This window comes from Saccostrea cucullata, unplaced genomic scaffold (assembly GCF_032062105.1).
Source record: "Saccostrea cucullata isolate Sc308-1 unplaced genomic scaffold, CSIRO_AGI_Scuc_v1 ctg570, whole genome shotgun sequence".
NCBI lineage: Eukaryota > Metazoa > Mollusca > Bivalvia > Ostreida > Ostreidae > Saccostrea > Saccostrea cuccullata.
Window position 1 is genome coordinate 119,673 of NW_026933408.1, and position 61,703 is coordinate 181,375.

Here is a 61,703-nt window from a genome sequence, read left to right on the forward strand (position 1 = left end):
ACAAGTACTCTGAATTTAAAAAAGATGCTTGAGTTTCTGATTGACAATATCTTTATGTTTTTGGAGATCAGGTTTTCCAACGGTCAGTTGGAAATCCCGGGGGGTACCAATTGCACCTGTTGTTAGCAGATCTATTTTTGTATTCATATGAAGCAGATTTGTCCAAAATCTTATGCGTGAAAAGAAGAAAACACTTGCTTTGACCTTCAACTCGACAGTTAGATATATCGACGACGTATATTGTCAATCAACAATGGATATAGTGTATTTACATTCTTATGTCGATACGATATATCCTGGCGATCTTGAAATAAAAGATACCACAGAATCTGACACATCTGTTTCATATTTGGATATTTTACTTGTAAAGGACGTGAATGATAATCTAACAACCAAACTTAATGAGAAAGGAGATGAATTCAACTTTTCAATTGTCATCTTCCCTTACTTATGCAGCAATATACATTCATCACCTGCATGAAACATATAACTTAAACACTTGCATATGGGGTTTATATCTCTCAGTTGATATACAATTTTTAAAACGAGGTAAGTTATTGACAAACAAGTCGCTGAAACAAGAATATTAGCAGTCTCGTTTAAACTCATCATTTCTTAAGTTTTATGGTCAATACAATGACCTCATCAGTATATACAATTTCTCAGTTAGCCAAATGCTGACTGAGGTTTTTCATACTTATTGTGAGGCCATTATTTACACACTGGCAGATTTTTTCGTTACTTCCCAATTATGACAAGGAGCACAGCGAGGATGTGACCGGTCAACAGAGGATGCTCACTTCTCCATGGCACCTTATTACATCTCTGATGTTTTGGAGGTCCGTGTTTGATCTGCTCCTATTTTGTATTGTGTAAAGACCTTTTGAGTTTGAGTACTGTTCGTTATCTCCATATATAAATTTGATCAGATAAAATGTAAAATTTAAGAATTGCAGAAATTGTCTGTCTTTTATATATACATATATTATATATATATATAATATATATATATATATATATATATACTCTCTCTCTCTCAAACTTTCTCGTTCTTTCTCCCTTTCTCTCTCCTCCCCTCTCTTTCTACACAAATTTTCACACTTGTTTTTATTACCTCTTTTTTGTTTTTGCTTTATTTCAAACTTTCTTATATCTTTATTTATTTAACGTCTATTTTGTATCTGAAATTTTTATGAAAGTTAAAATAAAATAATAAAAAAAAACTCTTCTGAATGAGAATTAATTTAGTTTAGAACCTCGATATTGCTGTCTATATTGTATTCTTTTAATTAATTGCTATCTCAACTTTACTAAACACATTACCGTATAAATCAAAATAATATTACTGAGTTCTTCTCAGTGCTTTTAAAAAATGTATACATATGAAATAAAGACCAATTCAGAACTAAAATGTATGCCAATGGATTGGTATATAAGTTTTTACCTAATTGCATGGCAAATGATGCAAATAATAAATTTAGAAGAACATAAATAAATTGTCAACCTTCTGTGATGTTCAAAATTCTACCCTTTTGAAACAATCTTTATAACTCTATACAAATATTTTTCACTTCAAATTCCATTTTTGTGCAACTTTGAATAAAAAATTAAAAAATAAGCGGTGAAACATTCATTTTATTCATTAAAACATGACCAAAGTTGTTATTTTCAATTTTTTTTTTTTTACAAAACTTTGTTTGTATCATCTGTCCTTAAATTGAGTGCAGCTCAGGATCAAAGAACGAATAATAATGGTGGTGAAAAGATTTATTTATTGCACTAAAAATTTGATTTTTACCGGATCTCAAGCATACAAATTCGTAGAAGAAATCACTTTCCGAAAATTATTGAACAAAGATGTATTAGAATTTTGTATTAAGTGTTTTACACCAAATTCTCATGACTGCCTCTTGAAGATAAATATTATCACGAGTAACAAGAATACGCCCAATATAAGTGGTGGATATTTCTACACTTCCCTAACCTTATCGTCAATTTCTTGTTCATGGCCAGGGCTACAACTATGTCTTAAGTAGGCCATTCTGTATAAAGTACAGAAAATCAGTGCAAAATCTCTCTCTCTCTCTCTCTCTCTGGGGGTCATAGGTCAGTAGGTCATGGAAATCGGACTTCCACAGACATTTCTTTTGACATTCGTTTTGCTAAGATGAATTTTATTATTGGAAACTCATATAAGAAAGAACAGGAATAGTGTAAAGTCATGCTTCTCTGTTTATAAAACACTACAAAAGAGTGTGTTCTTGACCTCTCCAATCTCAAGTACATGTTCATGTACCATATTTCAATATATATTCCAATTTGAAGTTAAGATTAAAGTAGAAGTAAGAAAGTAAATAAGTAGAAAGTAGGTTACATGTTTTTGTTTAAGTGTAGTATGCCAATTATTACAAATAATACAACTGCGTGTAAAACATTGGCATCCTACCTCAAAGACAAATAAAAGACATAAAAATGAAATTTAAAAAACATTAAATCACTGATTTATGTTTTTCACAATTTTCATATATATTTATTTATCTAAGTTCATTTACTTTACGAAATTTTAGGTATATTAAAAGAATGCATAAATTATAATAATAAAATTCATAATTTTACATATTTTTATTCATAGAAAATTTCGTAAAAATTACTCAGGCTTCCACTGTTCCACAGTATATCCCAGGCATCTTGTTCTTTAAGCTTTTCGTTTATTACTCTTAAGCCTTTTAACAACACTGAATATACACTGTACATAATTATGTCATATGTAAAAAAGGATATATGGATATAGCATTGCTTTTCTTGAGTACATGTACATGTATATATACTTACTTGTACTTACAAGTACACACCCCTTCTCTTTACCGAAGGACCACAGCACGGGGTAAATCAAGTGCGTTAATTACACAACCTCATTCAAGAAACTGCAAAACAGTCATCCATTACACAGATTTTACATAGTAGTAATTGTTAAATTAAAGAAAACGTTAACGTGCTTTTATAGTTTAAGTTTACAAAGTATACAAAATGAAGTAATTAATGTTATTTTAATTTCATTAAAATGGCTACCATATCTTCTTTAAAGAACGACCAAAGTGTGCTTATCTACATTTTCGGGAAGCACAAGAAGTGCAAGCAATGTTCAGGTCTAGTTAGAATTAAAAGTGATGAATAATGAAGTAACAAGAAAGCAAACTTACTTTGCAAAAACTTTGTTATTTTCATATCTCTATATTTTTAGATTTTAATTTTGCAAAATAACCTTCATTTAATGACAGTATGGTAGAGTAAGCTCAATTTTGGGTTTACATTATAAATGTTTTTAGCTTTAACGTGAAATATCAGATTACAAGGAAAATTAAAAAGACGAACTCCACCCATTTTTTCTATAGAGTATAATATTATCCTAAAAAATAAGTGTTGCGATCCGTCAAGTGTTGATAATGTTGTTTGACATGGCACCCCTCTGAGAAGGTAGAGAGTGTCAATGAACAATTACACCATCTAACATGGATACCATTTTCTCACTTGAAATTTAAATTGTGTTTTGGTAAATATTATAGAAAAAATGTCATGGCGATACAAATTAATACTATATACAAAAACAATATGATAAATATTAACAATGTCGATAGAGCATTCTGTATACCTGGTTTTAAAAAAGAAAACGTGCTGTCATAACCCTAAGCATGTATCAAACTTATTTAAATTTAATTTATGTTCTCAAGATTAAAACCAACTGTTCTGTATTTTTGCTAATAAATCTACTAACATAAACATTTTGAAAAGTAACTTTTTGGAAAGAACACACAGATCTGCAGCCGGAAGTCCAGCATTCTACTTTTTATTTCTTTGAAAAGCAACACTAACATATTTTTAAAAAGACAATCGATTTTTTTCTTTTCAAAACAATTGTTTTGATTTGAAATAATTATAAGTGTGATGTGGTTTATCCGCTGTTTAGTTTTTAATGCAATAAACTGTAAAGACATGGAGCTTGTTTAACTTATGACTAAGACCAAAAACGTCAGTTGATTGTAAATCTTTGCAGAATTAATGATTCCGTATGAATTCGCTGTGTAAAATTATCTGTCTACATTCCTTTGAAAAACATTAAATTCATTTTCCATAAAATGTAAATCAGAAAGTTTTAAACAGAACTTAAATTTGGTCGAAGTCGTAAACTCTTTTGTATAACGGGTCCCTGCTTCTTCTTGCTGACTGAACATTTAAAAAAAGTTTTTCTTAAAAATAAATCTTTCCGATTAGGCTATATTTATGGGAGCTATATAAATTTTGTTTTGCAATATGCACTTAGAAGGAGATACATAAGGATACCAACAGAACATTTAAATAATTTAAATTTGTTTTCATGGCAGTTGTTTTTTCTTCCGAGTTGGTTTTTTTTCATTAGTTAAATAGATGATTAATTCGCACTTCTTCATTTCATTTTTAAGGTAAAAATCCCCCCTCCAAAAAAAAAAAAAAAAAAAAATGTCAGTAACATATGAATAATTATATAATTATTTTTGTAAAATGTTTTCATACCGTGTTAGTGAAAGGTAAGTACACTTTTAATCAATAATTTAAAAATATAAATATGAGAAAAAAATAAATTACGACGAAATAGTACATATATAAATTTACTATTAAAAATATTGTTGTAATTACATATTCTTTTAAAAATTTTACTAAGCTTAAGGTTGACGTTTAGGAGTAAAATTTGAATAAAATCATTACATGCTTTGGCGTACAAATTTACATATAGATATTTGATGAAGTGTCTTCCTATTTATTATTGTGTCCTAAATGCAATCAAAGTAACTTGAGAGAAATGCTTCTGTACCGTGTTGGAATTCCTTTTCAATTCGAAGGGCGGGGTTTTCTAACGTCAACGGGAAGAAACCTCCTGACCCAAGAACCTGCTTATTTATGTTTTCCTTTTATTTGAATTTCATGGCATGTTTTGACATTTAGTTTCTCCTTGACCTGGTCGCTGTAGGGAGAGCTATTGTTTCCTCTGATTCCTTGGCAGTGAGCACAATACGAGAGATGGTCTTGTTTTGATAACGAAAGTCCTGGTAAGGGGCCTCGAAATTTAATGCTGATTTTTTTTTTACTTTCATCTTTACAAAATTGTCAATAAAAAAAAAAGCAGCAAAACAAAACATCACTGATAATTAATAATGAAGTATCACATGCACCTGAAGAATGAAAAAATTAAAGAATGGAAAGTATTTCATATATTCAAGTTATCAGAGAAAACTATAACTTATGCATATGGTTTCTTTACAAGGTTCTACATTATAATGAATAAAACTATAGTACAGAGTATTGTCCTTTTACATAAAGGATATGGAGATAACGAGCAATATAATCAATATCAAAGTCGATAAAACAATACAAAATAGGAGCAGAGCAAACACGGAAGTCCAAAACATTAGAGGTGGGATCAGGTGCCATGGAGGAGTGAGCATCCCCTGCCGACCTGTCACACCCGCCGTGTGCTCCTTGTCATTATCGGGAAATAACGAAAACATTCGTTGTCAATTCAGTGTATAAATGATGGACTATACTAACAATTTGTATGAAAAACGTCAGTCAGCATTTGACTCAATGATAAAATTGTATTTGCTGACAAGGTAATTGTATCAACCATAGAACTTAAGAAATAATGACTTTAAACGAGATACAAGTTGATACTTCTATCTTATTATTATGAAAACCACTCTGCTTATTTAAATATATAAAAAAAATATTAGTAAAGGATATGCTTCCGGACTACTTTGTACAAACGGTTTCACACAGAAGTAGAGGGCTTGTAGTAAGTTAATAGTATGTTAAGTGTATGTCATTTACCAGTATACAAATCTCTGAAAATGAAGTTTAAACTCGAATTTTTTTTCAGCAAGCATCCCCTTTCCAAATGAAAATATGCTTTTCAATGAAAAGCTTCAGATTATACGATATGAAACTGGACCTAAAAATTTTTTTTGAATAATTACTATACGGCGGGTGTGATCGGTCGGCAGGGGATGTTCACTCCTCCATGGCACCTGATCCCACCTCTGATGTTTTGAGGTCCGTGTTTGCTCTGTTCCTATTTTGTATTGTTTTGTGGACTTTGATATTGAATACTGTTCGTTATCTCCATATCCTTCATGGAGATAAGGAATAGTTTTCAAGCTCAAAAGTGCATTCAAACGATACAAATCAGGAGCAGAGCAAACTATCACAGGTGGGATCAGGTGCAATGGATGGGTAAACTTCCTCTGGCGATCGGTCATACTATATACATGATAAACCACATTCATCAATTTTTTTGTAAAAATTTACACCATGGTGATTTATTTTCGTTCATATTTAGTGTCAGAAGTTTTGAAGATACCTATGAATGCAATCAACTTAGCCCAAAAAGTAATCATTCTAATTAAGGCCTTGAATCTAACGCTGGACCTCTCTGGAAGAGAACAATTGATTGATTGTATGTTACTTAACGTCCCTATCGAGAATGTTTCACTCATATGGAAACGCCACCATATGAGGCGCCGTTTTGGTATTTAATTACTGCCAAAAAGTGATATCACCAATTTAAAAAGGTAATTTATTATACCTCATTATAAATATTCTAAACAACGCGTTATCTGATTGGTTCAAAGTTATCACTTGATCGGGCCGTAAAACTTCATATTTCCCGGTCGTCGGCACGCTTTTTCACGGCGGCGAATCTACGTCATCGTACAGGATTAGGACACACAAAAATGGAAGACAAATGTTCCGCTTCGATGTAAGAAATTGATATATATGCACTTATAAAGAATGGATATTAAATTAGTACCCTGCTTAAAGTTTGCCAAAGAACATCAACTAGAATATATATTGTACGTTTGTTCGTGATAGAATCTTATTGCTGCAAACACTTCAACACAATTTGAAAACAAGTGAGAAAAACCCGGGATGTGGGGCACACATTTTTAAAATTCGACCTATTATTCGCATGTCCAGATGTACTAGACATTTTATTCTTCCGCGTTTACACTAGAACTTATATTTTAATAAATCCAGGTTTGTTTAATAGTTTATTATGCTTTAATTATCCAAGAAAAAAGTATAAATCATTTTGTTTTCAGAAATGATGTAGGGCACACCAACACTAAAACGGATATGGGACACACAATAAGTTACTTTCAAATTGAAACATCGATCATTCATATCTTAATGTTTCCATTCAAATGACTGCTGTTAGATAGTATATAAGCAATAACCTGTAAAAGTCATCTTTGTGATATTCATCCACATATTTGATTCCCTTCGTTTGCTTGTATCCAAACAAAAATTATAAGTTGAAAATGCTGGTCTATTCCTCAACAAAAGCTTCCAACAAGAATTTTAAATTTTGAATTTTATTAAATTTCATGTAGAACTTCACCAATGTTCACTTGTGCAGATCTATACTATAGAAAGAGGGGGGCCGAAGTCCGGAGATTGTTTGTTTATTTTATGATATTTCTATTTTAAGTTACACGACATCCGCCACCCCCCCCCCCCTCCCAAAAAAAAAACCAAACAACAAAAACAAAATAAAAACTAAAAACACACATACATATACACACTCACTAAATACATGTAAGTTCATTTTAGGTTGGATGTTTACTTTATTGCTTGTCAAAATAGTTGGGAGTCAGAAAATTCTTTGGAGATTGTATGGACCCCCTACCCTCCTTCAATCCCAAAGAATTCCTAAATCTGCATATTGGCATTAATAATAAGATCTTGGGCACTAGCATGTCTTTTAATGTGGGAAAGAGATCAATAACTTTTCTTATGCTCAAATATTTGCAACAACTGACCCTCCAGGTGAATTTAAGAATTGTTTTCCCTACACATGCTAAAATGGTCTATAAATAGATCGGGGAATTCCAAATTGAAACAAATAGTTATTTTATTTGCTCCAAACTTGCATTCAGGTGAACATAAAATTAGTAATCGAATGTATGAAAGTGGTTGCCAGTGATGGGGAGGGCCAAAACAAAAATTGAAGTTAAAAATTGCTTTTTCGTTGTTGCCAATCAACGCTAGGTTTTTACCTGTCATTTTTCTCTGATAATGCCCCCCCCCCCCCTCTCTCTCCAAAACTTAATATCCTATAAAAGAGCTTGACATTATTTCTTTTTTTTTTGGTATAGTAAAGTAATTTATACTGCTATAGTATTATTTATTTAACCCTGCTCCTATCATCGCTTCTGGCTAATATTCCAGCAAATGTAAATAAGATGGCATGAACTGCTTTATGAGTACGTAATATTTAATCACTGATCATACATGTATAATTAAACAATAATTGTAGGGTTTTTTTTTCATCAATACAATGATTTAGCCACCTCTGAAGTACAACATTCAACTTTGTTTTTTTTTTTTTTTTCAAATATGGAGTCAGTAATAAACTATTAGAATTTTGACACAAGTTTGTCAGCCGTTGCAAATATTTGAGAATTAGAAAAGTTCCTTAATCTCCACTTCCTATCAGCTGACATACTATAGAGTCTTGACGACAAAGATCTAATAAATACAAACACTGAATATACGAATACAGAAACTTTTCGAGGGAGGGGGGATTCCACACAAACTAAAAGAAAGTTCTGACTCCAAAATATTTTTACAAGCAAAGAAATTAAACAATCAACCTTAAAAAAAAGCTTATTTCATGTGCGTTCAATAGCGTCTGGGTCGTGTTACTTAACACAGAAATATCGTAGAGTACGTAAAATATACATAGACTCCGGACGTCATCCCTCCTTTTAGATCCGCACATGTATATACTAACATCTTTCAATATGATATCAAACAAAAGTACACATTTGAAATTCATTTTGGTAGCTTTTGTTGAGGATCACGCAGGCCATTTCAACTTATAATATTTGAATTTTTGTATGGATACAAGCAAACCAAGGGAAAATCAAATATTTGGATGAGTATTACAAAGATGTGCTATACAGGATACAAGATATTTTATTTACCAATGAAGGGCCCCGATCGGCATTTCAACATACATAAATGTACAATTTAAACATTCTTTTTTTTAATAATATAATTTTTTAAACAGTTATATAAATGACCAAGTTACTTAATAATATTATTCTCAGTGTCAATGATCATACATAATACAAGTGTCCAGAAGAATGTCAATGATCACAAAACAATACAAAAATGTGATGCTATACACGTATAAATTAAAATGGCTTAGCATGCATAAAAATGATGAGAGAATCTACGTATTTAAACATTGGTTCTTTTATCATTTTCAGAAATTAATTTTGCAAGTAAACATAAAATTTCTTTATTTTTATTATTCAATATCCATATTAGTTTTTCAGCAGGTGTCAAAGAAGAGAAGTTTGGGTTGATTTTTGATATTGTTTCCATTAATTGCAACCTTTCATTGCTGTATTTTGGACAAATTAGCAAAAAATGTTGTTCATCTTCAACTTTTAGTATATTACATTGAAAACACTTTCTAGATTCAGGGAGAAGTCCTGCATATCTTCCCCTTTCAATATTTAATTGATGTGCAGAAATGCGAAGTTAAATTATATTTTTGCTCTGATCATAGTTATTGACAATGTTGAGATAGTGTTCTCTTCCATATTTGGTTTTGAAGATGGAATAAGTTCTTAGTTTACTATCATTTTCCTGCCTTTTTTTCCTATACCATTGGTTTATAAAATATTGTCTTATAATACATGATGACTTCTTTTTAAATGAACAAGTACTATATTTTGATAAGGCAATATTTTTAAAAGCAGTCAAATGACACAAAATTGTCTCAATGGATGCAAACCAAGGTGGTTTACTTTCTAAAAAGAGGCTTTTTGAGACGGAGTATGCTTCTTTGAGTAGGACAAAAGATAGATGTAATGTATTTAGTCCAAACCAGTAACTTAGCATAACTTTGATAACTGAATGATACAGTGGAAGAATCATTTGTTCATATACTATCAAATAGCAGTCATTTAAATGGAAACATTAAGATATGAATGCTCGATGTTTCAATTTGAAAGTAACTTGTTGTGTGTCCCATATCCGTTTTAGTGTTGGTGTGCCCTACATCATTTCTGAAAACAAAATGATTTATACTTTTTTCTTGGATAATTAAAGCATAATAAATTATTAAACAAATCTGGATTTTTTAAAATATTAGTTCTAGTGTAAACGCGGAAGAATAAAATGTCTAGTACATCTGGACATGCGAATAATAGGTCGAATTTTAAAAATGTGTGCCCCACATCCCGGGTTTTTCTCACTTGTTTTCAAATTGTGTTGAAGTGTTTGCAGCAATAAGATTCTATCACGAACAAACGTACAATATATATTCTAGTTGATGTTCTTTGGCATACTTTAAGCAGGGTACTGATTTAATATCCATTCTTTATAAGTGCAAAAATATCAATTCTTACATCGAAGCGGAGCATTTGTCCTCCATTTTTGTGTGTCCTAATCCTGTACGATGACGTAGATTCCCCGCCGTGTTTTTATCATATTCCACCTCTTCGGAACACCTAGTGTATTTTCCCGCAATATAGTTCTCGTTCGTTGAACGAAAACTCTCGAAAGAAGCAGACGTCACAATAGACTGGTTTACGTCACAAAACTGATGATAATGTGTTGAACAAAGGGTTTTATAGTATATATAAATTGTTAAAATATTAACAGTGACATATAGGTCCTTTGGGCCGGGTGTAAGAAACTAAACTTATTGTTGTAAAATATATTGTATTACTGTAACAATACACATGTCACTATAATAAATAATTTACTTACTTACTTACTTACTTACTCACTTATTACTTACTATAGTAACTTTACGTAAAAAGGTAAATGAATTTGAGAGAGGTTCCGAATTTGAAAGTTTATGTTTATTTCAAAGGTTTTGCTTGTTTCGGTATAATAAACAATTCATTGCATGAATGTTCGGGAAACATGAAGCCCTCGGGAAATATGATTTTCTTGGCTGAAGTCTTCATATTTCCCTCACTATCATGCAATAAATATATAATCACCTATTCAATTGGTGATCGAATAGTTGATATCACCTATTCGAATAAGTGATATCCTCTATTCGATTTGATTTGGTGATATCACCTATTCAAAAAGGTTATATCACTTAATCGAATAGATGATATCACCTATTCCTTTCGAATAGTTGATATCACCTTATCATTTTGAAAAGGTTAAGGTAAGGTAATGGCTCTCCCAATGCTATAGGTTTTTAAATCTCATTGACTTTCACTTTCGTTTTATAACTCATTAATCTTGGAGACAATGAATCTCAGCGTCGCATAAATAGTTTTAAGCACCCCAGTAGGATTTCTAGTTTGTTTTGCTTATAAATTAATTTATTACAGGTATATATCATGTATACTATAAGAAAAATGAAAAATCGTGAAAAGCACATGATGAATGTTCAAAAGAGAAAATGTCCCCTTAAAATTATAAAGAGTGAAAGGTATGCCAATCTGTTGCGCCCCAGCTGGGTAAAATTAAAAGTTATATAACTTTAAAGAGATCCATACTGAAACATAAGGTATTTAAAAAGTCTTGGGCTAAAATACTGGTGAAAAATTTTCAGTCCGATTTTTCTTGCTTCCGGTGGAAATCTAGATACTATATATATATATAGTAGTCTAGGGAGCATTCATTATTTATTGTTGTAAGAAATACAAATAGGTGATATCTCCTATTCGAATTTGTGATATCACCTATCTGAATAAGTTATATCACTTTTGCCAGTAAATACCATTTTATAACAGCGCCTCATACCACCACTTGCCGGTGTAACGTTGAATATTGACCCCAGTTGAAAATTGACCCGAGGGTTATTATTGAACCAGGGGTGTTTTTTCTCCGTTGAAAATTGAGACCAAAAGTCGTTGAATTTATACCCGGGGTAATTTTTCAACAGCTTGATATATTTTTTTTCTTTTCCTAGATGATCTCAACAAGTTGAAAATAGACCCTGTTGAAAATTGACCCCACCTCAGAGTTTGAACATTTTTTTGAACTGGGATTTATCAGTATCTCTATATTTTTTTTATATTTCGGTTTCAATTTTTTCTTTTCAAGAATAATAGAAATAATCATGTCATCCCGTGTATATATGTACATTTTGATCAGTACACAATTTCAGTTATCTTCAAGCATGAATTTATTTTTGACAATACTTTCTAAAATCCACATCCATAAATAACAACAAAACTATATATAGGGCATTAAACAAAAATCCTGGAAATCTGGTGTCTAGAAAGTGAGCCCTAAATAATAATATATTGATCAGGTGGGCAGAACATCCTATCTAGTCAAATTCAGTATAAAAATTAACAAAATTAAAAGCCTAAAAATTAGAATGAAACACATCGGTCAAAATAAATCCAATGATAGGTTATATTTGTGAAAAGATCAATAAAGCGACCATAACATGTAAGTAATGCTGACTTTAAACAAGGTTGGTGAACTTATAGATCTGTCAGTGCCTCGGCCTAAAAATCGATCGTTTTTGGAGCATTTAAGGAATGAATTTAATAGCTACCCATTTTATACGGTATAAACTGGGTTGGGGCAGTTTACGCTTTATAAATAAACCGCGAAGCGGTTTATAAAAAAGCGTAAACTGTTCCAACCCAGTTTATACCGTATAAAATGGGTAGCTATTAAATTCATTGCTTATAATTTAATTTTCATTCATTTGATGTAAGAAAAAAAGATGATTGTTCTAACAAAATGACTTCAATTTATACAACATTTGAATGTAACGTCAGGCGGATTGACACGTTCATGACGAACGTCATATTGTGACGTAGGCAACCCATTTTATACGATATAAAGTAAATTTTTTATCCAATCAAATACAGCATGACAACCAGAATTAAATTATAACCTTGAGAATGAGAAACCGAGAGAGAGAGAGAGAAAGAGAGAGAGATCCTAACGTTTTTCTCGGAGGCGGGGGTATGGTGTCAAAACCCTCTGAAATATTGAGACAAAAAACATAAACAAAATAAATAAACGAAAGGCAATAACCAAACAAGCAAACAAAAAATGGAAAGGGAAACTAGCCAATTTTGAAAATCAAACCATGTTTTTCTTATTGGATGGAAGGGCTGCTTCAAAAATTCCTCACAAACTATCCCGTGTTTCCCCGTTTTGTGTGTGTGTGGGGGGGGGGGTTCAATATTATATTTTGGCTTCTTTATTATAAAAATTAAATAACGCTGAAAGTCAGGGTTGTGTATCTTATGCAAACATTTTTTGATTAAAAACTTTTTTTCAAGTATATATGGAACTAATCCCAAAAAGGGGAGATCACCCCCTTTTACATCCTCTACTTAACAAAACTAGAGGTACTGTGAACAATGAGCTCACTAAATGATACCCCCAGCCTCCCATATGAATATAATGGCAGTGTCCATGTTTTGCTCTGGAAAATCAAAAATATACGTCAGATCAAAAAGTAAAATAGGAGGTGCACAATGGCAATATGTAATTAAGAATCTGTGAAAGTTTCATTAAATTTCCTTCAGTGGTATGAGAGGAGTTGCGGATAAGAGATGGGTACCCCAAAGCGTAACAGACGGACGGACGGACAGAAATACCAATTACTATATACCCTCCCACTTTTCAAGCGGGGGGTATAATAAATATGTATTAATTTTGAGGTTCGTTCTTGAACTCTCTGATTAAGTATGCAAAAAAGATCACTAAACCTTTAATTTTGAAAAAAAAAAATCCGTTTTCAAGTTAGACATCATAAGTTATTAATGTTGTGAATAACTAAATAAGCGTTAAAACGTACATGCGTCATGCGTTAAACTCACATCATTGTACCCCCCGCTTGAAAAGTGGGAGGGTATATAGTAATCGGTATGTCCGTCCGTCCGTTACGCTTTGGGGTACCCATCTCTTATCCGCAACTCCTCTCATACAACTGAAGGAAATTTAATGAAACTTTCACAGAATCTTCATTACATATATTGCCATTGTGCACCTCCTATTTTACTTTTTGATCTGACATATATTTTGGACTTTCCAGAGCAAAACATGGTCACTGCCATTATATTCATATGGAAGGCGGGGGGTATCATTTAGTGAGCTCATTGCTCACATGCAGTACCTCTAGTTTACTAACTACTGATATTAGGAATTTTAAAATTGAAATAAATGAAGTGTTGTTAGCCAAAAAAATATAAATAAACAAATTTATGGACTAAATTGTATATTGTGTAACTATGTTTACTAATATTTAGGATTTACATATACAAAGTACTTCCTTTTTAAAAAAATATTACACGAAATATTGCGATTTTAAACAATTTGTAATTTTAAAATCTAAGATATTTTTTTTTATTTTTTTACTTTAAGAATATAACTGAATTACTGAATTAAGTGTGCATTGATTACATTGGTGTTGAAAATTGAAATTGCGCGGGGGGGGGGCTAATTGAAAAAGAAAGGAAAATTCAAATCTGGAAAAAAATGGACAAGGGGACAAGAAAAAAAAATTGTTCATTGTCTAAACTAGTAGTCCAAACCCGAAAGCAGCAGGGAGGGGGGGGGGGGGGGACTAAACCAATTTCACATTGTTCAATGCCTATATTATGTCTATCTTTGCAAAAAATTGGTAAGCATCCATAGCCCCCATCCCCCGTTCCCGACGCCTATGGATTAAATCACAGTTGGAAAAACCAAGTCATAAATATGTGCTTTTATGCTGTTGAATTTTGAACCGGTTTCAAGATCAATATTCCACGATTCGGCTCAGTTTTCAACGGACTAGGGTCTAAATTCAACACCTTTGGTCTCACTATTCAACGTTGAAAAATGACCCCCGGGTCAATTTTCAACCTGGGTCAAAATTCAACGTTACACCGGCGAAGAGCTACAAATATTGTCCACTCGCGGCTCCCTGGGCAATTGAGCAGCGAGGGATCTTTTGCGTGCCCGAACTACTCCGACACGGGACCTCGGTTTATACTGTCTCATCCGAAAGACGGGTCTCCACGTCCGACTCTAGAGCAGACTGTCTAACCACTGCTCCACGTGGGCGACATTATTGTTTAAAAAAAAAAAACTTACAAAAGGGTACATCTCATTATGATCCAGTTGAAGAAGTATGCTGCAAATAATATTATACACATATTTAGTTTCATAAAAAGATGCAGACAGTGGACATGTGCATAATATCTAACACATAGCCAAGGATATCTTTATAGACTAATGCCCTGTTCACACGACGAGTTTAATTCGCAGTAAATTAATGCGAAGTAAACTAATGCGAATTAAAATAATGCGAATTTATGCCCTGTTCACACGACGAGTTTAATTCGCAGTAAATTAATGCGAAGTAAACTAATGCGAATCAAACTAATGCGAATTAAATTACGTTCACACGACAGCTAATGCGAAGTAAACTAATGCTAATTAAAATTCTACTTCTACGGCTAGGAGTCAGTAAAGCTATTATGACGTCATTTGCAAATCACGTCACCTTATGCAGTCCTGAGCAGATGCATTTGGCATAATGTTACAGTGTCTGTACACATATTTTAGTGATTAACACAATTTTCCTTAGTTGTTCACTCAAAAATAGCACAAATACTTCAATTTGACCACGGACATGTGGCATTTGACCTAATTTTGCCATTATGCATGCTTCAAAATTTAATTCGAATTAGCTTCACTTAGCGTTCACACGGAGCTAATGTGAAGTAATTTAATGCGCAGTAAACTAATTCGAATTAAACTAATTCGCATTAAATTCTCCGTGTGAACGCTAAGCGAAGCTAATTCGCAATAACTTTAAGTTTAATTCGTGCCCTGTTCACACGGAGAGTTTAATTCGAATTAAACTTAAAGTTATTGCGAATTAGCTTCGCTTAGCGTTCACACGGAGAATTTAATGCGAATTAGTTTACTGCGCATTAAATTACTTCACATTAGCTCCGTGTGAACGCTAAGTGAAGCTAATTCGTATTAAATTTTGAAGCATGCGTAATGGCAAAATTAGGTCAAATGCCACATGTCCGTGGTCAAATTGAAGTATTTGTGCTATTTTTGAGTGAACAACTAAGGAAAATTGTGTTAATCACTAAAATATGTGTACAGACACTGTAACATTATGCCAAATGCATCTGCTCCTGCATAAGGTGACGTGATTTGCAAATGACGTCATAATAGCTTTACTGACTCCTAGCCGTAGAAGTAGAATTTTAATTCGCATTAGTTTACTTCGCATTAGCTGTCGTGTGAACGCAATTTAATTCGCATTAGTTTGATTCGCATTAGTTTACTTCGCATTAATTTACTGCGAATTAAACTCGTCGTGTGAACAGGGCATAAATTGCGTTCACACGACAGCTAATGCGAAGTAAACTAATGCGAATTAAAATTCTACTTCTACGGCCAGGCGTCAGTAAGTCTATTATGACGTCATTTGCAAATCACGTCACCTTATGCAGGAGCAGATGCATTTGACATAATGTTACAGTGTCTGTACACACATTTTAGTGTTTTACACAATTTTCCTTAGTTTTTCACTCAAAAATAGCACAAATACTTCAAGCTGACCACGGACATGTGGCATTTGACCTAATTTTGCCCTTACGCATGCCTCAAAATTTAATTCGAATTAGCTTCGCTTAGCGTTCACACGGAGCTAATGCGAAGCAATGTAATGCGCAGTAAACTAATTCGAATTAAACTAATTCGCATTAAATTCTCCGTGTGAACGCTAAGCGAAGCAAATTCGCATTAACTTTACGTTTAATTCGAATTAAATTCTCCGTGCGAACAGGGCATAAGTTCGACAACTCTGGGTTTAACTGATTGCCAACCCGTAAAGGGGTTTTTAAAAGGGGTATTGTTCTACAATTATTTTGAGATTTTGACAGGTCTGTTCTCGAAACTATAAAGTTTCATTTTATTGGAGACGATTATAGAAAATAAGTTTTTGATACCAGTTATTCCGGATTATTTGTGTTCCTTGCATTCGTTTTCCAATTTAGTTGATTCCTACTTTCACTTTCATATTGACATGAAGGCGGATTTTTCGAAAGGACATTCATCATTGTAACTTTTGTATAATAGAGTACCATGTTATTTCTTGAATTGTTGAGCGGTTATTCAAATGGAGCATTTATTTACAGTTGACGGAAGACTGTGTCAATGTTCGATCGAGCGATCCACGTCAAATCACAAACATTGTTGTCTTAAAGTGTGTGTTTATGGATTCTGTCAGAGTCGTAAACTTTTTATGAAATACCATGAATTTTCTATCGACTTAAAACAAGATATTTTTAAAATCGTAGACATTGAAGTAAAACTTGACATTTTAACAGGGTTTAATAAGATACTGTTATATACTATAACAAAAGCCAATGCTGGATTTGTACATGTGTTTCAACTTGAAAGAAATTTTAGATCATTTCGTGTAGTTGCTAAATTCGGAACACTGTCCACACCAAGACTAAAGAATGTTTACTTCATTGATGGCCCGGGCATTATACAAAACAGCTGTAAGAAGGCTATTCTCCATAGAGGTTATAATAACCAAAAGGAGTCCATCTTTCTGGAGAATGCGTCTATGAAAAATATTCTTTGGTCTGGATATTGTGAGGATTTAGACAGTGTGGTTGTAATTTCTTACATCTCAAGGAATGAAAAAACAGAACTCTTCACTTTATTTCTTGATGTTTTTTCTGATGAGTGCAAAACAGTGGATTCCAGCTTTTTAATACCTGAGGAGTTTAAAAACTTAGTTGCAGTTAATGTTTTAAACTTATCCAGAGTGACTGATCCTGAAAGGACTGCTTATCATTCAGATATCATTACATTAACAACTGATGGATTTTTCATTTATTTACAACATGGAAGGATTCTCTGGGCTTTGCCTACATCAATATCATACACAGAGTGTACAGTTTTATTTTCATGGCATGCATACTCGTTGAATACTCAGTTTGCTGCTGTTCACAACAATGATGTTGTAACATTCATCGACACAAAGGAAAGGAAGGTAACTCTTCTATCTTCTAGTCTTTATTCATTAAATGTTGTGGGAAAACGTTAGAAACTGGAAAATCATAACCATTATGATTGAATGTACTCGTATCACTGTGTATATCAAATTTTGTTTCAATATACAGTGGCGTGCCAAAAGTGAAAATAATTTTATTTTTTCTCTATATATTTCATTGAAAACAACATTTTGTAAAATCATAGGTAAATGGTCAATTTTTGTCCAATTTAATTATTTATTTCAGTACTTAAACCAGAAAATGTGAAGTTATCTTTCTTTAAAAGATCATTACACGTTTAATATGTAGTAAAATATAGTTCATCACTAAACATCAGTTCTAAAATTCAAGATCAATGTTGACTATATAATTCATTGTGAGTATATGACTTAAAAATTCATGTCACACTTAAATTACAATATTTTTAAATTATCAATGCTTATCAAATAAAAACTATTGGTTTTTTTTTAACTACAACAATTTCTTGGATTATCAAGAAATTTTTGATAAAATCTGTCAAGAAGTGTTGTCATATCAGCGATTTTACAATATATTGTTTTCAATGAAATATATAAAGAAAAAATAAATTATCTTGACTTTTGGCACACAACTGTACATACTTCTAATCTATTTATGTTTCTGTTTAGATTGTAGGAACAGTGACTGATGCTGTACAAGTTTACCAGGATGATTTTGTTGGTTGTGGTCAGCCCCAGCTTCTCTGTGGATTCAGTGGATTTTCCCTGACAGAAAACTCAGGTTGGCTTCTCACGGACAAAGGGACCTGGTTGTTGGATCAAAGAACAGTAGAGGAAGTGGTGGACCTTGATGAAAGCCACAAGCCAGCTGTTCTGGCTCTTCAGAAAAGACTTCAGGTAATACACAACATGTACAATGTAAAAGATGAAGATAAAAAACAGTGATCAAGGCCAAAATAAAATTATAGTTTGTTTGGAATTGCCTCCCGCCTCATTAAAATACCCCCCGCTTAAAAAATTTTATTGGCAAAATATTAACAATATTTTTTTTTTATCGTCTTACATTGTTCAGTACAAAATTCGTCGAAATAGCTTTTTAAAGTCAAATATATCGGGTCAATAAAACGCTTTCTTCATAGTATTTATGTTATAGCGATTATAGGTGGCGACTTCACAAAAAAAAAGCCGCCAAAATGTCAGACCATGTTGGAAACATTCAAGCGTTGTGTTGAAGAGTAGAACATTTATGCATCTCTATAAAAATAAAAGGTGAATAAAAAATTAAATGGAATGATACATCAATACCTGGAAAGAGCTATTGTGATAGATTGCACATTGAACTTGATAAGTCAAGTCCGTCATGTTGAAAAAGAAATGATCGTTCAGTTCCCACTTAAAAAAATACACGGATCAGAAACGTTTTATCCCAAATACTAAAGGAAAAATGTTTTCTGTCAGTATGACAAGTCTTTGAAACGTAATGTTAAAACTGATGCATGGTGAAAACTAGAGAACGTACCAAGCACCCCTTCCCGGTTCCACAAAACATCCCAACGATTCCTAAGGTTCAAACTGTTTGCAAGCGTTGTCTTAACAAAAGGGTAAATTTCAAAGAGAAATACTACGAAATGGACTGATAAAAGTATTGTTTAATAAAGATTCTTAAAATAAACTAGAAGTTTGATGCTGAAATTTAACTACATGTATTAATTAAATAAATGAACAGATCTTACCATCTATTAAAATGAGATAACTATTTGAGTGCCGTTCTGTGTATATCTTTTTTTTCAAAATCGGACCAAATAATATTAATAAAATAAAAGAAAGAGGACATGAATAAATGGAAATTACCGCTGTTCATTAAGATTTTATTTCTTTATCATTTATCTTCAATTTTTAAAAAAAAAAAAATAAAACCCCTCCCTCCCTCCTGGGTCTGAAAACCCCCAGGCGGCAATTCCAAACAAACATTTTTTTAAGGATGGCCCAATCTCAAAAAGTGTATAAACAATACAAATATGTGAACCTGTGAAGAGAGCATGAAACACGAACCCCTAGAAATTCCACAGGTAGGATCAGGTGCCTAGGAGGGATGAGTATCCCCTGTCGACCGGTCACACCTACCATCACACCTCTATAAATTGATCAAGGATACATTAATGAGCAATATTTGGTCCTATTCTCAGTATATATATACATTTAGTCAAGTATTCCCTTTTTAATGAATTTCAATATTTAATCTAATACATGTAAAAATTTAAGATAGACAGATGGACAGATAGAGCCAAAACTGTATACCCCCACCCCACCCCCATGTCTTTGTTTATGGGTGCCAGACTCAATTACTTTGACGGAGAAATAAAGTTATTCTCTACAGTACATTACTTAGATAGAAATATTTTGTAATCCTCATCCCAATACTTGAAAAATGTTTTTTATTTCTCATTTACATTTTCAAGTTATCCTGCAATGGCAGAAATGTGTTGTTTTATGAATTATAACCAAAATAACCAATATAACAAAAATTAAGAAAGTCAAACATACACTTCCAGGTAAAGCTAAAATTGTTAAATTATTGCATGTTTGTTTTCAGAATGAACTGATAGCTTTTCATAACAAGTCCCATACTGTCAACACAGAGAGGTCAAAGTTCATCACAGACAACTGGAGGTTACTGCTTCATCTAAATCAAAGTTCTCAAGCAAACACAACAGTACAGGTCTGTGTGTAGGAGTCTAAAAATTTATTTTAAAAACACTTTGTTATAATAAGTTGTTCTTCTTATATATGAACTTAGTTTCCGTTCTAATTTTTTATATACCTTTCATCATGTTCATATTTTTACAGTCAATTTGAGTCAAATCTTACAAATACCATCAACTCTGAATAGGGCTCTTGCTCATTTGTCAGTTTTCTGAATAATTTTGAATATCTATGTATAATATTTTCCTCCCTGATTGGTCAGTGCCCTGCCCTATTTTTAAGTTTTGGAAACCCTTTTCTTCATTTAGTCAAACAATATCCTACAGATTTCTGCAGAAAAAGTTTGGCAAGTTGTAGATGACAAGAAATGGTTGGTGGGTTTAAGCCTTGTCAATAACTCTGATAGGTAAGGGACTGCTGTGTTCTGTTTTAATTGAGCACCAGACTTCTGTATAAATTATTTTTAAATGAAATGGTTGAATGAAGTGCAACATAAAAATCTTGTATTCCAATATCATCAGTCTGTAATTTAATAAATCAGTTATATGGATTAACATAGATCCATCTCATTCCTTTCTTTTTCAAGTTAAAGATGTCATGATTATATGATCATGTTCAAAGAAAACTCGAATTTTTTAAAATTCCTATATTTAGCTCATTGTGTGGCCTCTCACTGTCACTTCTACCCATTGATCAAGATGGTGGTCAGTCAGGAAAAGTTTTACACACCAGAAGCCAGTGGCTGGTGGCCGAGGACCCAGAAAACAGAAGGTCAAAGGTCACAAGGAAAAACATGAATAAGGTCCCCCGATCCACACCACCCCCCTCAGAGCTACAGCCCCTAGAGAGGGGGTTAGTAGTTTGTGAGACAGATCTCCCTAGTTTTGTCTCCAACTCACAGTTTTCATGTGAAATCACTTTAACCTTGACCTGTTGCACAGGGGTTGAAGGATACTTGAGTGATTCAAGACCTTTGTACAAAGTGCAGCATTCTTGTGGAGTCATTACTATTGAAGCACATAAACTAATTAAAGAAGAATATTCTTTGGAAATGTTAACAGAGAAAGAATGTGAAAACGGTATGTTTCATTGATGTAAGACTTTCCATTTCTGTAGTAATTCCTTCTACTGATTTCAAGGATGTACCAAAATTTTCAGTTTTCTTCTCTATTGGCACATGAGAAAGTGTTAGAGTTTGTTTTTTTTATTAAAATTTTATAATAATTTGGTCTCAAAAAAGTCTAAAAAATATGTTGGTTTTTTTTTTTACAATTAATCTGGAAACTATACTTTGCTAGGCAATTGGATAGAGGGAGCTGTGTCATTATTAACCCATGTCACAAGTCATCTGGAATTGAGGACAGTGTGGTCCAATGCTTCATGCTTGGCTGACTGGATGGTGAATCTCTGCCAGTTCCACTACAGTACTGATCAGAACCGCTACAGGTCTACATTAAATGCCTTCTCTGGAGTGAAGCTGATGATCCATCCTCGGTCAACTCATGACAACGCTCTCATCACTGTCTACTCAAAGTAAGCAGTTGTCTCTTTGATGTTGTCATTTTTAAAGAATTAAATTACTGATAGTTATACATGTACATCAAAATTAAAAATAAATTTCATATCATTAGGTAAACTTCAACACTGTAAGAGAGATCTTCAGGGTCTGTTTCCCTCTCTTTAATGTGGTTAGGTTTAAAATCACTATACATAATACTAAGTGCTTTGAACTAATATTTTAAAGTGAAACTTGGTCTGTGTTATCAGATTAAAATTCCATCCAGGCTCAGCTTAATTAAATTAAAAGGAAATATTAATATGTTATAGTGAACTGTACCTTTAGTGCTTTTACAAAAAGAATTTAAATGTAGGTGATAGAATTTTGGAAATTTTAAAAAATTAAAAGGGTGAATTAAATTTAATATCACCGTTAAATCAGCAGTAACGGTCACAAATACCAAATTAGAAGATGGTTATTCCCTAATTTAATATAAGTATGATCAAGGCGATGTGGGATAATTCCAGGATATTTACATGTATTACCAGTACACATTATTTGTTTCTCTGGCTAACCTTTAGTGTAAGGTATCTGTTCCACATTTTTAGAAGACCATGCATGTAGGTGGAGACCGTATGAATGACACACATCAATGAAATGTCATCTTCATAAAATTCACACAATTCTCTCGACATCAAAGAATCGTTAAGTAAAAAAATTACGAGAGCTACAATGTAGGTAATCTTACTGTGAACTGGAGGAGGTTATACCCAGATCATTTAAATGGAGTGCCTGATTACTTGTGTGAATATGTATTTCAACTGATGATCATCAATTCTAAGTTAAATTTCTCATATCAATTTCTTGCATAAAGTGGGTCTGTCTATTATATAGAAAGGATGAAGAGTGGGGCTAGTCATTTACCTGTAAAATTAACAGTATAAACTTCAAAAAAGATATTTTAATCAACTCTTCTTCAAATCATTTTACCTGAAAAAAGAAAATCAAATTTAAACCCAATCTATGTCCCATGTCATGATCTAAACTCTTACTAGATTTAAAATACCTCTCATTTATTCAGCGTCTTCTTAAAACTGATACTTTTGTCCAGTAAATGCACAATGAAAGGATGAACATGTAGGTATATTTTTTATCAGCCGCAGGAGTACTGCTCATGGAGAAAATGTGGCACTTTTATTACTAAAATCAGGTGCAATAAATTTATACAATTGCTCTGCCATTTACACAATTAATGAATATATATATATATATATATATATATATATATATATATATATATATATATATATATATATATATATATATATAATATTGTAATGTATATACTTTGATGTATATATGTACATGTAATATTAATATGAGAAAGAAAACAAAATGAACGTAAAATGATTTTAAGATGATCACTTTTCCATAGGAATGTAAATAAGAAATATTTATATTCCTACAATAGTTGCTTCCTCAGTCTTTTTCACAATAATATATCGGTCATTCTTCGATTGACAATTTTTTTTTCACCAATTACACGTATCTTACGTATTTTATTGTATAAACACTGTACAAATGGTTTGAACACATGTTCTTGTTCTTGTTATCGTCTGTGCAAAGATTTGAATATATCAATGCGACTGTGACTATGTGACCATACATTCTTTTTATGTATCATTGATTTTCAAACTACATGCCATTTCTATTTTCCTGGCAAATTATACATTTTTAACGATTTCATTTTATCATCTGTTTATGTATTAATTTTACTTATTAATATTTGTAGATCAGAAAAACAAATCTTGCTGCTAGTCCGCCATCTTTACGATTGTCTGGCGGATGACATCGCCATTTTTTCTCATCTTAGAGAAGATGATGAAGGACTTCAAAAAGCTATAGAGGCTATCAAGAGGGAAATAGAGTTAATCAAATCTCCACAGGAGGCACCCAAAAAAGGTAGTCGTGCTTTCGTCGCGGAACTTCCGGAATCCGACGACGGTGGCGCTGTTCTAGTGAACAACATCAGGGAAAACTTCCGGAAAAGAAAAGAAGCCACAGAATCTGTAAAAGACGAAGACAGGAAATCAGAACAAGGAGAATACCTGTATCAAGCGCAACAGCATACGGACGAAGCTTTATCAAAATTATTAAATTAGAAATTGTATTTATTTTGAGAGAACTCTGCTATTTGAATAAGTTATGCTTTATTCTTTCCTCGCAGTTTTTTTTTAAAGTGTACGTATTGTGCAAATTAAACAGTTCAAATTAGTTTTCCAGAATATAGTGAGGATAATTCAATCTTGAACATCTTGAACACAATAACTATGATGTTTTTTTTCCTGCAACTTGTAAAATCTCTATACGCTTATTGCATGTTTTCAAAGTCGTTTACATTTAGAATGAAATATTTGGAGATAAGGAACGCTCAAAAGGAGCAAAGCAAACACGTACAGACCTCTAAAACATCAGAGGTGGGATCAGGTACCAAGGAGGAGTGAGAATCCCCTGACGACCGGTCACACCCGCCGTGTGCTCCTACTCATGGTCGGCTGGGAAATGGCAGGAAATTCCTAGCCAATTTAGTATGCATAAATAATGACCTAACATTGAGTATAGAAAACGCCAGTCAAAAGAATTATTGATAGATTGTATTTGCTGACAACACGGACAAGGTCATTGTATTCATAAGTAACCATGGATGTTAGGTAATAATGACTTTTTAACGAGACTTGATATTCTTGTTTCATTGACTTTAATAACTATCATCGTTTTAGAAATTGTTCATACTTTGCGATTTGAGTCAATTGAGAGATATAAGCCCTATATGCAGGTGATAAGTGTAGATTGATGCATAAGTATGTGAAGTGAATTGAAGTTATCACGTTCGTCTTGATATTAAGCTTGGTTGTTAGATTACTGTCAACGTATTTTTCTAGAAAAATATACAAATTATATGCAACAGATGTGTCGCACTGTAGCATATATTTTATTTCGAATCAAGCTCACTTGGGGATATCCTGTTATTAAATTTTTAGCTCTACTGGTCAGAGACCAGAAGAGCTTATGCGATAGTAAGGTGTCCGTCATCCATTCGTCTGTCTAGCTGTCCGTCTGTCTGTAAACAATTTTTCAAAGCGCTAGTCCTCCTACAGTTTTGGTCTGATTTTAATATAACTTGGCACACAAGTAGACTACACTAAGATACATAAAACAGTGCACCAGTTTTTGATTTCGATGAACGGTGTTGCCATGGTTACTAAAAATAGAATTTTCTGTGAAATTCCTTTAAAACGCTACTCCTTCTTCAGTTTTGGTCTGATTTCTATATTACTTGGCACACAAGTAGTCTACACTAAGATACATAAAATAGTGCATCGGATTTTGATTTCGATGAACAGTGTTGCCATTATTACTAAAAATAGAAATATCTGTGAAATTCCTTTAAAACGCTACTCCTTCTACAGTTTTGGATTTCAATATAATGGCACACAATGACTTCATAAAATTCTCATCCTTTGTTATAAAAAAGTACAAACCAGTAGAGCTACAGTCTGATGGCAATGGCTTCTTTTTCACATTTGTTTTAAAGTAGAGCTACAGTCTCGACAGAGACTTTTTTTTTTTTTTTTTTTTTTACAAAAAGTCATTCCATATGAAAGCCAAACTCAAAACATTCATACTTTGGTTAATGCTTTATTTTCTTGAAATTATCTATATGATCTTGCGGTGAAAATACGGACCCACAGCAATTTCCACTCTTTGTGACCATTTTAGACTAATACATTGTTTGTCAACCACTAAGTAGGCTACAAACAATGTATTTTTTTTAATTGATAGATAGGAAAGTAAACTACTAATAATGAGTCATTCATCTCGAGAAAAATTTCTATTATTGTACAACAGCTGGTGGGCAGTGACCGTAAAATTGTTGTGTCAAGTTTGTACGGGGCAACAAAACCAAGAACATTAACGGACAAACGAACAAGTCCCGGCAAACAGAGGAGGGTCGTAATCCTAACTAAACACCACTCAGTGTTTACAAAAACACAACTTTGTGTGTAATTAAACATACATCCCAGATTACACGTAAATGTGAAATGAAAACACGCGCCATAAGTTAGGTATGAGTCCCCATTGTTCAATTTCCGTTGTAGAATTTAAATTGAATAGAACTACATTCCACTGTCGATAATGCGATTATGGTTTTTGTGAAGTGGAGAAAGAGGAAAAACTAAAAGCAGGGTCTCCGTTAAAACAGGAGGATATTTGTCTAAGGCAGTGTGTCTTCATCTTTCGTGTCGTTAGAAGATTTCTCTCTCTTGTCGCCGACTACAGGTGTATCGAGTCGTCTGTGATGACGCGCTCAGGTGAACTGTCGCACAGTGTCCCGTTCATGACTTACGGTCGATAGAACAGGAAGGAGACACATTTAATGGTGGCATAGACTTCTACATATTAACACACGGTGGCATGGCCATTGTGAAGACTTTTCTGTGTTTCTCTAACACCAGGGTAGGAACCCTTATATGTGGATGTTACACCTTGGTAGGTCTTTTAGTTTTTATGTGTGTATTTGTTTGTTTTAGCCATGTTAGCAGACAGGTGACTGGAATGTACATTTTGCCGATCTGTGCCGAGGAAAAAGTGCTGTTTTAACCCCCAGAAATACTATGCAGTGATTTTATAATATGCTATATAGCAGTCTTACATGTATCTTGGTACCTCGCTATTTCTTGTATTATGGATTTGTTTTTGTATTCCCCTACACGAGCTAGCATTTACTCGGTCCTACACGTTTTCTCACGATCTGGAATGTCACCACGGGTGTTCTCGCCAATCTGACTGGCGACTACCGCACAAAGAAAGCGTTTTCAACTCATTTGTTTGACAGTGGATTTTTGTCTACAAGAAAAGTACCAATTTTAAAATTGTCTGAAAACACGACTCAGTTCGGAACACAACAGTAACATGTCGTCAGTTTTAAATTATTTTGTTCGCATTGGTCGCAAGATTTTCCTTTCATTAGTATTTTATCAAAAAGCGTTTTCCCCCTTTCTTTAACTGTTAAACCCTTTACTGTGAGTCACTTGATGGGAATTTTAACGACTGTTTATCTTTGCTTCAGTTTCTGAGATGATGTGAAGTCTTAAAATCCGCACAAATATTGACATTTTATCAAGATGGTGGGCCCTCGTCCTTTCTTTGCGCTTTCGATCATTTTATTGCGAAAAGCAACAGTACGGTTTTACAAACGCAGTGCAATAAATCTTAAGACACGAAAAATTCAATCGGAGACTACAAATAAAGTAAAAGTGTTTTATAGAGTGAATAAAACATGCTGTAGTTTAAATACCATAAAAGTATCGTAAAATTTTATTGCTGCTGCTCTCTCTCTCTATTTCTCTCTCTCTCCCCTAATATCGATTGCACGACAGAGGAATATGAGAAGTTCAGTTAATCAATCAATACAATATGGAAATGATTCAAGAGCATTCAATTGTTTGATATTACCATATCGACTTGTATAATTGTGTATAAAATGCCTGCTGCTCTACGAAGCGTAGCAGGATAACTGATTGAATTTCCATCTATGGGGGAACAATTTCATTATTTCATTTCAATGCTAAGCGAGATAAAACGATAATGCCAAACAGCCCCGCTAAGTGACACATTAACATAATCTGGATGCGACACGGATTAGGAATCCCAAACACACCTTTACCGTGTTTGTTTATTTTTTAGTCATTAGGAGTTACATAATATTTGTGAATTTTCCCCTGAAGGTAGAGAGCGACAGATAGCCCCTATTTACATGTTTTTAGTGACTTTATTAATTAACCATTAAGACTATCAGGACAGGTCATTTATCAACCCAGGTTTACTTGTACCTGATATGGGGTCGTACACCAAGTTGACTATTTGAAATAATTTGCATAATGAATATACATTTCAACAATTTAATTTCCCGAAATTAACGAAGAAATAGTCCTAAGAGCCTTTTGTAAGAAGACTTTTTTTCAAATATTAAAACATTGAGTATTTTTTCTCTTAATACCATAAGGATTACGAGTACATAAATTGCAAGAATTGACACGTGCATACTTTTAGGTGTCGTGTTGCAAGTTTTGAATTTGTGTGTTTTCGATAAACACAAAGTATTTGTAGAATAAATTACAGAAATTGAATTAATTCTGTTTAAAAGATACCTATCTGTGTTTTTATGAAGGAACTGTCATATAATTATCGTGTAATAATAATTGAATTTACTGAGTGTAGGGGGAAGTAAATGCAGAATTGTTGTAGATTTTGCATTTACCACCCCCACCTTGATGTACATGTAAACTTGGATGGGAATATTCCTCTTCTTTAATTTTTTGAATTTGATAATTTTCAGATTAATTCCTTGGTGTGTCTGGTATTTTACCTTTTCCGATATGTTGGCTACCAGCTCATCGAAGACTCCCAAGGTTTGTACTCAAAACATGTTCTGGAACAAAATTACATTTCTTTTATTCAAATTCCTTTTTGGCCAATTTAATGCTATAACTTTAAATAACATTGTTTTTTTTTCCAGAGTACAAAGGCATTGTGTACGCGGGGTTTGTTTTGTACGGGTTAATGATAGCAGCTTCCCTCATCCTGATTCCGGGGGTACAGTTGGTAAGTGTGATAGGGGGAGGGGGTTAAATCCTGTTCTTATAATCTCCCCACTCCTTCAGAGTACACATTGAAAAATGCTGACCACGTGCGCACAATCAAATAATTTCATCATCAGAATAATGACGCTGAAAATCTTTAAATCTTTTGGAGCCGAGGGGATGCTATACAGTATATTATCCGAAGTATTTTTTTTTTTAATAAAAAACTTTCTTCCTAACACTGTCTTTAAAAAACTACACTTTTAATTAAGAAATGGAGTTTTAATTTTCTTGTCATAAAAATACCTTTATGCTGATGACATGGTGTAGCTCCGAGCACGAGAAGGTTTTCTGTGGAGATATCTCAGGCTATACCTCTAATACAGACACAACAGTGTAACCAGATTTCCAAGTACTGATTAATTCTTCTTAGCTGGAGCCATGATACTTCAAAAGAGATATATTATATTGTACTCATTATGTACACATGCATCATTTTAATGAGCATTTCGAAATGTTTAAATTTAAACTGGTGAGAGTACTAAATAAGGAAAACAACTTAAAAAAAATTTTCCAAGTACTTTTTTTTTTTATTAATGAGAAACATTTATTAAGTTTGTTAATGCTGACCTACAAGGCCGGTTAAAGCAAGACACTATTAAAAACATTTGGCATAAAGAAGATTTAAAATGTATATGTTTAATTTAGGGGGAAAATTAATAAACATATAGTATAATGACCTCTTCAAAAAAGTTACAAACTGAACGTACAACAAACTTTAAACGATCAGACACCCCCAATGAACAAGATATCGGGGGATATTTTTTAAAATTAAAATATGACGATTTTTTGTATTTATGACTAACTTTTATGTGTAGTATACAATTTTGTTGTTATCTTCGTTAATTTTGGATTCTGATCCATTACAGGACAAGCGCTATCTCCTGTTACCCTGGGTGTACGTCCTTATCCTCAATGTGTTATACGAGACAGGCTCCATAGCTCTCCTGACCACTGTCCATATGGAGAGAGAGAAAGTAGGTCAACTGACCAAGATATTATATCATCTATAAATTAATCAAATTGATAAAAAAATCGACCTTGTTGGTATTAAAAGTATATTGTGTGTACATGCATAATCCACTTGCATTTAATGAATGCACGTCACCTATTTTTGTTTTTACAGACACTTAATGCATGGGAGATAGTTTGGATGTTTTTCTACTGTTTTAAACTCATTGCAAATGTGAGTATTGAGAAAGCATAAAAGAATTAACAATTTATTTCTAGACTGACTGATATCCATTGCATTTTTAGAGTATAAGTGCTTTGCATGTCTGAACATCTTCAATTGTTGACTGTATTGTTGCTTCATTGGATGATAACCTTCGTTTGTTTATATGCTCAATGAGTATAGATGATGTCATTACTTTGAATATGGTTGATATCCCATGTTTGTTAACTGTGATATTCCTTTGATAAGATTGTCTGTTAACTGTGTTAATGCTTTGTATGGCTGATATCCTTTGTTTGTTAACTGTATTTTTCCTTTGTTTGGCGGATATCTGTTGACCTTGTTATTCCTTTGTTTAGCTGATATCCTGTGTTTGTTAACTGTGTTAATGCTTTGTATGTCTGATATCCTTTGTCTTCAGTGTTTTATTTTTAGTGCTGCTTTGTATTGAAGATATTCTCTGTTGACTGTCTTACTGCTTTGTATGTGAAGATATTCTCTGTTGACTGTCTTACTGCTTTGTGCTGCTGAAATCCCCTTTATACAACTGAAATCCTTGGTTTTTTAAGTGTTTGTCGCTTAGTACAGTTGAAATCCTTTCTTCGTTGTTTTTGTGATGGCTTTGTTGTTTGGTTGTTGATTTTGTTATTTTTTGGCGGAAAAATGTTTTGTTTGCAAATGCCCTTCTCCCTAGCTTTTTTGATATCCTTCTTTTTTGCCCTGTATAACTGAATATTTTTTTCATCACTTTGTCATTGATATTTATAACAAGTTAACTCTTTTACTGGTTTGAATATTTGAGAACATTTCCACTAATGATATAATTATTTTGTAATTTGATATCTCTTGTTTGATGATAGCCTTATTGTAAATATTAATATTTACTGATACTTTCCATGGTCTGTTGACAGTGCTACTGCTTCGCTTGCGTGGTCTCCCAGTACCAGGAACTTTCAGAAGGAAGAGGAACCTATGAATATTTATACAAACCTGTAAGTCACTTGTTCTGATTTTAGAATAATATTTGGACTGCTAGTTTTCATTATCATTTTAGGTACTTAAAATAAAGATTTAAAAAACGTATTATTTTATGAAATATATTTTGAATTTATTTTCATGCAGAGAAATCGTCGAGCCTTGGGAAGAGCGCGGGAATTTGACCTTGACACTTTTGAACTTCCGTTTGGGGTTCATCTCCCGCCATACTGTGAAACAGATCCGTGTAAAGAATTAAATCCTCCATTATACGAACAGTTATATCCGCAACCAAAACGTGAGGAGAGAAGACAAACAGGACTGTGTCATAATATACAAACAGTAGATTCACATTTACATAGACCTAATTATAATCAAAGATATTCAGGGGATCTCCCAGATCGGTATTCCATAACAGTTGATGTTGTTTGGATATGACGTCATCAATAACATTTGATGATTTCTGCCATAGGTGTTCTTTGTCATCTGTCTCCCGAGACATCCAATCTCATTACAGTGGAGCAAAGGAGTCAACCTTCGTTATTGCATTGGCAACATCGCATAACAGTGGAGCAAGAAAATTAACTCCGTGTTCTTGTACTGGAAACATTTCACCACATTGGAATAAGGAAGTCAACTCCGTGTTTGTATTGGCGACATATCTCAAAGGAGCAAGGGAATTAATTCTGTCATATTGTATTGGCGAAATATCACCACAGCGGAGCAAAGAAATCAACTCCATGTTATTGGCACTTGCTCATAAATTTCTACAATATCCTCCTCATTTTGCTCTTTCGAGTTTTGATTATTTTTCATTGTGAAGGAGGGAGAAATGCGTTTTTACAAAGACACGTGAAACCAGGGCTTATGTTTTATCCGTAGTTTTAATTTAACCAGATTGGTGCTTTTAATCACCTTTTAAGCTTTGATGGAGATGCGAGTACTGTCCACTGTTCTGGAACTTCCTCTGGTGTCATGATTTACCTTTCTACCTCAGGGATGTATTTATAAATATATATGTTGTAAAAAAAAATTCAATGTGCCAAAGATAATAAATATTACACGAGTTTCTGTTGTTAGTTTTTCTCACAGTTTTCTCTGGCACAGTATTGATTAATTATTTATTCAAAATCGAAGAAATATAATTGTAAAAAGAATAATATTGCTTCTCTCAAACTTGCAAAGTTATGCTTTCAAGATAATTTAATAAAACACTCCCTACCCTACTGTAAAATCAGGAAGATGTAAAGGTATTATTTGACATTGAACCACTTTTCTGTCCTTAATTTAAAGTTAAAATGTAACCTGGAGCAACACATTTTGAAGTTATAAGTATTCTCTTACTCGATAAAGAAACAAAACTGTCTTTCTGTTTACCTCCGTAGAGCAGAGAACGACATTGTCTTCAATTGTAATTCAAAGAAACTAGGATTCAATTCTACAAGTGGTAATCCAACTTGTACCTAAAAGTTCAATTTCTGAGGAAGAAATTTTGAAAACCGCATGTCAGTTTTTAAATATTTCTAATATTCCCAACGACCTAAATGAATCCAAATAGCCATACCTAAACTAATTCCAAAACTCCATAAAATCCTTACAAAGAAAGACACATTGCAGGCTACAGTAATGTTCAAATGTGAACCCTCTTTACTGCTCACTAAAATATTTACAGCAGTAAAGGAGGAACACATGGGAAGTACTGTACAACTGTATATTTTAGAAGTGATAAAAATCAGATGAAAATACTTCAAAAACCCTAAGGAACTTTTAGCAAATCTGAAATAAAATTATTTTTACCAAATCAATAAGAACAAAAACGTTCGACTTTTCAACACATTATACAACAATTCCTCATGATAAAAGAAATACTGAATTTTTGAAATCGTACTTGCTTTTGCAAAAAAAATGGTACCTAAAGAATATTAACCTTGTCATTTGCAAAATAATTTTGTCAAATGACATTCTTGTCATACTTTCTCTGAAGTTGACCCTAGAAAAGATGCTTGAGTTTCTGATTGACAATAGCTATGTGGATTTTAGAGGTCTTCTAATAATCTGTCTGAATTTCCACTGGTAACAATTGCACCATATTATTGTATTCACATGAAGAAGAATTTATTCAAAGTATTCTACATGAGAAGAATAACACACTGCCTTGGCATTCAACTTGACAATTATATTAATCGAGAATGTATTATCAACTAACAAAAGTAACTTATTCATATATTGACTCGATATAATATATCCCAGCAGAGACTTGTCCTGATGAGCTTGAATCAAAAGATACCACAGTCTGACACATCTGTTTCACATATGGGTATTTTACTAGAAATTAACATGAATGGTATTACAATCTAACAAAAAAACTTTTTCATGACCCCAACTGTTCAAAAGTAAATTTTCTTACTTAATACGAGGGGTGATCAAAAAGTTCGCGAACTATCTCTATATGATATATCTACAAAACCACAATTCAGATTAGCAAAAAAATTGGTACACACATACAGTGTAGCCATACACAAGTTCTATAAATAGCATATGCTGAATAAAGTTTTGCTCCTTGTTTGTGACGTCACAATGTGAAAATGACGTTACTATATAGGTCACTTCTGGCGAAAAATGGTTTTCTTTGTTCTACTCGTTCAACAAACGACTGTAAAATTTATGGTATATCTTAGAAATCCCTTTGAAGTAGCGTATATTAATTTGCACATAGTTTATTAAGACAAATGACTTTCTTAAAATTTAATCAACGACTGGATTGATCGTTTTAGTGAAGGAAGGCAGATGGTAAAAAATGATACTTGTTATATTTTGCACAGTGATAGCAAGTTTGAAAAGAGGTGTGTTTTTAATTAAGTATTTTGCTATCAATGACCTCCAATTTACGCTTTGAATATTTCAACAATAATATATTTATCAAATTCCTAAGATATTGTTTACTTTTGATTTTAAACATATTAGATATGATAAAAAGGAGGCACCCATTCTCTATCCACCTTGAATAGACGTCTCTCCCGAGACAGAAGATTTGGGTTTTGATGGTCGAGATGCTTATTCTTGGAAGGGATATTCTGATCCATCCATTCTGTTGCCGAGAATTTACCATTTTAGACAAACGAACTGTTCTTGTTGTAAAAATTAACTTACATGGAAAGAAATATAAAACTCAGAAAAACCTTTCAGCTTTTGTGACAGAACGTTACGGAGGAGGTCACGTGACCGCCTAAATCAAGTGATTCGCGCATGAGCAGAACAGTGGCAGATGTACATTAATATCAGAGAGGATTCATTTAGAATATAATCAACACTGAAACCAAATATTGTTTCTTTTATGGAAGTTATTCAATTAGTTCGCGAACATTTTGATCACTCCTCGTTTGTAGCAATATATCCTTATCAGGTGCATATGGAGTTTATGTTTCTTGGTTGATTCGGTACATAAGAGCATATTTTGCGCTTTGACAATTTCTAAAACGAGGCAAGCTATTGACAAACAAGTTGATAAAACAAGGATATCAAAAGCTTCATTTAAAGTCACCATTTTGTAAGTTTTATGGTCGATACAAATACCTTTTCAACAAATATTATCTATCATTCAGTCAAATGCTAATTGACTTTTCATACTTATTGTTAGACTATTATTTATACACTGAATTTTCTAAGGATTTTCTGTTTTTCCCATTCATGACAAGGAGCACACGGTGGGTATGTCTGGTCGGCAAGGGATACCCTCGCCTTCACGGCACCTGATCTAACCTCTGATGTTTTTGGAGGTCCCTGTTTGTTGTACTCTGTTGTTGTTCGTTATCTCCATATCTTATGCAAAAAAAGTTCAACGAACCATTTCTAGGTTCATAAATATGCTACATTCTTACTATTTTTATATTTCAAAAATTTCCGTTTTCATTCCATAGCAACTATAGCCAAAATGGAAGTTATAAACTTCAAAATTGGTAACAGAAGCATGAAGAGAATGTTCATTAATGCACTTGCGTTTGGATTGTTGACTATATTTTAAGAATCTTTCGGCTATATTTTATAATATTTTCACAGAATATCCTTCAGGCATTTTTTAAAATAATATTTTCTAGGGCCTCTGTCCGAGATAAAACTGCAAATAAGGTAAAAGTGTACTTTTATTTTTTTTTTCATGGAATCAAAGGTCAGTTTAAAATGTATATATACGAACAAATGTCTTGGGTTTTTTTATGCTGATTAATCAATTGCTCACGTGATAATTTTACGAATAAACGCCTTTTGGGACGTATGAAAATCATCACGAGAGTAAACTGATTGAACGCATCATTAAAAAAAAAAAAAAAAAAAAAAAAAAAAAAAAAAAAACTAAATAGTTATTACTAAATTATTAATAATTGAGTTGCGATTCTTAATCAATAGGGAAAATAAATGTCTTCTTAAGGACAATTTAGTTGAGTATACAGAAGGGAAGGATTTGGAGATAGCGAACAGTATTCAATATCAAACTCCATGGAGGGGTGAGCATCCCCTGCTGACCGGTGCAGTGTGCTCATTGTCATGATCATGAAATAACGAAAAAAAAAATCCGTCGTCAGTTCAGTGTATTAATAATGAACTAACGATTGGTAGGAAAACGTCAGTCAGCATTTAACTCAATGATAAATTGTATTTGCTGACAAGGTCATTGTATCGACCATAGAACTTACGAAATGATGACTTTAAACGAGACTGTTGATATTCTTGTCTCATCAACTTGCTTGTCAATAATTTACCCCCGTTTTAGAAATTGTTCATACGTAGAGCATGCTCTTGCGAATCGAATCAATTGAGATGTATACACTCCGTATGCAGGTGATGAAGGTATATTGCTGCATAAGTAAGGGAGGATGACGATAGAAAATTTAAAGTCGTCACGTTTATCATAAAGCTTTGTTGTTAGGTTACCATAAACGTCTTTTTCAAGTAAAATATCAAAGTATGAAACAGATGTGTCAGACTCTGTGGTATCTTTTATCTCAAGCTCTCCTGGATATATCGTATCGACGTAGGAATGGAAATTACCATTGTTGATTGACAATACGTCGTCGATATATCTGAAGGTCGAGCTGAAGGACACAGCAAGTATTTTCTTCTTTTCACGCATAAGATTTTGCATAAATTCTGCTTCATATGAATACAAAAATAGGTCTGCTAATAACGGAGCGCAATTGGTTCCCATGGGAATTCCAATAGATTGTTGGAAGACCTGGTCTCCAAAAACCACATAGATATTGTCAATCAGAAACTCAAGCATCTTCTTGATGTCAACTTCAGAGTACTTGTGTGTGCAATCAGAATCTTTTTTAACAAAATAATTTTGCAAATGACCAATGACCAGGTAAGTAAATTTACGAGTTCCATTTTTATTGAAAAAGCAGCTGTCAATGATATCAAAAAGCCTGGATTTTAATTTATCGTGGGGAATGGTTGTGTATAAAGTTGAAAAGTCAAACCTGCTAATGAAGATGAAAATACATTGTAAATACTTTGTCAAACCCCGTGATAAAGCTTAAAAAATAACTCATTTGCAAAATTACTTTTAAAAAAAAGAGAAACCATTCAGATTGTATATTCAAGTAGTCTGAGTTTGATATTTAAATGATGCTTGAGTTTCAAATGACAATATATATTATGTAGTTTTCGATATTGCGTCTACCAACAATCTGTCGACATTTCCATGAATACAGATTGCGTTATTCACAGAACTACTTGTGTTTTCATATGAAGTAGAATTTATTTAAAGAATATCATACATGAGAGGAGAAAAGACCCACTTCACCTCGATATAGATATAGATAAATCGACGACGTGTCAATTAGCAAAAGTAACTTCTATCCATATGTCAACTCGCTATATATCCCGGTAAACGTGATACAAAGTCTGACACATCTTTTTCATATTGAAGAAGCCGTTTGTATATTACAATAAAATGACTGTACTTGAATAAGCAAAAACGAAATGAAATTGAACAACAGAACTTTATAATGAACGTGATGACTTTTTCTAACTCCCCTTACTAACGTTGTAATAACTTTCGCCTATGATTCCACCTCTGATGTTTCGGAGGACCGAGTTTGATATGCTCCTCATTTGTACCGTAAATCTGGAAATTTTTACGTCGATTTTATTTTGCGAATCTGGGTCAAAATGCTGTTGATTAATTTTTACGTTTCAAAATTTTGCGAATGATCATTACTTTGTTTACATTTTCTTATTGTTGATTTATTTTTAAGAAAAATATTTTTGCGAATGCAATGAACTCGCAAATTTGCTAAAAATTTATCTACAGCAAAAATTTCCAGATTTACGGTATTGCTTTGAAAGGACTTGAGCTTGTATATTATTTGTTTGTCATCTCCATATTTTATCGTTCATATTCTTGTAACAATTACTTAAATTGCTTACTGTCTAATGTCTAGGTTTTGAAAATTTTGCTAAGCCACGGTTTAAAGCAAAAATTGTTTTATATAAATAAAGTTTCCCTATTGAATCAAGGAGTTGTCAGTGAGTTCTCTGAAATCTAGAAAACTACGTTTTGAGTGGTTGCCTCTCTTCTCTTATGCAAAACAGGTCATATCATGAACACCATGGATTAAAATTATTTCAATCTGAAGTGTTGTATTGCCCATTACTTAAAAGTATATAACGGTAGGCTACATATGTAGTGAATAAAAAAAATTAAAGATAACGAACTGTGATCAAACAGTGAAACAAATCGAAATAACGAACCATAAATCCATAAAACAATACAAAATAGGAGCAGAGCAAACAAAGAACTCAGAAACACCAGAGATGGGATCAGGTGCTTCAATCTCAGAAATTCAGTGAGCAGAGAAAATACATACACCCTTGCAAAGTTCATAGGTGGGCAGTCATACAGTGTATAACCTGGTTATTTCTTTAAAGGTTTCAACTGAATTTTTTAACCAGGCTTAACAATTTCTACATATTTTAACTAAGATATCATCTAATGATCAGCAACAATTTGAACATCATTTGTTGATTAACATTCGAGAAACAAAATTTAAAGTTCTTGAAAATGTAAACAAGGCTCGTTCTTGTTGCTTTTGTTTGTCTAAAAATGTCAAATTTATAACAAAATGATATTCAGCATATCACAAGAATGTCCAATCGTATTCAGAATGAAACATATGGAGATATCGAACAGTATTCAAGATTAAAAATCCATAAAACAAAACAAAATAGGAGCAGAGCAAACACGGACCTCCAAATCATCAGAGGTGGGATCAGGTGCCATGAAGGAGTGAACATTCCCTGCTGACATTCTACACCGGCCGTGTGCTCCTTGTCATGGTCTGGATATAAAGAAAAAAAAATCTGTCGTCATTTCAGTGTATAAATAATGGACTAAAAATTAGTATGAAAACGTCAATCAGCATTGGACTCAATGATAAATTGTATTTGCTGACAAGGTCATTGTATTGACCACAGAACTTACGAAATGAAGACATTAAACGAGACTGCTGATACTCGTGTTTTATTTACCTCGTTTTGGAAATTGTTCATACGCAAAGCATGCTGTGTGTATCGAATTAGCTTAGATATAGAAACTCCGTATGTAGGTGATGAAGGTATATTGTTGTATAAGTAAGGGAATTTGACGATTGAAAAGCTAAAGTCTTCACGTTTATCATAGAGCTTGTTTGATAGATTACCATTAACGCCTTTTTCAAGTAAAATATTCAAGTATGAAACAAATATGTCAGACTCTGTGGTATATCTTATCTCAAGCTCACGGATATATTGTGTCGACAAAAGAACGGAAATTACCATTGTTAATTGAAAATACGTCGTCTTTATTTCTAAATGTCGATTTGAAGGCCACAGCAAGTGTTTTCTTCTTTTCGCATTAAGTATTTTGGACAAATTATGCTTCATGTGAATTCAAAAATGGTCTTCTTATATGTGGGCACAATGAGTACCCATGGGAATTCCAATAGATTGTTGGAAGACATGATCTCTATTTATAAACCACATAGATAATATCAATCAGAAACTCAGCAATCTTTTTTATGTCAAAAGAGTGCTTGTGTGTACAAATAATTTTGCAAATAATGACAAATGACAAGATCAGTAAATTTATCAACTTCTTTATTGAAATTATCTGCCTTGAACGAACATATATTAGTATATTAACGTATGTAAACAAAAACATGACACTTACCCTGTTTACATAACAAAGGTTTGGAGCTGTAAATCTGTTTTGTATCTCGTCAAATAAAGTTTAAATTTTGATGATCATTAGATGGATCATCGTGAAATATTTGTAAAAATGGAAAAATTAATTTGAAAATTTTTAGCTGAAACTGTCCCCATTTCCCTTTAAGAAATGGGAGGTGCTATATATCCTTTTAAATTCTTGGAGCATTCGTTCCGTTGTAATTGCATGGACATATTGTTAAGTAATATTCCGCCAAATGGGGATTTTCAGTTACAGTAGAATCGGACATTTATGTGATTCTAAAACCAAATCTTCCTCTGTCTGATCAAGTTATGATAAATAATGACATTAAAACCTTCATACAAAATGCATGCATTCCTGCCAACATGCATTTGCATTTCACAAAATCAATAAATCCCCATGTAATTTAATTAAATCCTGATGAACTTGGATTTTTCAAATGCATGTTTATAAATAAAAGTGTACAAACTAAACTCAATTTTGACGATCGAGTTTTCGGCATGGTGCTTTAATTTAATATAACCAAACACTGAGAAGAATATGTACATTAAAAAGGAAAAACGGTATGCTTTTTTAACACCTGAAGAACATTTTAACGAAATGAAAACAAAGCGTTGGCGACTGCATTTGAACATTATTAAACATATAGAAGGTGGTAACATTGAAAATGGATACTGCTTAAATGCAATTAAGGTTTATAATTTGTATGATGAAAATAGAGAAATCATATAAACTTTTTCCAAAGTTAATGCAATTCACTTTTGAATTGTGAATTGCGAACTGCGTTCCAAAATCTGATTGCCTTTTCAGATTCATTTCTTTTCATACATAAACCCTTCTTACCGGTATTAAACTAGTACTACTGATTGCTTGCGTACTTCTGTTGTTAGAAATGAAATTTATTGAGCGTTGTTTTTGTACTATCAGGAATAATTTATATTTGAATATTGAATTGACATATGGTTGTATATGAAATATGAATGTATCAATATGAAAAAGTCCAAAAATTGTGAAATACAAATATAACATTAGATGAAGACTTGTTGCAGAGATATATATTGGTGCCCCAGTGTCATAATATTACATGTACTATCATTTTACTAACAGCGTGACAGTTTGCTTGATAGGGCGTGCTAAAATTTCGGATTGCTGATTATCATTTTATTCATCGATTGGATGTTTGATTTCAATGGAATCAATAATACTTTACATATGAAACACAGAACCAAGCAATACCATTGACAATACTGACCAATCGCAGTGAATAAACAACAATTACATGTGAACGGACAAAGCAAGTTTTACTTCCTATAATGATGATATTGATAGAGCAACGTACATACATGTATATAGTAGAACAGAAGCAGAGTAGCCTTACTAATTCCATTCTTTAAATTTTCTTATACGTATTTAAAAACTCATCCGGTCAAATCACAAATATAATACATGCTTTTTTGAGGACAGAAAACAGGCTTTGACTGACCATGTGTTGCTGCTGACTACAAATGCCGTACTGGTAAACAATCATTCAATGTGATTGGCCAGTATTATCAGGCTATTGTTGTATTCCGAGTTTCAAATGCAAATTAGTATTGATTTCATTGATCCAATCGATGAGCAAAATGATAACCAGCACACAAAATTTTAGCACGCCCCATCAAGCAAACTGTCACGCTGTTTGTAAAATGATAATATATGAGGATAACAAATGATGCCAAAAAATTCAGTTTAACAACACAAATCGGGAGAGGAGTAAACACGGTCCTCTAAAATCATCAGAGGCTGGATCAGGTGCTATAGAGTTGGAAGTATTCCTCAAAGATTTTGAAGCCATGTCAATAAAATATTGAAATTGGGACTGGTCCGTATTTTTAAAAGTTTGTTGATTTTTAATTTGATAATTAACTTTGTTGCTAATAACATATGTGTCTCGGTCTTGCCTCAAGGTCATATCTAAAAGGTTTAGGTCATTCTATCAGGGTCATCCAAAGATAGAAAAAGGTATAACTGCATAAAAGCTGCATTCCAGAAAAAAACTCCATATTATTTGTATCGTTAAAATGTTTTATCATTGCATTTGTCGTTCTTCTCTTATATGATTTTGACACTTTTCCCTTAACTCCTGTAAATTGTTAATAACGAAAATACACAGGTCAGATGAAGAAGATTATTTATGTGCGCAACTCCCACAGGTGAAAGACGCAGCTCTAGGCAATTATCTTCATCAAATGTTTCAGCACGAAAGCTATTTAAAACTTAGATTGAAATTAAAAGAGCTGCTTAAGAAACCTAAACACAGCCTTCGGCAGGTGCTCCTTCAAACGCCATACTGAGTAAATCAGTCTGTAGTTCATCAATGCTAACTCACAACAGGGCGATCAGAAGCGTTTGATTCCACGTCTATTTCTGTAACTTTATAGCGTGATTGATAGCCTTCATTTCTGATTTTACGATAAAAAGAATTATTTATCCCCTCGGATTACCTTAATGTTATCGTGAGACTTAACAATATGTGGAATAGAACGATCACATCTCTCCAGTCTCTATTTCCTACACTTTTCTTTGCTTACGCTGCCATAATGGATCTGGTACACACTGTTTTTTTCAGCTTAGTGTCTTAGTAGTGGCAAAATGCTTTAAAATGAGGAAATCAGAGGTTATATATGAAGTACACTCACTGTTTCAGTTACCAACACAGTTTACCCACAATGCAGTTCATTTTTCTCTTTCGTTTACCTAAAATGCAGTTCATTTTTCTCTTTCGTTTACCTAAAATGCAGTTCATTTTTCTCTTTCGAACGGTGAAGGTACAAGGCTAGCATTTCTTAACAGACCTATGTGAACATGAAATTCCTTCTTATGACCTTAAATTTAATCCTCATGTTCTCTACAAATAATTTGAAGCAAACATATACAAATCGTATGAAATTCAATTTGAAATATTTTTTTGCGTTTATATAAAACACACCAAGAAGCTTGTTAAGATCAAGATCTAGTAAATGTCTTAAGACTAACACCATTATAACGTCAAAATCAAAAACTTTCTCTTTCCCGTACTTTACGGTTCTAATAATTTTTTTAAAAGAAGCTAGAGGTACTGTGAACACCAAGCTCATTAAATGATACCCCCGCCTCCCATATGATTATAAGTCCCTGTTTTGCTCTTGGAGACCCGAAAACAGGGACTTATAATCAAAAAGTAAAGTAGGAGGTGCACAATGGCATTATGTAATACATAATCTGTGAAAGTATCATTAAATTTTATTCAGTGGTATGGGAGGAATTGCGGATAAGAGATGGATACCCTTCAATATCGTAGAAAAAATGGCAGTGTCAATGTTTTGCTCTGGAAAACCCAAAATATTTGTCCGATCAAAAAGTAAAATAAAAGGTGCACAATGGTACTATACAACAAAGATTCTGTGAAAGTCTCATTAAATTTTGTTTAGTGGTATGAGAGTTGTCGCAGATAAGAGATAGGTACCCCAAAGGACGGACGTACAGACAGACATACATACCGATTACTACATACCCTTACGCTTTTCAAGCGGGGGTAATAATAAAGTATATTCAGGGAATTCGATTTGAAATCACATGAATAGTAGTCCCGATACCTATATTAAATTTGACATTATTTTAAAGAAGAGGCCACGAAAATACAAATTACCATTTTCTGAGACACTGTAGGCAATCTGGATACATTTTTATCGTGTAATGTGGAAACAACCCCCATATTCATGCCTGGATTTCTTAATTTTTCATTGGGAATGACAGTTTAAAATAAGATTTTTCATCTTGTTTATACCTACGAATTATGCCCCAAAACACCTTATTTGACCAAGCTGAAGTTATAAAGCATCATTAAATGATTTTTTTTCTTAAATTTGATAAATCTGTAGGCACCTTTCATTTACTAGATCTTGACCATAAGTGACATATTGAGGAGGGATTCTTCTCATATTTTAAAAAATTACATGTAATGAAATTTTCGTATATTCGAGAAGACATCAACACTAAGTTTTGATATTTATTAAATCAGATTTGACCCTTTTATTTAAGAAGCAAGGTCAAAATGTTCAAAATAAGATAGATCCCAGTAAGCTTGAAATAAAAGATATCACAGAGTATGATACATCTGTTTCATATTTGTATATTTTACTAGAAAAAGATCATAAAAGGAATCTAACAACAAAGCTTTATGATAAACTTGTGTTGACTTCCCTTACTTAAGTAGCAATATTCCTTTATCTATAACTATATATCTCTTAGTTGATCCAATTTTTACAAGCAAATTTTCGGGTGAACACTGAACAACTTTCAAAAAAGAGGTAAGTTATTGACAAACAAGTTGGTAAAACAAGAATATCAGCGATACAGTTTCAAAGTCATCATTTCGTAAGCTTTATGGTTGATACAATGACCTTGTCAGCAAATTGCTATACATCTTTATATCATTTGCTGACAGACGTTTTTCATGTTAATTCTTAGCATTATTTACAAACTAAATTGTCGACAGATTTCCGTTATTTCCCGATCATTACAAGGAGCACACAGCGGGTGTGACCAGTCGACAGGGGATGTTCACTCCTCCATAGAGTCTGATCCAACCTCTCACGTTTTAGATCATGTTCTGTTTCATATATATATTATTTAATTGATTTTCGAGATTTCATACCGTTCATTATCTGCATATACAATATTTACGAGGGTTTTCCCAGAACAACGCAAACTTTTTGAATATTTCAAATACTATTCAATCAAAACTTTTTTTTCGCATACTTTTGGAAAATGGTCCTTTTGTTATTTTGACAAAATATTACAGACTTATGATGTCATATGTGTATAATTATAGCATTTAAAGCATGTTAATTAAATAGCGGTGGTCGACGTATGACAATTCTTTTACTTTACCAAATAGCATCGTCAATGAAGTGTTCTTTTTTTTTTATCAGACTATACGGAAATATAATGTCTCAAAATTTACCTACATAAATACTCTATGATCTGGTGTAGTCGTGTTTAGAAATTCAGTTGTTTGACATTATTAATGACAAGTATACGACGATATGTACCAAAGCACTATAAATTAGACATTGTCAAAAATGGTGACGTGGGGCTGTAATGTGGAGCTCAAAACTATCAAGCAACACTTTGTTGAGCGGAATATGACTCCTGTACATAGGGAAAAGAGATGTTAACGACGATAAGGCCACAAACTGAAGTATGGGAAACATATTCATCTCTAGATGAAGGGGTTTGAGGTTTACTTGACCGATTATCCGAATAATAAAATGAAGACAAACTGAAAAGACAGGAGCAGGACGTCATCGGCCTGCATATGATGACCTCCTTCAGACTTCAGTCTTCAGACTGGAATACATAAATGGAATCTTTGTTCATCCATTTGGATTTGATAAACAAAAATCAATAACAAATATGTACTTCAAGAAGAATTTTAAAAATCTCATTGGTTCTTCTGCAATTCTTTTTAAAACTTCGGAACATTAAGAGGCAAGATAGGTAATATGCATCTTACGTCATTTCCATCTGTTTGAGTCAAAACACATGATGATAGACGTTGAAATGAGCAGATACTATATGACAGGGATGTCTGAGAAAACACTGTATTGAAAGTCGAGCTAATTTTCAATCCACGCTCTCGGTTACAATTTTATTTAATGACCAAAAACACAAATACCCCCCCCCCGTTAATACGTACGGGGGGAAAACAGAAAATTTGATTTTTTCAATCAGAATTTTCTGTCCGATGTCTTAAAGAAATAAAAAGAAAAAGATCATTTGATTCCTCATTTGAAGAGAGGGCACAAAATCTTGAAAATAACAAAGAAAGTTAAATTTCCCCGTTTTTACTTGTCAAGCATTTAATTTTCAATGACAAAAAAAATGTTGGCAAATCTCTAGAATCAAATGGCCGTCTACTGACAGAAGATACAGCACGTATCTTTAAAAATTTAAGAGAATTGAAATTATTCATTTTGTCTTTTGGATCATACATACACTTTTTGTACCCGTCCATGTCATTGCCAATGATTAATAATTTTCACATATTCTAAAAAACAAACAAACAAACAAACAAACAAACAAACAAACCAACTTACCCATCGGTATCAAAATGTGTTAAAATGAACAATATATACCAAGTTTGAACATATACATCTACCAAGTTCTCCTTATATGACAATACAATTCGGCAAGGGATGCTCACTCCTCCATGGCACCTGATCCTACTTCTGATGTTTTGAAGGTCCGTCTTTGCTCTTCTTCTATTTTGTATTGTTTCATGGATTTTTGTTCTTGAATACTGTTCGTTATCTCCATATGTTTCATTGACACTGAAAGCATGTCTAGAGGCCGTCTTCAAGTGTTGGAGAACACTAGGTAGGTCATGTTAACATTTCTACATCAAAGAAGAGGGAATCATCAGCAAATACATGATAACCTGAGAAAATCACGCTTGGGTATACTGAGCTACAATGTTACTACGGATATTTAACTGGTGCTTAGCAACAAATAAGATATAGACAATAAGAATCATGCTTATCGGCAATTCAAAAATTAGTAAAGCTGCAAACCAAAGTGGGATAAAATTGTAAGTTCAATAACTTGTTTCTTGGATGATTCATGTTCTAAAATACGATAAACACGGCTATCAGAATGTTTATCCTTACTTATAGTGCAAACTGTTGTAATTCACCAAAAAATTCAGAACGGCAGCTGATAAATGATGTTCATCAAGGTTTAGTAAACTCTTGCAACACATTGCTTAAAATACATTCTGAACATAAAAAAATTAAATAATATACATAGGCCTTATAACTTAGCCGGGTTATCTTATTCAAGACTACATGAGATGTTTCTATAAATATTTGTTCTGTGTTTCTATATCAGTTAATTTCTAGAATAACAGGGATCAGAGCGGTTCTAGGGTTTAAACATGATTGGCAGATGTTGAAGTTTTATGACATTCTACTTTTTCCTCTCTACGTAATTGATTTGATTGGGATAAAGAAGAACTTGCGTCATGTGCGTCAGTTTCCAATCTCTTTTAAATAGAAGCTCTTTGTTCGTTGTGATGCTAGGATGATTTTTTTTAGGATAGTTAATGGTTCTATGAAAATGGTTTGTGTCAATAAATATGAAGGGCAAAAAGCACTGCATGTTTTACATTAAACTGTTAACTTATAACAAATTAATAGATTTGTTTTTATGAATTAATGGGCAATTTGGAATTATCTACAGGGTTAATCCGTAAGGTTCTACATATAATCTGAAGCTTTCTGTATGATCGGATCTAATTTAACTCCAGGCAAAAAACCTACTTCATCCAATCAGAGACTCTTATCGCACACAGCAGGCAGGAGAAAGAAGAACGAAGTGTGAAGAGATTTTAATCATGGCCTGTAACTCCAAAATTCGATCATCATAACACAAGAGGATGTATTAAAGAGTTGATGAGATTGATTCAGTTTGCAAGAAACATGGTGGCGCCGCCGTTAATGAATTAGAATTTACTCCTCCATAACATCAACAAAGTTAGCACGGTTTTATTCATCGTTGTACGAAGCATGCAACAGATCATAAATTCACAAGATTTCATTTAGTAGTGTAGGTCAAAAACATCACAAGTATATATATCACATTTTTTCAGTTGTTATTTATTTTCAAAACTAATTTCCCAGTTATATTATAAAGGTGGAATGTCTTCTTGGTGCTGAGTACGTAACAAGGTCATGGTCCGCTAGAGCGCTCCAGTTCACCGATCCTCTGAGCGACCTTGAACTGGGCACTGACGGGGTCAAACTCGGTGCCCGAAGCGTGCTGCGTCGCTTCTGATAGGACAGTTCCGAGTCAGTGGCTGACATTATGGAAGTAGAGGTAAAAGACGGAGGAACTCCGACAAAACTTGTCCGTGTTGCCAGTTTAACTGCTAACTGTCGGGCTCGAGAGTCCAACTGTAAAGAATGACAATAGTACGCCAAGCAGATAAAGATAAGAATACTGACCGCCGCTACAGAGCTGGCGATTAGTAAAGGAATGGGCGGATTATGTGGAGGCGGTCCGGAATATTCCGTCCAGGTCTCTGTGTCCGTGTCCAGCACCTTTAACACATTAGGAACGGACCCATTGTTTGTTTGGTTGTTGTCGAATTTAACACTTCCATTGAAAGATCCCGGTACGTCCATGTCACCTCTGTGTTTAGTTCACTCCTTCAGACACTCTTCTGACGTATTATGATTAAGTTCTCCATCTAAAATTTTTACACTTCAACTACAAAAATAGCACTTTTTTCTTTCCTTTTTTTACACAATGCTTTACGAATGGTAAGGATCGTAATCCTGTGGAGGAATGTGGCATTTGGTGTACCTCATCCTTAAACTGTGAGTATTTGTTTAGCTGCGGGACCGCATCATATGTCAACAAGACTGATAAGTTCTATCTAAAATAAAGATTCCAGATATAATCTGTCAGACATTGGCTCTCAATAGCGGTGTTTTACCTCATATAGATTAGCAAGGCCGTTATCAAGCTCGAAAACACGATTCGGATAAAACAAAAATTCAAGAAATCCTGATAAATTATTTTAATCACAATTCCTTCCTGATTCAAGCTGTATCATTGGAATTATAAGTCCGTTTTGTTATAGGTACTAAATTCTCAAATCTTGAAGTTTAAATCGTTGCTTCTGAGAACACATGGAGAAATCATGTTTTATTGTATACACATGGCCATCAATAGTTTAATTCGAGCACGTTATATATAGCTGACGCGGTAAGCTCCTCTAAGAATCTAAGTCCCCGCCGGAGTCAGCTTCTAAGATTACCAGATTGTATGTTAAAAGATGGACCGGTGATAGACAGATAAAAGACGGGGTTTGGTAACAGGTACGGTATACATTCCGTCTAGGAGAACCATTGTAGCTGCACGAACTAAGAACTCTGTTATTGATTGGTCATCACTCTACTGCTGCAAAGGTTCACGTCATAAAAAATTAAAATCGGCCATATATATATATATATATTTTAAAAATCTTGTTTTCCAAAAAAGCAATTATCAAAATTCTATTCTCAATTAAAATTGTTTTTGTTAATTCTATGAAAAAATAGATATATATTATAATGAGAGAGAATCTATCATTTGTTCATCTTTTATATTCAGGAAAGGTTGCCGAAAAAAAATGCTTCAAAATTATCAAAAGAGAATCAGACTCTAATTTGAGTCTCCATTGACGTATAGTTTCAGTTAATTAATAATTCACCAGTAATCTCTATAAGTAATGTTTGGTGTACCGTTAATCCAGAAATACTCATTATCCTGCATTATAGATTAAAGCTGAACTTTTATCATTTATTTTGATTTTTAAAAAAAGCTGATCTAAGACAGGCCTGTTTTTTCTTCTAACTCACTTTGAGATTTAATTACGTCATACCAAGATTGAATTAGTATTTTATGTAATTTGTGATATTTTAATCCTCAATTAATTCCCTCACTGGGTGCACATAATTTTTTTTTAAAGTACTCGAATATTTCGAGGCTTTTGAAGATCGTTAGAAATGCTCACTCTTCAATCACTAACAAGTATGAAGATAGGTATAAAGTATATACTCAATTTTTCACAGTAGGAGTATATTTCATTTTTCAAACAAATTCATAAGTAATCATGTATGATATGAATTAGTTTGAAAAATTAAATATACTCCAACCGTGAAAAATTGAATACCGGTAGGTTATATGCGAAATATTTTACTAGAATTCTATCGAGACATTGCCTTCTTGATATATGTATAAATGTATGCGAACTATTGAAGAATAACACTCCATCTCGTGTGGATGTGGCTTAAAAGCATTTGAAATGGTTTTAATTCCTGAGGTCAGTTTTTATTGAATGCCTGTTAAACGTTACCGACTCCAGCTTTTATCAAAATTATACCTCTAAAAAGTGTTCTATCTAAACAGCCTCTTCTTTTTACGTCATTGCACATAGCAGTTAATTGATTATAACAGTTTGTAGTATTCTGTTAAGATAAGAAAATGGCATTTTTGCATTAGGAATTGTACTTAAATCAAATTTAATAATATATATTTAGAATCAATGGATATAGATATTGCAGAACATATAACGAAGTTCTGAGTAAACATTTCAGCAGTATGAAATTTTGAATTATGCTTCTTAAAGGTATTTTCATCTGTTCACTAGGCATCGAGTTTTATTTGCATTATATGAAGTTTTTGGCAGTCCTGTACCCCAATAAAAACAACAAAATTGCCAGGGCAGCCACCCAAAAAGTTACTTTTTAAGAGCAATCCACACCATATTATTCACTACAACATGAAACGACACAGTTTTTAGAGTATTTAAAAGTCTCCCTAGCATCTAGAATTACGTTCATTTACCGTGTATTTTATAATTTTTGGTGCCAGCTATGTACATGTATAAGTATTGATTCAAGTTTCCTCATCTCAAATAAAGTTGAAAACTTTTAATGAACAGTGGAGCTATGATAAGGCATGAGCTAGATTGCATTAAAAACTTTAATATTAGAAATTCTAGACCCCACACCTTCCTACCAACCCCGCAAATGATGACCACAAAGGGAGCAAGTCAGAGCGCGATAAGAAAAAGATTTCAGTGATCATTTTCATTAATTCATTTAAGGTAGTCTGATCCTCAGGTATATAAAATTAGCAGTTAAGTAATCAAAAATACTCATAAAAGTATCTCTGAATCCACAAAGTTATGTAAATTTATCCACAATATTTCTTTAAAGTTATAGATTAAAGTTAATCATATTATATACTGAAAATTGTCAAATCTCCAATATTTTTGCAGAAAAAGCGAATTGGAATATCAGCAATGCATTTTCTAATTGCAAACTGATCAGCAAATATATTTTAGGTTATAAAACGATAGGTATCCAGGCACTCAGAGAAATTGTCATGATTTTCATACTTATTTGGTATTTTTTTTTTTTTGTCTTCTATTTTCGTCATGTATTCTATGATATATAGTGTAAAAGGCTTTTGCTATCATTGCAAGACACCACAGATCACTTTTCATTTCATATCATGCCAATAATCATTGGTACTAAGGCTGGATTCAAGAAAAGCTTATTTCTCTTAAACTGTATTAATTAAGGTCTTCCGTTTCCAACGGAAGACCTTCTACTGATTCTGATGGTAAAGATTATTATTCTTTTTTTTTCTTCTACTTCCTAGACCGCAACTTTAAGGCCTCATATCTCACTCATTTCTCAATTGATTTCGCTCAAATTTTCAGAGGTTATAGACGTTTATAAACTCTATCAGAATACTGACTAAAATTTCAAAAAGTCACTTCCGGTTTTGAGTTATTTCCCTTTGAAAATTTATAGGCTTTTGTTTTGATGGCTAAACCTGGAGCAGAAATTCTACTGATTTTAGATAATAAAAAGTTGTGCACATCGGTTTTTGTTTTTCGATTTCTTTTCAAAATGGCGCTATATAGGGGTCAAAAATTTTAAAAGAACCAAAAATTACTCATATTTTGCTTTTTATCTTTAAACTAAAAATTAATATATCATAATTTGTGCAGAATTAGAAGATCTTTCAAATGATATGTCGGAAAAAGGGCTGACCCCTAAATTAAGGGATTTATAGGGGCCAAAGTTTTTTCCAGATATCTCAAAAAGTATTGAGAATTTGTTATACATTAAAGAAGCAAAGTTGTTGAAAATGTCAAGCTTAATCTAATGGAGTCGTCAAAATATGACCAGCGTCATCACTTCCGGCCAAACCGGAAGTAGTCGGAAAACGCGTATTTTTGCCGTTTTTGACAAGTTTTTGGGTAACATATGTCTCTGGGAGCTTAAAAATTAATTTTCCGTGCGTCGTCGTCACTTCCGGTCAAACCGGAAGTAGTAAAAATGGCTTATTTTTGCATTACTTGACATGGCTTTAGAGGATTCAAAGCATTTTTTGGGCGTTATTTCTCATTTTTGTGAAAAATGAAAGCTACTTCCGGTCAAACAGGACGGAAGACCTACTCGTTGCTTTGCAACGAGCTTTGCTCTAGTTTTTTCTCCTTTTATAGGATAAAAATGTCCACTTTTATAAGACCTTTTCTAAGACTTCCAAAGACGTTGAATCTTATAAAGATAAATAAAATGAAAATTGTTGCATGAAAAAAATTCATTTTCAAGCTTCATTTTGATGCATTTCAAATTAAATATCAATTTTGGAGGTATCCTCCCTGGCTGAGGATCGAATATCCTTAAGAAATTTATCAAATCCTGTGAATGCAGAATGCCTTCTCAGAAGATTTTATTACGACCACTTCAATTCCTTTTGAAGTTTATAAACTTGTTCTTTATTACTTATATGTATATATACATTTGAGACAGACAATTGAGTATTTTCGAATATAAATTATTGCACTAACCGTCCATCTTAGATTTTGAAAAATGACGCAAGGTGTAAATCGGCTTGAATGGCGGTTACTCTTCGAATTCATCAGGCTACGGATTTTATTTCTAAGGGATTATTTTGTGAAAGGCTACTTAAGGATTTTATTTCTAAGGGAATATTTTGTGAAAGGTCACTTGTGATCAGTAATAGTGAACAGATTGTTGTCTGGGAATATTTTTATTCGTGAAAATTGATAATCGATGCTGAAAAGACACAAATAACATGTCCGAAGATCGATGATAAAAAGTTGGATGAATTTCGGTCGCCGGAAAGGGATAGATGGATCCGATGGATGGAAACGCTTAAGTCACACAGTTAATTTACAATCATATATTAAATTTGATCAAAAACATTCAATCTACAATTTTAATAAATAAAAGCATATTACATGCATGATGAAAACACGGAAACACTGGCGACAGCATATTGTTACGACAACGCCGACTTGTTTATCAGCTATTCGTGGCGTGAGTGTGATGCTTTGATAATTTCCAACAGACTTACACATTTATCGTGAGTAAAATTTATTGAAAAAATTATAGTTTTTCATGGAATTTTAACTAAAGGTCTACGCCAAAAATAAGGATAAACGTTAGAGACTTTGCAGCTGACAAAAGTGACATAAAACTTGTAAACAAACGCTAGGCTAGTTTTTATGTGTATATTCTCTATGTAAGCAGGTTAAATCAATCGCCCCCCCCCCCAAAAAAAAACCGTATGAAATACTCGTTTACATCGTCGGTAAACATTAATTGATCTTACAATTCATGGTCAACACGTCGGTCAAATTTTGACCAAAAAAAATGCATAATTTGAAAAAAAAAATATACTGAACAAAAAAAGAAACGCATAATCAGAATAATTTGAAATTCTAAGTTTTCAGTTTAAACCTTGTATTATTTAAGCGATTTTAGAGTGTGTTGTGATAAAAATCAATGTTGCAAATTGAAAAGTCAAGTTGAGGTCATTTTCATTGCCCCCAAATTCAAGGGGCATAACAATATTGACAGTGACTGTGCAAAGTCTCAATGTTAGTGGGTTTCCAATGTACGGATATCGTGGGGGAATGTCATCTCATTTTAGTCTCATGCGAACAATTTATGCATTTTTATGCTGATTTTTTCATCCAGCAATTGTAGCAGCAGTTTTTACAGCAAGTTCTGAATCGCATGAGGTGATGAAGGGGGGGGGGGGTGTCTGACGGTCCTGCCTGGTTGTGGTTACCTGCGGATGGCCAGATAGTGGTCTTCAGACGTTAGTTTTAAGGTTGCAAAGCCCATTGATTTATTTCAAATACAGTTGCAACTTCCTGTTGCGTAGTTCCATTTAGTATCGTCGTTAGCCTGGCTGTATTCATCTTTGTTTAGACGTGGCATTGCAGTATTAACACTGCAATCAAATCTTAAATATGGGTTTAATAGAAGTGTTAAAAGTTTCTCTAAATCCAAAATATCAATGAAAATAGACATCTGATTTAGAAGAAATCATGAAAAACACTACTTTCATAAACATGTTTAATCAAGGGAGATAATTCAACACTTGGGTTTTAAAACCCCATGTTGTCCTTTAAATAGGTCACAGGTATCCAATGATATAAAAAATAGTTGTTTCATGTACATTTTAAAAATTTCTTTGACGAGTAAAACAATATGCGTTTCTTTTTTTGTTGAGTATAATTAAAATCCACCTATTTGTAGGTAGCTTGATTTTCACTTATAAATGGTGATCATACTACGAGAGAATGAACTTTATCTTACATACGATGGCTGATTAATACTTTACCTTAAGGTAAAATTTTTATTTGTGACTAATAGCTCTATTAAATGTTAATTAGCTTGGAACAGATTTCTACACGAGTATCATACATATGATTTAGATACCATCACCTGGGGAATTTAAGGCATTCTTCCCATATGGTCCAACTTGGTAGGCAATGAAGGAGCTGAAGTTGCATCTTTTAATTGTATTCCTCGTTTTGTCTTGCTGTGTGAGTGAAGGTAAGGTATTGAGTGATATATGAGGACGATTCAGTTTTAAACATTTAGGATAATAACTTATGATGTTGCACTTGCATGACGTTAGATATTTGTGACGTAAAAATACTAAGATCTTTTAAATCTTTTGACTTCCATGTCTGTCAAGCGTTTTATGTTATTCTGAATGCTAAAACAATCCACACATTTTATAAGCAAAATACATGTGGAATGTAAATTTCATTGATTGTCGGGTAGCTCCAACGAGTGCTTTTAAAGTTTTGTAACATGAAAATGTAATACCTGATTATGAGAATACAGAAAAAAATTAACAAATTTATATCTGGGAATACATACCAAACTTCATTCTAAACATGATAAATAATATGCAAATATTTTTCAATACACACGATTTTCATATCTTAAACCTTCTATCCGATCCAGCTCCACCGAAAGCTAAACGGAAAAACATTTTGGAAGTAAAATTGAAACAAGGCGAAAATGGAAATTTGCATTGCAACATTACCGGAGATCCGCACCCGACGTATACATGGGAAAAATACACATACTGGTGGAAAAAAGTCAAAGTATTCCCCACAAAAGTAAACCTGCGTTTTTATTCAATTCAAGTAATTTTGCATTTCATTTGTTTTTTATGCAATTCAAGTACATGTAATATAACATTTTAGTTCAATTATATCTTAAGGTTCAATATTCTGATGATTATAGAATTCGAAAGCAATTGCTATCATTATAAAATCCATTTGAGTAGCTATTTTGCTGTGTTTGCTTTGTCAGAAAGAAGTTCTTCGTTTGGAAAATGTAAATTCGGCTGATGCTGGTATATATCTTTGTACGGCAGAAAACAGGCTTGGAAAAGCTGGTCACAGATTTGTTGTCCGTGTGCCTACCACTCCAGAAATAATCAGATTTGAAGTGCTTGAAGCTGGCCACATGTATTGTCAAGCCAAAGGTTTAAACACGCTTTTAAAAAATCTCACTAAAAGACATGACCCCAACATCATGTTTAAAACACAAGCTACATTTCTTTGATTTTTTAAATAGATTTAGATGTATAAGTTAATTTACTTGTGTTTTTATCTTTTAGGATACCCCGTTCCTGATATCACTTGGGAAAAAGCAACAGGCTCTCAGTGGATTCCACTGGAAAGTGGAGTAAAATACTCTTCTGAGTTCATCAGAAAAAAGACCATGATTCTTGGATACCTGGCGATTTTGTCACCCAGTCCGGAGGATCAAGGGATTTATCGATGTAGTGCTGAAAATTCAGTTGGAGTAGCCAAAAAAGATATATCTTTAAATGGCCAATTAATCTGAGGAGATAAATAAAATAAAATGTACATTCGATTTGTAAAATACTTTTATCTTCAGTTACGTCCCAACGTAATTCAAATTTCCATTTACCATTTCCCCTGGCCTTGTAACTACTAATTAAATATGGATATAGCGAACGATAGTCTAAGCTTAAAATTCTGTCCAAAAATACAAATTGGGGCAGAGCTAACCCGAACCTCTAAATCATTAGAGGTCGGATCCGGTGCCCTGGAAGAGTCAGCATCCGCACGAGTCGGTCACACCCGCCGTGTGCTCCTTCCCCTGAACGGGCAAATGGAAAAATCCAAAGACAGTGTGTAAGTGATGGCCTAGCAACTAGTATGAACAATGTCAGTCAGCATTCAACTTAAACAATACATTGAATTTGCTGACAAGGTCATTGTATAGACCATAAGCCTTGAGAAATGTTGACTTTAAATGACATTCTTGATAATTATGTTTCATCAATTCGATTGTCAACATCTAAGCAGTAGACCAATTTTTATATTGAAATATTCAGATAATTTGGTTTTACTCAAGATTAGATATGAAACATCTTATGTTGATAATGGTGACTTAAAACAGACTTCCTAATTCAAGCTGTATATAGATTTCTTGTACATTGGATATTAGAAGCCCCCAGGTAAATAACACCATTACTAAGACAGATCCTTCGCCCATCTTCTCATGTAACCGTATGATCTTTTCATTATCTACCAAACAACCGACCATAAAGAAAAATCTCTATTACATGTAGTGTGTATTTTGCATAAATTTATGCGCAATCCAAAAGACAAACTTTTTATTGAGCCTTCCAAAATATGGCTGGCTTTGTCAAATAACAATTTGAAGCATAGACGTTGTTTATTTTCAAATGAAAACCATAGAGGATCGTCCAGCTGATCAGCAAAGCCATTGTTAATAAACCACCGCCTGTTTCCTGATACAGCAGTTGAGAGCTATCTAGGTTGAGCAGGTAAGCGGAATAATTCATTTAAGGAATAAGTGTCTTATTTTTCGAATTCATGAAGTGATCAATGGATTGGCTTGTGTGATAATTTGCATAAAATTATCACACAAGCCAATCCATTGATCATCTTCATGAATTCGAAAAATAAGACACTTATTCCTTATATTTACATGCTTTGATTCCGCCAATCCACGGGCTCCAAGCCTGCTTCTCTCTAGGTGTTGTCCCGCCCTGCACGTGGTTTTTTTTTTTTTGGAAGCGCGCCAAGACATTCAAAAGGAAATAAATTACATTTACAATTGGTAATTTTATCTCGGACAAAGACATTGGAAATGTAAATATACTCCGATGGAGGATATTGACTGATTCTTTGCACGATGAGCGCTATATATTTCAGTCAAATTATTATTGACGTTTTTTTTAAAAAGAAAAACGTTATAATAATGATCACATAATTTGCAACATTATGACTTGAAGTGAAACTGTTCAAAGCCCTTTTACCTCAATAAATTATTTACAACCTGATAAAAACGGATCGGATCAAAACGGATTACAAGTACATATTATTACATCTTTCCCCTTTTAAAAATAAAATGTAAAAAATAAACTTTACTGTTAATTTAGATAGAAAATTTCAACTTTATAATTTACTGAAAGTTCGAGATTATAGAATAGCATAATTACATAATATATACAGTCAATCATGAATTCATCTTTCAATATACCGGTAAGTTCTCAAATTTTATCACACTGGGAATTATTATGCCCCTCACACAATTACATCACTTGAGGATTATTATGCCCCACACATAATCACATCACGCATAATCCTGGAATCTGTTGGGTCGTATGACCTCACGACCAGATCGCGTTTTATATGTTTCTGCTCGTATCGGCTGATTCAGCTCTAATGATTGTTCTGGCACATTTTTCTCGAGTTCTGGCTGCACGGCTACTTATGTCTCACTGAAGTCATCTAGGTCATCATTTTCTGGGATAGCTTTTCGCAAGCTTGTTTCCTCTGATTTGATGATATCTCTGCGATTTCGACGAAATTTATCACCATTTAAGTTTTCTACATTGTACGATCGATCATGAACTTTATCTTTCACATATCCTGGCATCCAATGTCCTCTGTGTTGGAATTGCACTGTATTTCCAGGTTTCATATAAGGAAAATCTTTCTGTCCACTGTTGAAATACTTCTTCTGTTGATTCTGCGAGTTTCTTCTCTTTTCATAAGTTTTCTCTGCTGAAACAACTTAAGGTCTGAGTTGTTCTTTGGTGATGGGTAGAATAGATCTGAGTTGTCTGCTCATTAGTAGCTGCGCTGGTGAATCAACATCTGATGGCGTGTTCCTATATTCTAGTAGACTAATGTAAGGATCCCTTCCATCAACTCTGGCTTTTTCCAACATACGTTTTGCTGTTTGGACAGTTTTTTTCTGCTAGACCATTCCCTTGTGGATAGTACGGGCTTGATGTATTATGCTTGAATGCCCATTTGTTTGCAAAGTCCTTGAATTCCCTGGATGTATATTGCGATTCATTATCGCTGATTACTTCGAATGGAATACCATGTCGGGCAAATGCAGATTTCATATGAATGATGACGGTTTTACTCCTAGTATTTTCAAGTTTGGCAATTTCAAAGAATTTGGAGTAATAATCCACTATGACCAAATAGTCCTCATTGTTCAGTGTGAACAAATCAGTTCCGACAAACTGCCATGGTCCATTTGGTATGGGTGTTGTATTAGTGTTTCTTTTGTATTCTTCTTTCTGAAGTCCATGCATGTGTTGCATTTGGGTATCATTGATGCAATATCTGCGTTCATTCCGATCCAATAAACTACTGCTCTTGCACGAGCCTTTGTTTTCTCCAACATGAAGATACCTTAGAATTTCTGGTTGTAGAACTTCTGGAATTACGATTCTCTCGTTTATTATAACAATTCCATCCACAGATGTTAACTCGAATTTCATCCTCCAAAATTCTTGTAGTGGTTTGGACAGCTGATTCCTGTATTCCGGCCAACCATTTTCAATATGATGAATCACTTCCCTGAGAATTGTATCATTCCTGGTTTCATTCTTGATATCTTGTAAAATATCCTTAGCTAAAGGAATCCTCTCAAAAAAACACAGAATTCACATAAGCTTCGATTTCGTCATCTATTTCTTCTTTCTGTTTTTTTTTCACTGAAGGTAGATGAGCACGTGATAGTGTGTCCGCTATTATCAAATCTTTTCCTGGAGTGTACTTGAATTCAAAGCAATATTTCTGAAGGCGAAGTAGTAATCTTTGTAGCCTTGGTGGAGCTTGAACCAGTGAATGTTCTCCAGCGGCTTGTGGTCATTTTCAACAACAATGTTTACTCCATAAGTATACTGGTGGAATCTTTCTAGACCAAAAGTAACAGCTAACAGTTCTTTTTCTATCTGAGCATAACGTTTTTCAGTCTCTGTTAATGCTCTAGACGCATAGGCAACTGTTTTTTTGTTCTGTATAAGCACTGCACCTAGTCCACATTTTGAAGCATCCACTCTTACGCATATAGGTTTTTTCACATTGAAAAAAGTAAGAACTGGTTCCTTGGACAAAATTTCCTTGATAGCCTTGAATGCATCCTCCTGTGGTTTCTCCCAGATAAACATATTTTCACTTCTGAATAAGCTTCGGATTGGTTCATTTAAGACTGACATGTTTGGAATGAATTTGGCAAGATAATTCACAGTTCCTAGCAGACGTTCGACTCCTTTCCTATCCGTTGGTGGTGGCATGTTGATAATTGCTTCGACTTTCTCTCGGTCAGGTTTTACTCCTTCCTTTGAAATCACATGTCCTATGTAAACAATCTCTGTCTTGTTGAACTGACATTTGTCCTTATTCAGGGTAAGGTTAATTTCCATGCATTTCTGTAGTACAGCTTTTAGTCGTCTGTTGTGTTCCTCTTTATTTCTCCCCCACACAAGTATGTCGTCTATGTCCACTTCAACACCTTCAATACTGTCAAAATGTTGAGCAATCCTTCTCTGAAAAAACTTCCTGTGCGCTCTTTATGCCAAAAGGCATGCGTCTGAAACAGCATCGTCCATATGGTGTATGAAATGTTGTAAGAGGTTGACTGGCCTCATCTAGTGGTATTTGCCAGTATCCACTATTTGCATCAAGTTTGCTGAAAATTGTGGCTCCGGATAATCTGGTTGTGATGTGCTCAATGGTAGGTAACTGAAAATGTTCACGTTTGATGGCTTCATTCAAGTCACGAGGATCCAGATATATACGTAATTTTCCTGTTTTGGATTTTTCAGCGATCACAAGAGAATTAATCCAGTCAGTTGGTTGGTCGACTTTCTTGATCACTTCCTTGGCTTCCATACCATCTAGAGTTTTCTTGATTCCTCATGAAATGCTACTGGTATTTGTCTAGGACTATGAACAATAGGTGGTACGCTAATGTCAACACGGATGGTGTTTGGTTCCTTCAAGCATCCTAATCCTGTGAAAACACTTGGAAATTCATCAATAGGTGAAAAATCACTCTGTAGTTTTTCTGTAGCTAATGCCACTTTGATCAGCCCAAGTTCACAACAACTCTTATATCCTAATACTGATGGTTGATTTGCGTATGTAACGTAACATTCTAGTTGTTGATCTTTATATGGAAGAACACACTTTCCTGCTATAGGTATGGAATCACCTGAGTAACTCGTAAGTTTCACATTAGTTTTGGTGAGTGTGCTATTTAGTTTCTTGAAGATTTTTCTCTGTGACGATATTCACTTGAGAGCCTGTGTCCAACTTTAACTTGATAGGAATGTTGTTTATTTCCAAACTTGAGTATATTTCATCTTGACTGTTTCCACTTGAAATAGCACCAATAAAAAAACTTCTCACTTGTCTCACAGCTGTTTGTCATTTCATCTGATTCTAGTTCATTGGAATGAATAGACTTAGTCCTCTACTTTGATGCGAAATGTCCTAACTTGTGACATCTGTTACATTTTTTCCCGAATGCCGGACATTTTCCTTTCTCATGCTGGCTTCCACATTTTCCACATGAAAAGGATTTCGTGTTGATAGGTTTACTTGACACACTTTGCTTCTTAGGTTGATACACATTTCCATTCATATATTTCTGGGTTGACGGTTTGTTTCCTACTGACGCTTTGACAGACTGTTTAAATTTCACAGCATCCACATGTTCCTCATGTTGTAGATCCTTTAATCTATTCTGTGACTCTTCATTAGCACGACACCTACTTAAAGCTTTCTGTAATGTGAGTTCATTGTCTCTGAGTAACCTTTCTTTGACTTTCTCTGAATAAACTCCACATACAATTCTGTCTCTTAGCATTTCATCTTCTAATGCACCAAATTTACAGTTTTTGGAAATTATTTTCAAGTCCGTAACATACTGGTCAATGGTTTCTGTTTTACCTTGCACTCTGGTGTGAAACCTATGTCTCCAAATTGTGATATTTTCTCTAGGAGCACAGTAGTCTTTGAACTTCGTAAACAGTGTATCAATCTCATCAATATCTTCATCTGGTATTGTCATAGTGTTAAATATTTCTCTGCCTTCTTGACCAATCATATAGAGAAAAGGACTACACTTATATTTGTTCCCACTTTCTCCATCTCTCTGGTAAATTCCCGTCTGTAGTAGAGAAGTCTAACTCTGGTGGAGGACGAATGTGTTCCATTTCTTTTCCTTCTGGCACCATGTAATGTTTCTATTAGTCAAACTTAAGCCATGTCGTGCTGCATGATTTTTTATTCTGTCCCAGAGTTTACATTTTAATCAAAACATTAACAACCTGATAAAAACGGATCGGATCAAAACGGATTACAAGTACATATTATTACAGCCTGCTTCGGTTAAAAAATGATGGTAGTTGGAGCATATTTTTGTAAACTGAATCAGCTTATAGGCATAAACACCATATGCAGGTTAAAATGGGATATTTCCTTCTCTCTATTTTCTCCTACAATACACCAGCACTCAAAAGTTGCCTTCATTTCACTATGAAGGAAACATCTGCTAATTTTTCAAATATAAGAAGTGAGATTAGGTGCCACGGGACAGTAAACAACCCCTGCTAACAGGTCACGCCCGTCGTGTGCTCTTTGTGTGATTAGGCGATGAAATAAATTCTTTTACTCTCTTTAGTATAATGAAAATTTTTCCCATTTTTTGCTAAAGAAGGATATAAAGATAACGAACAGTATTCAATATCAAAGTCCATAAAACAAAACAAAATAGGAACAGAGCAAACATGGACCTCCGAAACATCAGAGGTGGGATCAGGTGCCATGGAGGAGTGAGCATCCCCTGCTGTCCGGTCATAACCGCCGTGTGCTCCTTGTCATGATTGGAAAATAACGGAAAAATCCGTCGTCAATGCGGTGTATAAATAATGGACTAAGAATAAGTATGAAAAACGTCAGTCAGCATTTGACTCAATGATAAATTGTATTTGCTCACAAGGTCAGCAAATCTTTTTTAAAGATATCCGTCCTATTTTAACAGTTTCTTTCTTATATTTACTAAGTATTTAATTTAAGTTTTCTTTCATTGATTTTTATTTACTTTTAAGGAGGTATCACTGTCCTTTCTAAAATCTGAGAATTTGTG

General features: G+C 33.5%; 3 protein-coding genes across 5 annotated transcripts; all 3 read left to right on the forward strand.

The window, feature by feature from the left end:
- The first annotated feature begins 17,071 nt into the window (after positions 1–17,071).
- Positions 17,072–24,542, forward strand: LOC134238212 (uncharacterized). Of its 2 annotated transcripts, none has more exons than XM_062720325.1 (7): positions 17,072–18,064; positions 18,713–18,940; positions 20,637–20,762; positions 21,055–21,152; positions 21,401–21,825; positions 22,045–22,279; positions 24,037–24,542. In XM_062720325.1, the coding sequence occupies exons 1-7, from the start codon at positions 17,177–17,179 to the stop codon at positions 24,404–24,406; spliced, it is 2,370 nt and encodes a 789-aa protein (XP_062576309.1). In that variant the 5' UTR covers positions 17,072–17,176; the 3' UTR covers positions 24,407–24,542. The 2 variants fall into 2 exon arrangements, with proteins under 2 accessions (XP_062576309.1, XP_062576310.1); XM_062720326.1 differs by having other exon boundaries at positions 21,073–21,152.
- A 1,739-nt stretch (positions 24,543–26,281) lies between these two features.
- LOC134238215 (uncharacterized) lies at positions 26,282–32,168 on the forward strand. The gene is made up of 7 exons (XM_062720328.1): positions 26,282–26,795; positions 28,645–28,717; positions 28,825–28,910; positions 29,818–29,925; positions 30,075–30,134; positions 31,034–31,114; positions 31,245–32,168. The coding sequence occupies exons 1-7, from the start codon at positions 26,721–26,723 to the stop codon at positions 31,533–31,535; spliced, it is 774 nt and encodes a 257-aa protein (XP_062576312.1). The 5' UTR covers positions 26,282–26,720; the 3' UTR covers positions 31,536–32,168.
- A 15,531-nt stretch (positions 32,169–47,699) lies between these two features.
- Positions 47,700–55,122, forward strand: LOC134238216 (hemicentin-2-like). 2 transcript variants are annotated; one of them, XM_062720330.1, is made up of 5 exons: positions 47,700–47,720; positions 53,660–53,780; positions 54,201–54,358; positions 54,555–54,729; positions 54,865–55,122. In XM_062720330.1, the coding sequence occupies exons 2-5, from the start codon at positions 53,717–53,719 to the stop codon at positions 55,092–55,094; spliced, it is 627 nt and encodes a 208-aa protein (XP_062576314.1). In that variant the 5' UTR covers positions 47,700–47,720; positions 53,660–53,716; the 3' UTR covers positions 55,095–55,122. The 2 variants fall into 2 exon arrangements, with proteins under 2 accessions (XP_062576314.1, XP_062576315.1); XM_062720331.1 differs by lacking the exon at positions 47,700–47,720 and adding an exon at positions 53,553–53,571.
- Positions 55,123–61,703: the final 6,581 nt, after the last annotated feature.

Coding starts and splice junctions, on each gene's coding strand:
- LOC134238212 (XM_062720325.1), top strand. CDS start 17,177: ATGGAGCATTTATTTACAGTTGACGGAAGACTGTGTCAATGTTCGATC. Junction 21,826..22,044: donor AGAGAAAGAATGTGAAAACG/GTATGTTTCATT, acceptor ATACTTTGCTAG/GCAATTGGATAGAGGGAGCT. Junction 22,280..24,036: donor CTCATCACTGTCTACTCAAA/GTAAGCAGTTGT, acceptor TAATATTTGTAG/ATCAGAAAAACAAATCTTGC.
- LOC134238215 (XM_062720328.1), top strand. CDS start 26,721: ATGGCCATTGTGAAGACTTTTCTGTGTTTCTCTAACACCAGGGTAGGA. Junction 30,135..31,033: donor GTTTTAAACTCATTGCAAAT/GTGAGTATTGAG, acceptor GTCTGTTGACAG/TGCTACTGCTTCGCTTGCGT. Junction 31,115..31,244: donor ATGAATATTTATACAAACCT/GTAAGTCACTTG, acceptor ATTTTCATGCAG/AGAAATCGTCGAGCCTTGGG.
- LOC134238216 (XM_062720330.1), top strand. CDS start 53,717: ATGAAGGAGCTGAAGTTGCATCTTTTAATTGTATTCCTCGTTTTGTCT. Junction 53,781..54,200: donor GTCTTGCTGTGTGAGTGAAG/GTAAGGTATTGA, acceptor TATCCGATCCAG/CTCCACCGAAAGCTAAACGG. Junction 54,730..54,864: donor CATGTATTGTCAAGCCAAAG/GTTTAAACACGC, acceptor TTTATCTTTTAG/GATACCCCGTTCCTGATATC.